The sequence below is a fragment of the Papaver somniferum genome, chromosome 4 (genome assembly GCF_003573695.1).
Source record: "Papaver somniferum cultivar HN1 chromosome 4, ASM357369v1, whole genome shotgun sequence".
Classification (NCBI taxonomy): Eukaryota; Viridiplantae; Streptophyta; class Magnoliopsida; order Ranunculales; family Papaveraceae; genus Papaver; species Papaver somniferum.
The window spans coordinates 104,570,617-104,642,705 of NC_039361.1; the positions used below are offsets into that span (position 1 = coordinate 104,570,617).

General features: G+C 37.2%; 2 protein-coding genes and 1 long non-coding RNA gene across 3 annotated transcripts; all 3 read left to right on the plus strand.

Moving 5' to 3' along the window:
- Nucleotides 1-16,690: 16,690 nt before the first annotated feature.
- Nucleotides 16,691-24,900, plus strand: LOC113276235. The gene is made up of 14 exons (XM_026525812.1): nucleotides 16,691-17,080; nucleotides 17,182-17,287; nucleotides 17,493-17,569; nucleotides 18,478-18,504; nucleotides 19,529-19,686; nucleotides 19,852-19,965; nucleotides 20,383-20,463; nucleotides 20,568-20,632; nucleotides 21,262-21,318; nucleotides 21,581-21,652; nucleotides 21,776-22,024; nucleotides 22,240-22,355; nucleotides 23,832-23,927; nucleotides 24,054-24,900. Exons 1-14 carry the CDS (start codon nucleotides 16,758-16,760, stop codon nucleotides 24,205-24,207), a joined length of 1,695 nt encoding a protein of 564 aa, XP_026381597.1. The 5' UTR covers nucleotides 16,691-16,757; the 3' UTR covers nucleotides 24,208-24,900.
- Nucleotides 24,901-26,109: 1,209 nt separating this feature from the next.
- Nucleotides 26,110-26,787, plus strand: LOC113276236. Its single transcript, XR_003324198.1, has 2 exons — nucleotides 26,110-26,249; nucleotides 26,488-26,787. It is a non-coding gene; the product is annotated as an uncharacterized LOC113276236 (long non-coding RNA).
- A 588-nt stretch (nucleotides 26,788-27,375) lies between these two features.
- LOC113272919 (F-box/kelch-repeat protein At3g06240-like) lies at nucleotides 27,376-28,029 on the plus strand. The gene has a single exon (XM_026522705.1). The coding sequence runs from the start codon at nucleotides 27,376-27,378 to the stop codon at nucleotides 28,027-28,029; it is 654 nt and encodes a 217-aa protein (XP_026378490.1).
- Nucleotides 28,030-72,089: the final 44,060 nt, after the last annotated feature.

Genomic DNA, 72,089 nt, shown 5'->3' on the forward strand with positions numbered 1-72,089 from the left:
ATATCCTGGTAAGTCGTACATTTAGAATTACTTCAAATCCAAAACTTTAAATGCGGTGATGTTGCTTTGATATATTCAATTGTAGTGGTGATGCCCATCTGTTCTTCTTGCTTTAGAGTTGTTTTGAGTAGTTTTACTTTGTTATTTATTTGGGATCTTCCTGGTGAGGTGATAACCCACAAATCATCATATATTAACTGAAATCCCCATATACATTTTCAAGTTATGAAGGTCTTATATTTAGAATTTAGTTAATGAAATCTTTGTTGGTGTATTTGCTATTACAGGCTAGGAAAAGTTGATAAATACAAAGCGGTACCTTAATAGCTTATGAAGCAGAAAGTACTATCCAAACAGGTCTGAAGAAAGTCTCCAACAGGTCTGGCAACAGACAGGGCGAAAAGCTTTGGGCACCAGAAAACAATGTGAAAAGTTACCATAGAGATTTCTAGTTCAAATATATCTTAACCAAGTTGTCATCCACTTTTCACGCATATGCTACATGAAGATTTTGGGATACCTAAATCAATCCTCCATTAAAGTTTGAATCCAAATGCGAAGATATCTTATCAGAATCTGTTAGAGTTCCAGAGAAACCAGTTCATGTCACTCATGTTTTTTTTTGTTTCAATATCGCGAACTTACTATTATACTATCTGATTCTAATTGTGTTGGAATCATCTTGATGTATTTAACTTTCATTAATGAATGAATGAAAGATTTTCATATTTTTCTTGCCTGTATTTTTGGTGAATGATTTCAGTAGCTAAAATCGAGCCATGAAAACTACAACGAACTGAGCATATATATATCAAAGAAAAAAAGCTGACAAGTGATCTTTTGCCACGACCATAAAATGTGGCAAGAACGGTAAATCATGGCACACATGTGTGCTAAATAGTGACGGCTAAGAACCGTAGAAAATGATTATGTGGAATTTTCCACGACCATAAACCCTGGCTAGTGTCGTGGTAAATAATATTAGCCACTGGACTATTTGTTACGGGCAGACAGCCGTGGAAAGTTATCATTTGCCACGGGATTCTTGATCAATTGCCACTACTCTTAAGCGTGGCTAAAACTCAGTATTTTTGTAGTGTCTCAAGCCCATGCTTGAATGAAATTGGCAGGGAGGAAAGTCTCAAGTTCATGGGATCCGTCCACACGACGAATATCACGCACCAGCAAATCCAAATGGTGATAGACCGCCCAAGAACATAGGAGAGAGCGGAAATACCACGCCGCGGGACATTAATACATCCATAGGGATAAGCTCATTCTTAATCGTGTCGCGAGGACTGTACTCAAATACGTCATGACATAGCCAAAAAAAAGGAAAGCTACCAGCTCCGCTATGTCTGTTTCCCCTTATCGAGGAGGAACACCCTTGCGAGGGCCAGAAAGCAAGGGATCCCAATACTTAATCCAGCAAGAGAAAGAAGCTCGGCGTTGCCCGAACTTGGGTTTCTGATCGCTTTTCACCTCTTTCACATCGTCAGACTCTTCAACAGTAGATGGTTTTGGCCGAGCAGCTTTTATGGCTGATGCCATAAACTTTGAAAAATATGAAACATTAGAGGGAGAATCACGGGAAGCAGACGCGGTAGCTTTACCCTTCCCCTTATCCACCGGGCCTTTTTCCTCACTCGGAGCCTCAGCCTTGAGCTCTTCTGGTAGTTGGTACGTCATGGAATTCGCTTTAGCCTTAAGAAAGCGATCAAGAAGTCCCTTATCACTCTCATTCAGAGACTTATTAAGGCAGCAGCTATCGAAAACCGTATCTCCATGAACGGGTAAGCCAGTAAGTGCCACCACATCCTCTAAGATGGGGGTCGCCTCACCCCAAAAAAACAGAAACGTGTGTGGATCGATCCCCCAACACGCACATAAACGAGTTATACTGTCATGATCCCGCCGTTCTCCGGGTTGGAATAAATGTAATCTATCCATGACTCCCAAGCAACATGATACTCAGAGGATGAACGCAGATTGATCGAAGGTAAAACATAATCACCCCGATGAACCGCCAGACGAGGCGCATCTTCAAAGGAAGGAATAATAGGGGACTCTGCTTGGGGACAATAAGCCAGCCTTTGGATCCGGATGGAGGAAAAGGATGAGGATTTAACATGCGCGCCACCCAGATATCGTCAGCCGGGAAAAGAACGGTGTCATCGTTTGCAGCGGGTGGTCGTATCTTATCTTTAAGTCGGGGGTTATTCCTAAATTCTTCAAGTGTGTACGATTCTGGCCTGGGAAGCGAGTCGCAGATGGGCGATTCGTTAGACATGATGAGAAAAAGAGAGAATGAGGAGAGAGAAAAAGGGGGAAGTGAAAAATGAGGATCCAAGAGCGAGGTCTCCTCTATTTATAAGGAGGTAAAAGAAGGAGCAGTTACTAGGCAAACCAGTCACCGTAGCATCCCAAGGGTCGTGAACTTAAAACTTCCCATAACTTCCAATTGTAACCGGCGCATCAACATGTGACTGCTGATATGGTCTTCGACCAGTCAAACAGTTAAGGGACTAATGTTGATACATGAAAATAACCAATCATATACAGATGGCCCCTTAGCCCATAAAGGGTTCCGTTTATGGGAGGATGAACTAAGAGACTAGGCCTAACCCACTAAGGTGAGATAGTTCTATTCCACCCAAGGTTGCATAAAGGTTGGTTGGGCTTTGGTCCAAGAAGAAAGCCCTTTAGGGTTTAGTGTTAACTTAAGGAAAGGGAAATGGTAGTTTAGTAATATGTTAATTTTATGGGCACTTACCATAAGAGGGTTATTATAAAAGGGAAAGAGAGGACACTTCTTGATGTATAATTAATTCTCTATTACTTTCCGTAAACCTTTCTTCTTTTTGGGAGTACTTTCTGTGATTAGGGCTAGTTCCTCCTTCCCACGTTTTACCTATCAACACTCGGCCAACCCCTGTTCCCGCTTTTGCTCACCTCGGTTTCTACATGATGTACTTGAAATTACGGCCATTAGTATCTTGAAGATGAAGAGATAAGCTTTTGTTTCATGAGAATTGAGTTTAATCCTGCAGCGTTATGCTCGTTTTGTGAAGGTTGATTTACCTGGGAAGTGGCTTGAATGTATGAATAGATTGTTTTTTCCTTCTCACCATCTAAAATAATAAAATATCGTTACTTCCATGGTCATTGGATTAAAATGATTCATGTATGTACCCCTTTTGTATGTCTTTCCAAGTTTTTGTTAACGGGTCTCCTACTCAGCAATTTTTGCATTTTAGAGGCCTTAGAAAAGGGGACCTTGTGTCCTTTTATATTGTTATTTTGACTCATTAGGTGGTTTCTAAATTAACTGATAATCATATTTGGTTTAAACTTTTAACTGCTTTTAGTGTTGCTAGAGGAACCCCAAAGGCTTTAAAATGCTTGTGTGCTGATGATAGTATGATCTTTTCTAAAGCTGCACACTTTAATATTATTTATTTTGTAAGTGGTTGTTAGAGAAGTTTTGAAGGTGGTTTGGGAAGAGTTATAATTTAGGGAAATATTCTCTAATTACTTCTGTTAATATTAGTAAGAGAGACGTTAAAGGCATGGCTTGCACTTTGGGAGTTATATGTACAGTTCAATGCCCGATAATTATCTTAGGGTCCCGATAAAATTTGGAAGATTGTGCTCTCACTCCTTTTTTAGCACTGCATGTAGGATTCACAATAGATTACAAAGTTGAAACGGTAATGTGCATAACTTTACTGGCAGAGCTACTTTGATAAAGTCTATTATTAGTCTGCGTGTAATCATATTATGAACTCCATAAAACTTCCAAATAAACTTATAAACCAGATTGATCGGTATATAGGGGACTTTTTGTGAAATATAACGAAATCAAAAGAACAATTCAGTTGGTTGGAGGAATTTTGTTTTCTTTCTAAAATCCATCGTTGGTATTGTATCTAATTATATTATGAACTCCTTAAAGCTTCCAAATAGACTGATAAACCAAATTAATATGTATAAAGGGACTTTCTGTGGGAATATATGATCAAAAGAACCATTCAGTTGGCTGGAGCAAAAAAAATTCCGTTGTTGATAGTGGTGGTCTAAGTCTTAGATATCTCACTGAAAATAATCTTGATCTTTTTAGTAAGATGGCTTGTGTAATTGCTGATGTTGAAGAATCTATGATGTCTAAAACCCTCAAGATTGAGCATTATAAGATTGTGAGCTTGTGGGAAGATGAAGCTACGTTTAAGTCCTCTGCCAGTTGAAAAATTATGCTACATACTTGGAATTACATCATTAGAGATGATATAAGGTGGTGTGCTAGTAAAGGTGCTAGCATTAGTCTTTAGAGGGATAAGTGGCTCAGAAATGATCTTAACTTGATGGTTGGTGATGTTATTCATCACAATAGAAAAAATAGAATATTGAAGCTATATCGAAGTTCTCTTTAATGATGTTTTGCATGAAATTCAGTATATTCCCATTCTCTTGTTAGACTCATTGAGGGGGAAAAATAAAGATTGGCCATTTACTTAGTCTGGAGATGTATCTGTCAATAATGCTTACCTCAACTATGCAATCAAAACTCTTCATTTGTGTTTAACAAGGCTTAGAGATTTATCTGGAGTTTTTGTCCCAAAAACTTTATGTCATTTATTTGATTTTTGGGTTTGAATTGATTGAATGTTAGTGAAAGATTGCATATGAAAAGGTTTATGGATTCTCCTTCTTACTACTTGATGTGATTTTAATTGTTATATAAAACTACTAATAAAGTTCGTTCAACTCAGACTTGTGAAGATTAATTTTAGACTTAAATTCTAATTACTAAAACTAGAAACTCAAAAGAAAGTTGATATCAAGATTATAAAAAGAACTGAGATTAAGGATTCCACCATTCTTCCATTTTTATGTGATTCAATCAACAATAATCATGCAGCTCATACATTCAAAGTGTACCTAATTATATTGCAACACGTAGGTTTTCAGAATAACAATTGTAAATCGACAGTATGGGGAATCAAAAACCCTAGGCTAAGCATGCACCATCAAAACAAACCACAATTGCTTAACAAAAATCATATTCAAAGCAAATAATTATAAAAAGAATCACATAAATTGATTAAGTAGAAATTACCACACAGATATTGGAAATATGGCTTCCTCCGTCACCTCAACAATGAGGTTTATCTCCTCATATTAATCACTTGCTCAAAATATGTGTTTAGAGCTCAAAAGTGTATAAAAAGAGAAGAAATGATAACACAAAGAGTTTGCAACGGGTATAGGTGTTGCAGACTCAGTGTTACTGGGAAAACAATACAACTACATTGTCGCAGAAGAAACAAATTTCTTAAGGAAAAGATAATGGTTTTTCAACGACGGTTCCGAGGCGTCAAATGTTCCTCTTCAGTTATGCAGCAACAAAAACTTTTCTTCAACCTCTGATTTCTTATTTCTCTAGACTTTTTTCTCTTCTAAACTTTCAAAACTTTTGTAAACTATTCTGGGACTCGAACCACCCTTTTATACACCACAACAACCCTAGACAAGCCAACTAAATCTCTGTTTCTCTTTTCGTTCAATTCACGACAATAATCTATCTGCTAATTTGATTTACACGTTTCTGAGATGTACAAATCCTTCCAAACTCTCTATTAAATGGATATGAATCTTAGGAGAGTTTATCTACTCTTTAATCTCACAGAATTTCCAAAAATCAGTCCAATAAAACTCGGTATCTTCTCATCCATTTTTTTAGAAAACCGGGTTATCTATCCCAATTCAGTTGAATCAAATACCCATACCGGAATTGTTTAGCCCTAACAAGTCCAGCCAACCAAATTTCGCGATTGAATCTCTCCAAAACATCCCCAAAAATCGAACCCAAATTCTGCCCGTGACTACAAATATTTTCCGCCAAATAAGGATGGCAATGGCGCGGGGACCTTGAATCCCATCCCCTACACCGTTCAAAAAACCAAAACACATCCCCTACCCGTTCCCCGTAAGAATGGGGCGGGGACGGGTATGGGGAATCTTCGTAGGGGATGAATTTTCCATAGGTTACCATAAAATTACAATAAATATTTAGAATTTTGTAAATAATAATAGTTTAAAAATAATTATAATGTTTCAAACAATAATAATAACCTAAGCTGTGCATTTCAAATTTTTAAGTTTATAATAACTAACTCAAACTGAAAAATAAAGGAAACAATTGATCCACAATTAAGTATTTGGTTCTTTTTAATTCTTAGTTCCTCACTGTTAACCATCTTCCTCCATGTTAATCATCTCATCATATTCTTCTTCATTATCTTCCCCAAAAAGTTCCTCGTTCAGATTTTAATCCACCTACTGAAATATAAAGAAAATGTATCATATATAACCGCAAAGAAGTATTTAAATGTAAAAATTTCTTTAATACAACAAATATTCTTTTACCTTTCATCTTATCCCACAACCAATCTTGAGTGCACATCAGAGCTTTCAACGTTTTCGTATGAAGTCGATTACGTTGGATACTCACAAATCTACCTTCAGTGCTAAAAACAGATTCTTAATCAACTGTAGGAACTGTAATCGCTAAGATATCTCTAGCCATACACTGCAAAACCGGATATTTGATTCCATTTGTCTTCCACCATGCTAATAACTCTGACTTAACAGTACTAGTCGGAGTGTTATTAGAGACAAACATTCAAACTTATCCAAAGGATCTACGTCATCATCAAAACCATGCATCTCTTATCAAGAATTGGATGAAAAATCACTTTGGACAATTGAATTATCAGCAAATACTTTCAGTTCATACTCTTTAGCAAAATCAAAACATAAATTGCTTACTCGAGTAATTTCGAAGTCTAAAAAAGTTGGACCATATATTTGCGAGAAGTAAAACTAAATCAATTTCATATTAAACCTTGGATCCAACATAATTTCTACTGCCATTATCCCATTGATCACCATCCAATACTCTTGAAATTTTTCTATCATACCTGATGCCATTTCCCTTATCACATCAAATTTAGATTTACTCCACACGTCTAATGACAATCTAATCTCACAAATACTTGGAAAAAATAGATTGGTTGTAGGATATTTTACTCCAGAAAACTTCTCTGTGAAGTTATAAAATATCTTCAGTTTATCACACATCTCCCTTACCAACAACCAATCTTCTTCACCGGACAAATACTTATATTATGGCTCGTGTTGCTTTAGGCGAGTGGAGACCCTTTAATACTTAATAGAGATATTAAGCATCATACATGTAGAGTTCCATCTAGTCTCACAATCAAGAACTAGCTTATTTGTACATGCAATATTTAACTGACAGGCAACCTCTTCGAATTTTCAACTCGTTTTGGTGTTGCTTTCCAGTAAGAAACACTATTACGAATCAACTCAATTGCTCTTTTAATCCTTGCTTGACTATGGGAGCTAGTATGTGCGCAAAGAACGCATATGAAACAAATCTCCACCCTGTAGTAATGAGTTACTTGACAATTTTTCCAAGGTATTTTTGATCAGAAGATCGTTAGTGGTGCAATTATCAACAGTAATAGTGGTTATCTTACGATAAATACACCAATCCAACAGACATTCCATCAATGCTTCCGAGAGGACCTCAGCTGTATGTGGACATGACACATACATAAACCTAGTACGAATAAAACATGTATTAGCAATAGAAAAAACATCTACATAAAATAACTAGGTATACATATTCGTACCTGATAATTTGGCTTTGTAGGATCCACGAATCATCGATAAAATGAGATGTAATGACCATGTATCCTTTCTTTTTTTTACTGATCCACATATCAGTGGTTGATGCAATTTTTCCTTGATGTTTCTCTAAGAGTTGCAACTTTTTCTTCATCATATATTTTGAAAATGTCACTTTTAATTGTGTTTCGGGATACCACCTTAAACAGTGGTTTGAGTGAATTTGAATATCGTCTGAATCCTTCATGTTCGACGAAGGAAATCAGATATTCATAAATAATTACCATGTAAGTGAGCTCCTTCCTGGAGACAGATTGATCAAAATTGTATGTTCTAAGCTGGTTTCGCCCATCTTTTTTTCTACTCGGAGTAAGTATTGTTTGTTTTATGTCTGGCTGTTTAAATCGAGGACATCTTTTCATATGATCATGTAGATGCTTTGTCCCATTTTTGCTTTTTTCTTCTATTATCTTCTTGCAATGATCGCAAACGGTTTTTTTTTTTTTAAAGTGACTCCAGACTATGGACCTTTTCCTCCCTGTTTTTGCTTTGGTAGCTTCATCCTCGGCATTGGCGCCATCACCTGTATTTGGGTGTGTAGTATCTGTTGGAAAAAATACGGTTTTTATGTGAATAAAAAGTTATTATAAAACGGTTTTTCAAAATAATTAAAAGACCTTCCAAAATTATCTCTTTTTTTATGGGGTAAGTTTAGCTTATATATATTTGGATTGGCACTAGGGTTTTGATATATATAGAAAAACCTCTTTCATATCCCCCGGTGTTGAGTACTTCTTCTTCGTTTTTCTATGTTTGATACGAGGGTTTTAAGTGCTAACGATTCGTGAGTTTTTCGCTGCCAAGTTCTAGATAGAATAAGGTTTGAGTGTGCTCTTCAAACTTTATTGAGATTGATGTATCTTGGAGGCAGATGTCCAGTAGGGTTATAACAACATCCTTTTTGGAGTGTAGCAGGGCATTCTTGTCTTAAGGACATTATGTTGAACATGCGCCTCAATCCACCATTACCAGTTTCTTCTTTCTATGGTGTTTAGCAGGATGTTCAAGACATCAACAATTAACTAAAGGAGAAGACACAAAAAATCAGATAAGTGCCTCTTATATTATTTAGTTGTTTGATCAATTTTAATTGTTATTCCCCAACAGTATCATTTGATTGAAGTTGGACGTCATTAGCTGGTGGAGGCGAAGTTGGAGTTGTTTGGACATGGTCTTTATATTGAGATTCTTCAGTTTCGTCTAGCATCAGTGTGATGATCATCTTGTTACGACTTTGGAATCACCGTAATTGTATACACATAAATCATTAAGATAAAATAAAGAGTAAAAGATTCATAATCACAAAAGGTCATTCTATGTATCAATTTTCTAAAGATTCACATCATGACAGTATACCCAATACGAACTACGGAGTTAATAAGAAGACGAAATAACCAAATATTAAATCAAAAATCATTTATGTTCTTACAGTAATAAAAGAACTCACAAAAAAATATCGTTTGTGTTTCAAGAAATCATTGGATTCATGAAAACATGTGGTCATCATCTGTTCTTACACCATGGGTCCACTATGATCTCATACCCTCGTTTGCTTTCTTATGTTTGTACTGTAAAAATGGGTCTACTCTTATTTGAACATTGAATTGAATGAAAAATCATCAAAGCTTCGGTATAGAATTGGACTAAAACACTATATAATTAATATTCCATGATCAATCATCAGTAACATAAGTTGTAAAGATTAGGGAGTTATGAGGTATCCTTATGAACGTCGTTATCCCTAATAAGCATGAACACCGAAATAATAAACAAAAGCGATATCAATATATTTTTATTATAAAAGTATGAACCCTAAATGTAATAGGTTATGGTATTGAGCGGGGACCTTGAATCATTACTTTCGGAGATTCCCCGCCCCATCCCCGCATCATTACTCTCGAGGATTTCCCGTACCCGGTCCCGTTTATACGGGTAAAACCCTAACCAATAGGGGTAGGTTCCTACGAGGATGGGTTTGGGTGGGGCAAATTGTCATCCCTACCGCCAAAATATGTTTCCGAAAATGAAGAAGAAGGTGGATTGCCCCCATCCTTTGCTGGCCCCTTTAGCAGTTGTCAAAAGTTTCCTTTAGTAATTTTTTGGGTGCCTATATGAATTTTCGAGACAATTTTTAGAAAAATGTGTGTTCCCAAAATACACCTACACATACATAAAACACCATAATAAGTACAAAAATGAGCACTGACAATATATAGAATTGAGACAAATCAAACATCTATCAAATGCCCCCAAACTAATTATTTTCTAGTCCTCGAATAAATCTATTCAACAAAATAAAATCTTAACTCATTGTCACAAGCATCGGAATTGCACTTAGCGTGTGGAACAAGCATTTGAACCCCTAGGTGGCCCTAGTGGCCGAGTTATAGTCTCGAGAAGGTATACAAGAGGTGTACCCACAAAAGCTTCACTCCAAACGATGGCTACCTGTGAAGAATATATGAACGACACTAAACAATCTCCTTAGTTGGCATACTACTCATTTAAATTTGCTATGGAGGAATTACCCTGATTTAGATCCAATTATTGTACATGAGTTTGCTCTCAAGCGTATTAAAATCCATATATAAGTAAACAAAGCTCTACTCAGACAGCCGCACAATGGACATCAATATTCAGAATCAACAAACCACATAGATTGAGAAGATGGACAGTGTTTCCCAGAATGTTGACTACGGTGAACAATGTTTCCCATAATATATCTATATGAATGTCAATGCAAAGATGAACACCAATAAATTGAGATACTGGTCTGAATCCTGATTCTAGTATCAACTCAGCTGGTATTTACAAGTGCCCCAATGGTCGATCTATATACTGAACAATTATAATTTTGTTTTTTTTTTCTCATCACTTTTTTTTTTTTTGAGAATCGACAACATGATCATATCTTTCGGTTCCAAGCGCATGCTCCTTGTCAGCAGATTAACTGGTTTTTCCCATGGATCCTGCATTCCATACTTGTTAAGGCGACAGAGACAGGGAGAACACAAACATATTGCTATCCAAGTGTCAATCAATTTTTATTTTTATTTTGGTATTTTTTTTAATAAATAAATAACAGGTCTAAATAAAAAAACAATAAAAATAATGATCTTGACCTTAATCACTCTACTTCATCCTAGTGGCAATATCAAGGCGATACTAGTATCACAAAAAATAACTTAGAGAAACACATAAAGTTTGCAAAAATAAAGATAGGACGTGATATGGTGACGACAGCGATATATAGTCACAACTATCGTGTTATTTCTAACACCTGAGCTCCGTCCTTTTATGAACGAGCTCTTTAGTTAGATCCCTTGACTTCTTCCATCCACTTAGATTGGTTAGTGTTATCCTGAATTGGCACAAGTTTCTAGGCTTCAAAGTTTATTTATATATTGCAACTAAAAACTAATTAAAAGTTTCTCCCTTACCCAAAATTTAAATCTAACATTGTGCTTAATGTTTCTGATGAAAGAGCAATACCAAAAATATAGTAAAAAGAGAAATCAATAAAGAGAGAAGTCAGAAGATAACACCCGGGGTGAAGCATAACAATCCTTTTACGAAGAATAAGTATAAAAATAAAACACAAATAACAAAAACCTATAAAAACTACTAATATATGACATACAACTGCCTTGATGGTCAATCAACTCCAAAGGAACCTCCTCAACGTCACCTGTAGGAAAAGACTTTGAAATGGGCTTTGATCTCTGACCGTCAATCTTTGAGGAACTACCACCATATGGTGTCCCAATTTCATCAATGCTATGAGGAAAAACAGTGCAGACCATAAAAGAAACGATCCACCGAGAGCGTAATTTTTTGGGGAATAAATGCAAACAAGTATCGCATACAAGAACTTTTTGACTTGGAGAAAATTGATTAATTTTTTTTCCAGGTTAAACCTTAATTTATCATCCTAAACGATTCTAGATAGAAATTCGGGCAATCATACATATATGCATGGATGATGTTTCTCAGGGTTTACTTCATTTGATCGTATTTGTCGCATTTTGTTGCCCTTCAGAGATGTGTTCTAGGCACCATGGAGAGCAGGGACATGAGAATTCCAATAAAAAAGTCCAATAAGTAACCTCTATAGTTAATTTGTGCGTTTAGCCAGATACCAAATGTCCATTAAAAAATAATAATAATGATATTCATTAAAGCCATGTTGGAAATTTCAAGGCTACTGTCGTTCAGGTATTTCTAAGTTACTTAAATTTAGGCGCACTGCACTGGTGGAAGAGCGTAAGAAAATGACGATTGCCATGTGAGAGAGCCATAATGCTTTTGCTCATACTATAGTCAGTTTTTATCAATCATCCAAATCCGATGTACGACCATTTCATAAGATATTATGAGAATTGAACTGGACCAAATTATTCAAGTTTGTGTCCTAATTTAGTGGAAGTAAAATCGAACTTGGTTAGAAAACCCAGATATATTCGTCGTAAAGACTTTTCTTTTCTGGAAAACGGGTTCAACTGATTAAAATCCAAAAATACGTGAGTTTTGTTATAAACATGTAATTATGTTAAGAATATTTAGGGAAAATTCCGTTTATTACCGGGATGTTCTTGTGTCTAACCTTATAAATAGATGCTCTAATGGTAGTCTATTGTGCACATGAATAAGATTTCTCTCTCCTTCTTCCTCTCCACTTTGTGTCTCTTTCTCCTCTTTCTCTATATTACAATACGTCATCATCGCGTAGCTCTAATCACTTGAGCAGATATTTTTCTCTAATTTATTTATTTATAATTTTATATTGGTTATTTTCACAAAAGAATCCTCGTACATTCAAAGACTTTACGGGAGCAATAAACATTAGGGTTTTGTTTTTACGCGATCATCTCTTTCATGATCAATACAGCAGGCTTGATTTCTATTTTCCACTTTGGTTTTATGACCCCTCGTAACTCAAATCTAACATATACCGACTCTTCCACTATTAAATTTATTTTTTCAATCATGAAGTTACAGCTTTTGTACATGGTGTAGCTATTCTTTTACGATCATTGAAAGCGGCTTGGTGTTTAACAGTTTTGATATTTTCCGAAACTATTATAAGCAGTCTGGCTTTCTCACGACTGTGTTTTATCTCTTATGTAAAATAATGTCGTGCGTCCTATAAGAGCTATGTTAATCGTGATTTTGTTAATCGACCACCAACGCCACCATATCATGGCTATACTGTCCAATACTATCTATAATTTTTCTATTACATTATTATATTAGTTGGTGGTTCAATATCAATATTTATATGCTTGACCTGTTTTTCTTCAAGGGACCACTACTACTAACACTTATTTTTCCCTTGTGCAGATTAGTATTTAGTTGGTTAAAACCATTAATCTTAGACAGTATATGCACAAGCACAAGCACAAGCCGAGCCCGAGACATCAAAGGTTTTCTGTCATAATTGCTATACGGTACCAATTTATTTTAAACTTAATTTGGTTTCCTTTATTTTTTTAATTCTTTTCATAAAAAGAAAAAACCATTGAACCGATGGTTTACGGTTTCTATTCCTTGAATGAAACCGTAATCATCAAAAATTGGTGGTGTTGCAAACTTGATTACTTATATGGTAACAAATCATATGCATAGTTTTCATAAACCTCCGGCCAATTAAGTTTGGTATCTTTTGTCTATTGGACGAAGATCATGTGATTTATGGTTTCTATTTATTTTTACTTTTTAAAGAAACCATCTATCAACCACAAGGTGGATTTTTCCTATGCAATGACTAAGGCGACATTTTTTTCTTTTGTCTATGCAATTTTGGTGTATGGTATATATACTAACCGATATTGGTTTTCTCCATTAATTCAGTGGGAGATGTTAAAATTGGCATTCTAAGAAATTTTAGCCATTTTGACGATAATCATCTAAACAAACCTTTATCAATCATGGTTTTATTTTTCTACTAATAAACCATTGTTTTCCATTTCTTACGGGAAACCATGGATTCCTTAATAACGAAAATGATCTCTTTATCTTCTTAAAAAGAATCATATAAGCCAATTGTTTTGTATTTTTTCCTATCGATCCTAAAGGGATATATAAAATATCGTTATTATGATATTAACAATTGCAAACACCAAGAAGAATTGTTGCATTCTTAAGGGATATTGAGCATTTTTTCCCCTCATGGTAAATCTCCAATATTTGAAATAGTTCAACTTGTAATTGGAATTGGACACTAAAGATCAAAGGGTGCGCACCCGGCTTGTTAGCCAATATCGTTAGTCCTTCTAGTGATTATATTGATCTTGATTTAACTTTCTTTTGATAAAGAAAGTGTCCATCACTAAATCTAAATCATTATCTCGTTGGCCCTTGAGGTCAGAAAGTTATTGGAGATTTGTTTGCATATTTCCAATGCTTTTGGTTTTGGCATATAATTTTTATTTTATTTTTTATTCTTCCAAAAGCAATCCATGGTTGGTCATAAATATGTATGTCTATCACGACTATGTATATTTATTTATTTTTAATGTCGAAAGACATATTTTATAATAAAGTATATGTCTCGAATTAATCGGATAATACTTCAAGAAACTTGTTTTCATACATGAGACGAAATATTTCCGCCATAATCAGGGGAGCTATACACTACCATATGGTTGTGCTCATTAACTTAATAGTTATATAAATTTCTCCCATATCATGATCAAATCGAAAAAGGCTATCATCTCATATAAGGCGCAAAAATATTTCATTATGCTTTTAATAAGCTTATACCTCTTGGAAAGGAAAATTCAGTCACATCTATAAAAATTGTAGCATTTATAAGAGGCTACAGATAGTGCTCCAATAGAGTCTACCAAAAAGTTCCACATTTTCATAGTTCATATTTCCTCACTGGAAGATGGAGAGATTATATTGCCTGCGGGCGCTGGTACCAGCAATTCTTTGAATTTTTTTTTCTTTCAAGATATGCATACACTTGAGAATTGTGTAAGATCGTCATTAATATGTTGTCGAATATTCATATAAAGTAGCTACCGAAAATCGACATATGTGATTGGTTGGCATACAATCCAAATTAGAGTGGATTGATTTATTGATTAACGTAATTTTGGATCCAAGACTTAACACCTTAAAAATGCCAAGCCTATTAATTACAGGTTGGTGTAGTCATATTGCGTTGTTATACGGGAAATATATTCGTTGTAAAAAAGATTTGAGGGTTTTATTTGTTTATTTATTCTCAAACCCTAGGATTGGTTCAATAATTGTTCTCTTTATATGATACATGTGGCGTGGTAGTCCCTGAAGGACTCGTATGTGGTTGGAGAACATATATGAATTTAAAATCCTTATAGGATTCAAATTATAGGCAGCCACCTGCCTCGACTATATCAGGTTTAACAATCCTATTTATATATTTTTTTAGAAATTTGGTACTAAATCAAGAATCCAGATTAATTAGTTGATGATATCAGCTTTATAGGTCTCTCGAGGAGTCCTTAAAAACATCAAAATCCACGCTTTAGCAGCATAAATTGTATTTTAAATCTGCAGTTAGAATTATGCTAGTTTAAACTTGTCTTTTGATGTAAACTAGTTATGATTTTGATGCTTGTTTTTGTAATACTCATATAGTTGGGTTAGCATCCATAAATCGTCAAAAATTGTACTATTTTCCCTTCGTTTCAGGTTTTGTCCCATGTGGTTTTCCTGACAAGGTTTTAACGAGGCAACATTTCGCAGACGATGAAGTTTTATTCAAAATGTTGAAATTGTGCTCTTTTTCCTTCGTCCATATTTTTTTTCCCATTGGGTTTTTACTGGAAAGGTTTTAGTGAGGCAATTTAATTCAACATGGTGGTCATCCAAGGGGGAGTTGTATCAATTTTGGTTATTTGGTGGATTCCCACCATTAACTAGGTCATTTAAATTTGTTAGACCACATCAACATAACTATCTCCTATTAATTTGGTTATCATTCTGATCCATACAAGATATGACTACAAATTTTGTACACCTATGGTACTGTACATGCGTATTTGCACTTTTTTGAAGAAATTACATCAGCTACTTCTACAAATCATCTTCGAGAAGCTAGTAATCCAAGAAGCAAGTCCTCAATGTATTTAAAGAAGTGTGAAGACTCGAGAACACTACCATTAAAAGACTAACATAAAAGAAGACTTCATCAACTGGGAAATTTCTCACGGAAGCATTGCTATCTCCAGCATTCAAGAAATTTGTTTATCAAAATTGGCTCGACTCGAAGATTTGCAAGCCAAGATTTAATTGAAGTACTTATCTGGGGGAGAATCAAATTAGAAGGTATTTTACTGGACTATAACGTTGTACTCTTTTTCCTTCATCAAGGTTTTTCCCATTGGGTTTTCCTTGTCAAGGTTTTAATGAAGCAACATTTGCGTGTCCAAATCTTTTCTAAGTTTTCTCAATTGTACTCTTTTCCCTTCGATCAGGTTTTTGTCCTTTTGGAATTTCCTGACAAGGTTTTAACGAGGCAATTAGTTTAGACACAATGTCATTAGGTGGAGTGTTATGAACGTGTAATTATGTTAAGAATATCTAGGGCAATTCCCGTTTATTACTGGGATGCCCTTGTGTCTAGCCTTATAAATAGAGGCTCTAATGTTAGTCTATTGTGCACATGAATAAGATTTCCCTCTCCTTCTTCCTCTCTACTTTGCGTCTTTTCTCCTCTTTCTCTATATTACAATAAGTTCCAACTCCAAATACTAATATTGCTAATCAGTCCCCCGAAAAAGGCTCGAACCAACTGGTCCCGTTTCGGTTCCAAATGCATTGTCGGATTGTGGAATCCGACAGGTTATTTTTGTAATTTTTGGGCCACTCCTTCTTTCCCTTCATTACACACCCCCGGAATCGCCCAAAACCAATTTCAGCAGTTCTCTCACTATTTTGACTGTTCAAACTTCAAACCCCAAAACGTGCTCATAATTTCCCTTCCATCATCAAAAATGGAAACCCTAGAAGAAGAAATCAAAATCCAACATTTCACTGAATGGTTACGAGCAAACAAAGTCGAATTACGTGGTTGCAAAATCAAATACTGTGGACCTAATAAAGGATTCGGTCTTTTTTCTTCATCTCAAAACAGTACTAGTCCAATTTTACTAGTTGTGCCATTAGATTTGTCAATAACACCAATGAGTGTACTGCAAGATCCAAGTTTAGGGCTTAAATGTAGAGCTATGTTTGAACAAGGTGAAGTTGATGATCGTTTCTTAATGATTTTATTCTTAACTGTCGAACGTCTTCGCAAGAATTCATTGTGGAAGCCGTAAGTATTGGAAAACCCTTTTTGTTTTTTTCTTTTGGAATTTTTTAAAAGGTTTTATGTGAAGAAAATGAGGTACTGATCTGCGTTTGTGTTGTGTTTAGGTATATTGATATGTTACCAATTACATTTGGGAATCCACTTTGGTTTACTGAGGATGAGATTTTGGAACTTAGAGGGACTTCTTTGTATAAAGCTACCCAATTGCAGGTAAAATTACGCATGCATCACTGATTTGACCTCGATTCTGTTCTCAACAATGTGTGGAGGGATTTTTTGTTGTTTGAGTGTCTTTTTAAAAAAAAATCTGATCCTGTCAAGTTTGTTGCAGATGGATGTTTATGTTTGAGTCGTTCATTTTGGGTTTGTGGAATTGTTGTGTGTGTGTGTTACTGAAATCTGGTTTGTGTTACAGAAGAAAAAGTTGGAGGGTTTGTATGAAGAGAAAGTGAAGGATTTGGTTATGGAGATACTTGATGGGGAAGCGGAAAGGTATGTGAACTCGGCATCTCTTTTATGATTCATTTCATCAAGCGCATCCAAACTGTTCACCGTAACTTTTTCAACATGAATACTTAATGCAATAAGGAAAATTACATGTGCCGATTTTTTTTTTTTTTTTAACATAGAGCGTTGATACAAGGACTTCCTTTTTGTTGAACCCGGATCACTGTCCTTATAACAACATACATCAAGGGGAGATGTTTAGAAGCTGTGTGTAGTGTAAAATATAAATAGATTGGAGATACATTCCACATTTAACATTCAAATATTGTCACAAGGCTACATAAGTCCCAATCTATCACAGTAAGATATACTGCATTGTGATTTGAGTTGAGCGATCACCTGACATGAGGTAATTTAATCCTTAAGATACTTGGAACATAATAAACAGAAGGCTAATCTATTTTAAGAATAAATAAATACAATAAAGCAAACCCATTAACTATACCCGATTCAGAGGAGCGTACTTATGTTCTGATGAGAGGTTTGTGATCCTCAAATACATGCAAATCATATTTTATTTCTGTTGCTAATTAGTTGAACGTGCTCTTGCACTTTAGATTACTCTATCCAGAGCTTCTAGTCTATTTATTTGACTACCACTATATGCATCACTACTAGGTTGACGCCACTAGCTGTGCCCCAATCCATTGCTATTCTTTGTCATGCATTTTGTGCTGCATATGTTTTCATAAATATGCATATGGACCTAAGTTGCACCATTACAGTCATTCAAATGCTTGGCTGCCAGTTTCAGTTTGATTTTTTTAAAATTAAGACAATTTAGTGAAAGTCGCATACCACCAATCTATACATCTTATGATATTAATTACTTCTGTCTTCTTAGCTGGATTAGTTACTAAGGATTTGTTTTTTTTTTGCTCTTCTTTTACCAGTGAAGTGTGTTACGAGGACTTCCTTTGGTATGTATCTTCTCACCAAATTGTTATTCCGCATTCTATACCACATTTATTTCTATCACGTGCCAACAATCTTTTTAGCATACTCTTGAGTCTTAGCTAGTAATCTGATTAACAAACTTGAAATTGAATGTCTTGGCCAAATTGAGCATGCCAGTTTGATCCTATGGCTTTTGATCATTGATTGAAGTTTTATGGAATTTACAGATTGATATTACTGTAATGTGAAGAAATGCAGCAGTAAACTAGTAGTCGTTATTGGCTTATTGCAAGACGAAATGTAAGCATCCGCAGATTACTAACTAACTAAATAAATAAATAAAAATGAAGTATGGTACCATTTAGACTCTGAAGTACTGGGCAGACAGTATTTAAATCATTTGGTATAACTGTGTCTCTTAAACATCCTGCATCAAAGATTGATACTTGGGCTTATAACCTCACTGCAGTTATGAACTATGGTATTTTATCAGTTAGTACGGGACAATCTATAGTAGCATCCTCCTGCGGCGGTTAGTGTTCAGGCTTATATCTTTATGCATTTATGAAAGATATTTTACTTTAGTGCTTAAGTAGCTATTACTAGACAATCTAAACTACATGTGTAGATGATCAATAGAGAACTGTACGGATTTTTGTCTTGCTATAGATAGTTTCCCGCTTATGACTTCTGACTTTTTGACTCCCAAGCATGTGAATTGTGATGGCTAAGAAAAGTATAAAGGTTCCTTGATGCTTTTTTCGTTATTAATTTTTGATGGTAACAAAAGAGAGCTTGAATATAAGTTAGTTCATCCACTAAATTTATTCAAGGAAAAATTTAATAATTTTTTAAAGCTTCCCCAAATGACATGGCTGCTTAAAATGGACTAATGGAGTAGCACATAAAAACTTCCATGACCAACTTTTGCATTTTAGCTGGCAGGTTTTTGTAAACTAGTTTGGCCTAAGTACTGTTACTTATATTGCATATTTCATTCAAATGCAGCTGTAATTGATATTTTGTTCTCCAATGGCATTATGATAGGGCGAACTCCATATTTTGGACACGTGCTCTAAATATACCTTTCCCACATTCTTACGTATTCCCGAAAACCTCAGAAGAAGAAAATTGTTCCGTGCCCGTGGACACAGATGGTGGCATTATCACTTCAGAAGTTTCGCCTTCTTCCGTGGATGAAAATGGTGCGATTTTCTTTTTCTTCATCTTTTTTTCCTCACCTTCTTCGCTTTCAATTAATTTTACCTTTCATCTTGTAGAAATTTGAAAGGTAGGGAATAATCGCTTGGCTGAGTTGTTTGTCCATTTGTTGCTCAAGCGCAACTAACATCATGTAAGTTTACATTTAGGCAGCCGTGGTTGTGAACTTGCAAGCGGAGTTGCTGTGAATGCAGTAAACTCAGCACAAGGAGAATCCGTTTGGGTCGAGGGACTTATACCTGGCATTGATTTTTGCAATCATGGTATGTAACTAAAGCAGAGAGTTTCTTAATCTGTATAAAATCTGTTGTTACCATGTTTTAGTATTTTTCATGATTTCCATGAGCCTTCCTTGTGTTTCGCGCGAAGCAGCGCATCACTTTTATCTTTATTTATGTAGACTGTAATTCTGATAGGAAGCCAACTAAAATTCTGAGTATTTGGAGGATAAACCTCAAGCCTTTGGATACCATAACGGTAATGAAAATTATGAGAAAAAAAGCCTTTTGAGGTTATATTTTGCTCAATTCATGGATATCTTTTTGCTGGGTCAATAGGTGAAGGCTAATGAATTAGCCTATGCATGTTGTATAGCATTTGAAACTTAATGCTCAATTTTATTATAACCGTTGAAGTAAAACTAGTCAAATAGATGATTTCTCAATTTTATTTTGTTTCAGTAATAAAGTCTGCGACAACATGGGAGGTTGACAGTTTGGGATTGACAACTGGAGTTCCTGCATCTATGTACCTTTTGTCGGGTGAGTTTCCAATCATATAAGTTATATAATTGGTTTTACAATTATTTTTAGTGTATATATTTTGGATAGGTATTATTGCTGACCTATTTGTATCATTTCGAAAGATGAACAGGGTACAGTCCAAAATGAGGAAGAGATATGTATAAGTTATGGTGATAAAGGAAATGAGGTAATATTGTCCTCTAATTTAAAGGTTCCTTTTCATTTTTGTTCTCGATAAATTTCTTGAATACATATAGCAGATAAGAAACTGAATTTAGTAAGATAAGAAAGCAAAAATTGCATACATTTGCTTCCTTGTCAGTCCAGTTGGTACTTGGCATCTTAGAAGAGAAGCTAATATGTAGTTCTTCTGTATCTTTTCTTAGAGGCAGCTTTTTGAGATTTAGCTAAAGCAGTTTCTGTTGATTTAGTTGTAAGAAATAAGGCTTTTAAAGAGATCATAGAGAAGCAGAGGGGGAAGGCTGTTGCTACAGTCTCACTTCAACCACAGTTAAATTTTTCAGAATCTAGCCATTTCAAATCTTAAAACTCGTTGACATGCATTCCTGGGAAAACCTCATTCATACGTTTTCTAAAACAAGTAAGTGAGAACATAAGACGTTAAAATGAAAACGAAATGCTAAAAAATTGTACGTGTGACCATTGTCAAACACTAAAGAAGCTCTAACTCAGAATAAACCTGTCTTTATGAAGTTATTTTCTATTCTCCATTGACTAAAACATACTAATAGAGTTACAATCCTCACCTCCTTAAAGCGATTAGGTTTCTTGACTAAATTTTCTTGTTTGCTGCAGGAGCTACTGTACCTTTATGGATTTGTCATTGATGATAATCCGGATGACTACCTCATGGTAATTCCTTTTGCAATGTCTCAAGCAATTTCTGGTTATAAATTTCTTATTACGCACCGTAATTTATTTGTTATTGGTGTGGGGTGGTCCCTTGATTAAGCTCTACACTTTGCGATGCTAGTCATTTCCTTATTTCGTAGTTTCCCGCAAAAGCGTTTTGTTTAGGGATGATGAAACTTTAAATATCATGTTCATATGTATTCTTGAAGTAAGAAACACACATTAGCATAACATATCTCTGGGCCTGGTTGGTGCAACACAGGTCCATTATCCAGTAGAGGCGATTCAGAGTGTTCCTTTTGCTGATTCAAAGGCACAGCTTCTAGAAGTACAGGTAAGCCTTTTCTTAGTATCTTAGTGGATGAAGTTTGTAGACTTTAACATTATATAGGTTAAATTTGTATGTGCTGTGTTTATTTCTTATAATCTTTTCTCATAGACCCAATTTGTTTTGCAGAAGGGTGAAATGAGATGTCTTTTGCCTAGAAATTTATTGGAACGTGGTTTCTTCTCAGAAAGCTCCCCTAAAAATGAAGATAATATTCAACGTGGAAATGATAGGATGTGCAGCTTTAATTGGTCTGGTCAGCGTAAGATTACTTCATATCTGGATAAACTAGTTTTTCCGGAGGAATTCTTAACTACTTTACGGACCATAGCCATGAACGAGGAAGAGCTGTTTAAAGTGTCATCACTGCTAGAAGAGGTTTGTTCGCCTCAAAGTATTAGTCATTTTTTAGATGCTAAATGCAGAACCTTCTAGTTACAACAGCTAGTTGTAGCTTGTTAGTGAAATAATTTGATTGCTACATATATGATTGAGGTCGGCTAAATAAACAAATTCATTCAAGTATTTTTATGATCTAAGCTGTAACCCAATGACCTCAGACCTCAGTTATCTTAATATCTGCTTTGTTTTAGCTTGTTGGAAACGAAGAGGAGAAGCAACCATCCGATACCGAAGTTAAGGCAGCAGTATGGGAGGTTTGTGGGGATTCAGGTGCTCTGCAGTTGCTTGTCGATCTTCTTCAAACCAAGTAATCACCGAAAACTCTTTGATCAATTATTTGCTTATAATTCTTCAGATCAATTATGCTTAGTCTTTGAATTTCGTTGGGTAAAGTCTTTCTATGTTATAGAAATTTGGGTTGGTATATCTGGGGAACTTGCACATGAAAAGTTGAATTAACTGAACAAATTCATAAATCTATTTTAAAAAGTTCCCGATGTTATATATGTATATTAGGTTCCTCTGTATTATTATTTTTTGGTTGTGAATTGGGAATATGTTACCAAAGGAAACCAAGGAAACAACAAACATACTAAAACAGAAACAAACTAAAACAGAACAGACTGGAGATGTTGGTGTCCCCTAACTAAGCACCAGGTGCCCTAATAAGGATATTATCCAACATCTCAGAAAATTCAACGCTGACGAAATTAAAACAGAGTTTTGACACTTTAGACTATCTAAAACTAACCAGCAGTTATGCAGAGAAGATGCCTTAGCTTCCTTTGCCAATTTGTCTGCAACTTTGTTACCAGACCTTTGATTAAAACAGAAACCCCAAAACTGATCACAATCCTCTAAAACATTCACTGCCTTCTTAACTACCCCTTCATTTTGCCATTTCATCAAAGATTGCTGCCCTTGAGTAAAAGCTTTGATCCTCCCACAAAAGTTTTAAAGCTTTAAATCTCTGGCCCATTTTACTCCTTGCAACCAAGCTAAAGCTTCTGATTTTTCAGGATATGAAGCTTTGAACACTCCAGACTTAGCTCCTTTACTTTCACCTGTAGAGTTTCTAATGATTAGCCCAAATCCTGAATCCAAGTTAGCTGATGACCAAGATGCATCGAATGTAATTTTCAAGTTGTTAATAGCAGGTCCTTTCCAAGGAAAGAAACTTTCAGTTTCATTGAATGTAATTTTCAAGTTGTTAATAGCAGGTCCTTTCCAAGGAAAGAAACTTTCAGTTTCATCGACTACAACTTCATTCATAATAACATTCTGACTAGAAGTAGGAAACCAGAAATATAGATATCTTTGAATTGCTATGGAAGTCTGCAGTGAAGTGCTGGTTTTATTGTTAGATTCTTGTACACCTTTCCTTCCAAATAAACCAACACTTTGTTGCTGCTATATCCAGGCTAGGAAAGTTTCCTGAATTTTTTCCTGCATTCCACATCACAGTGATTGATAATATACACCAGTCATTATATCACAGTGCATGAAACTGTTGATGTAAAACTCATTTTTTTTTATGAGAAAAAGCCAGCACTTTGTAATTTCTGCATTTTGTCGTCAATATCATTACATTGGTAAATGAAAAGCAACCTTGACAACTACTTAACTAACAAGGAGGTGCCTTAGTTTTAAATTTGCTTCCTCTTACGTGACTACTAGAAGTTCTCCATATTACGCCACACTTCCGTATATGATTTTTCACTTTTCACTTGAAAGCATATACATTTAAGCACTTCGGTGGTTTAATGTGCTTTCCATTTGCAAGGATGATGGAGCTTGAAGATGGTTCTGGAACTGAAGCTTCTGATACTGAGTTGCTTGAAAAGGCTTGCGTAATAGAAATCTCCGAAGGGACTATGAGGTATGTCAACCCTCTGACATGCCTATCTTAAAAATGTTTCCGTTCGATAGTTAGTTACATAACAGGTATGACAGGTTATTCCTTGCATTTTCCCCCGACGTACTCACAAATTTTCTGAATTTGCAGACACGATGCAGAAAATGTTACAAGTGCAGAGAAGTTGATCAGCAGAAACAGCTGGTGCAGTATAATTTATCGACGAGGGCAAAAGCAACTTACACGCCTGTTCTTAAAGGAAGCTGAGCATGGCCTGCACTTATGCTTAAGTGAACAAAATTGAGTACAAAAGCGAACAGCTTCCAAGTTTTGTTAGGGGGATGAGAAACGAAACTTGATCAGTCTGTGTATCAGTATCATTTAGGAAATCCAAGAATTACAGTTAAGTTCCCACACTTTTTGGAATTTGAGAATTGATAGAATCCACCATTTCTATTTGAGGATTAGTTCAAGGTTTGATCATATAGTTCTGGAAGTGTCAGGCTCAATTTTAACCAGTCCCGGACTCTAATAAACTTTTTTTTTTTGTTCAACTATAGATAACCTTTGACTGAGATGTGTATTCTCTTGGATCAGCTTTTTTCTGTAGTATGAACTTGTTAGAAGTCGGATCAGCAGCCTCTTAAGAAGTCTTATCCACACTAATAAAGCAAGTAAAGACGCCTATGTACACTACAAAACCTCTTTTTCATTGCATTAGTCATAGTCATGAGTCATGACCCATATAAACCTTTATGACTTGGTGGTTGAGTGCAACTGGTTTGATTATAAGAAAGGATGATTCTGGATTGACCACAATAAATCCCAAAACCGGAGGTGATCCAATGGCTTTTAGCAGCCCTTCTAGCCGGAATTTTGACTGAGGGAAGAAAATGCGATCTCCATTTGTGTATGCATGGATCTCTGAGCCCTCAAATTTCATATCAGTTCATGTGTATCTCTATAATAGCAAATCTGGTGATTTTAAAGATGAATGGATCATCTATAGTTAGGTAATTTAGGTAACCCAAAATCCAATTATCCACTTTTATCCGATTAGACAACCCACTGATGTTGTAGGATGAGAAGAAAATTAAGGATTCTCAGCAAAGTCCACTTTCTGCTTTGCACGCCAAAACCCCAACCAGAATTCCAAATTCTATCTCTAATCTCTCGAATTAGGATTTAGGTGGTGGACCGCCGAGTGTGGGGCCGCTGTAGTAGTGGCTACACAATTCGTGATCACGACTTTCTCCTTCTTAATTCATGGGAGCCACTAATGGATGTGATGCAGCACATTGCACATAGTCAACTTGATATCCAAGACGTTTCTTAGGCCTCGCTTACTGGTTGGCTTTTAAAGGTGTCTTCTGTTTTCTACGCCAAATCAAAGGAAAATTGTTCAGGAATCACTACGTGGCCCGGTAAATTCCTACAGCGTTTTCTTTTTGGGATGGTTGAAAATGATCGCGAGTTCCAAAATGTCATTAGCAAACTTGATACCTTTGTTTGTGCAGAAGTGTTATTATCAGCTTTTCAGAAACTAGCTGGATTTCTTTGATTAAAAAGAAAAGCAAACTTGAATTTTTGGAGAATACGTGTTCCCACCATTTTTTTTCTTCATATGGGTTGGTAACCAAAGATAATTTAGATCAGAAAATATAGTCAAACTCCAATTTGGTTTAGTTGCTGCACCTGATTTCTTTTTGGTAGTTAGGACTTGACAAGCAAATTACCCATTCCCACGTTCCCATTTTCATTATTATCTCTCAATCCGATAATCCTCATCTCTTGGTTATGTGATCACAAAAATATCTAATGAAAACCCTTTTTGGTAAATTGAACGTAAAGAAAGTCTTTAAACACGTAACACATGATCCAAACTCACATATTTCGTGTCATTGAACTCCAACTCCCATTTCCCACGCATATAAGCAAAAACTGCCAAAACACCTTCATCTTACATCACCCCCCACACCTCCACCACCACCACCACCTTTCCATTTTCCTTATTTACACACAAAAACACCCTTTTTCTTATTCTCTTTATTAATTCTCTCTATTCCTCTCATCTCATGGCATACAAGTCAAGGGAGAACAGTGATCATCAAACAATGAGCAAAACGATAGTAAGAATAGCTGATGAGGTTTCATGGTGGTGTGCTCTTTTATTAGTATCTCTAATCTTGTTAACCACTTTCAGACAGATTACTTCATCTACCATGGCAAATCCAACAGATATGATGATGATGGGAAGGAGTTATGAAGATACTCGTACTCATAATAATCAGTTCTTGATGGGTGGTTACCATAAACCATGTGAAGAAATCTATGTAGTTGGTGAAGGTGAAACATTACATACAATTAGTGATAAGTGTGGTGATCCATATATAGTTGAACAAAATCCACATATTCATGATCCTGATGATGTTTTTCCTGGTCTTGTTATTAAGATTACTCCTTATGCTGTTATTCATCATCAAACCATACTCTAGCTTATAAACTAAGCTAGTCTATAGAGGGCTAATTAATTTCACTTTATATTTCCGGTATGTAACTTTTTTTCTTTTTTTTTTCCCCTTAGGTAACTTAGGTGAATTGCAGGATGGATACAGGCAATCAAAATTGTATATTTACACTGTAAATTTCAAGTGAAGTATTTGCATGCTCTTTATTATCTTCTTTACTTGCATAGTCCTAATAATAATAAACATCAGAACTACAACAATCTCAATCCATATAGGGGGACAATATGGCATGTTGGGTTGGGACAATTCCCCACGCTCTTCCCCTAATCCACCCCTAATTATTTACAATACATAAAATTAAATATTGTGCACACACCTATGTTAGTGTTAATTTATATTTTTATTCCATTGGTTAATCGACTGGCTAGTCTCCCTAATTCTTACCATATGTGTTAAGAATTTCGTCTCCTGCTGGTAATCACTAAAATTAAACAAATTAGAAAAGAAAGGTAAAATATCACATGAACATCTGTCAGAGAACGTGCACAAAATCGGAGTATGGGCAAGAAATTGCTCTTAATTGTTGCTTTAGACTCGGAACGAAAATTTGGCCAATTACCCGATTATAGGATTTGCGGGTTGCACAGAAACTGGCATCCGATCAGCTGTCGTTATTTTTCAACATCTTAAAAAAAGAGGCTGAAATAGGAAATGTAACAGGTTTATAGATTTGGGGACTTCCTTAATTTACCCCCCACTACATTATAAATACTTTTCCTCCTCTTGATGAGGAGGCACGAAAATCCTCATCTATAAGGAGAAAAAGGTATGTCAATATGGAGACTTACGGAAGAGATTCAGGTAGATATATCTTTGTAAGATTACCGACGAATTCTATTTTAGCATGTAGGTGTGTATGCAAGCCCTTGTGCAGCCTACTTAGTAAACCTTACTTTATCAAAATTCACCTTGATCGTTCTATCCAAAGGAACAACCTTAGGTTCATGGTAGATCATATTCGACACCATACACCTCCTAAAAACCGAATGATCTACCCTATAGACTATGGATCATTGTCATTAACAGAAACACAACAGAATTATTATTGTCAAGGTGCAATTGCGATGGATTTCCCGTTCGAATATGAGGCAAGTCTTGCATGGATGAAAAAAAGGAGAAAAGTGGAAACCACCGTATTCGAAATTTTGGGTTCCTGTAATGGACTGATTTGTTTAGGCATTTCAACTGGTATGTATAAATTTGAGGAGGATGATAGTATATGTATATGGAACCCTGTAACTAGTGAATACAAAACAATATCACTAGCCTTATGTGATTTTTACAGTGTCAGGTATGAATTTGGTTATGATAGCAACATTGACGACTACAAGTTGGTGAGAGTCTCCGATGATGAAAATACTGATTCTTTTAAAATTGAAGTTTATACATTGGGTTCAGATTCATGGAGTACAATTCAGACCCCGGTCCCTTACTCGTTTCCTGCTGATGTTAGCAATAATACCACCAACCAAAAATCTTCATCTGAAGTTATAGTCTCTTTTCATGTTAGCAGTGAGAGACTTGTGGATTTGAGTCTTCCTGAGGAGGCTATGCCATTGAAACCTCCAAATCATAGTTATGGATCGATCAGTGCATAAAAGTGTGGGAGTGTTAGGAGACCGCCTCTGTTTAGCTTTTATTGACAGCAGATGTTCTCATATAGACTTATGGGGTATGCAGGATTATGGGGTGAGAGAATCTTGGACCAAACAATTCACCTTACCTCCAATGACCCGATATGTGTGTAAGCCGGTATGGTGTTTGGAAAGTGGCGATATTCTAATGGAAACGGACCAGGAGTTAATGTTATACAATCAAAGGAACCTAGTTGGAAATGTTCGCATATGTGGTGTTAATATGGGAAGGAATCGAGCGAGTTATGTGGAGAGCATAGTTTCTCTTAAATCGGGTACTTATGTGGAGAAAAGGAAAAGGTCTATAGATGGAGTCTGGAGGCATGTGAAGAAAAATCATGTGAAGTATAAAAAAGAAAGAAAAATCATGTCATTCTATGTGAAGATGAAACATAACCTGTAATTAGTAGCAAGTGTGGTGATTTTAATGGTGTTTTTCATGGTTTTGTTATTTAGATTACTCTTGTTATTCATCAAACCATATTCTTAGTGTGGACTAAGCTAGTTATAGAGGGGTAATTAATTTGACTTTATTTTTCCAGTACATGTAAGTTTTGTTTTTTAATTCGTTTATTTTTTCTTTCTGTGGTCAATCTTAAGATTGGAGAATGTTATTTGGACTTTCAATCTTTTCCCGATAGATTAATTAACTTATTTTTTAGTGGGAACGTTATTAATACCTTCTGTTTTTGTTAACCTCGCACAAATATTTTCGAGGGATAAAAAACAATGTTAGAAAGTTGCTTCCACTTTTCGGAAGCAACTTGCATAAAGTTGCGTACACTTATAGATGTAACTTGTGCTAGTTATGTCCAGTTCTAAAAACAATTTGTGCTAATTGCTTCCACTTTTCAGAAGACAGAGGTATTTTTAAAAATTGAATAAGGATATAATTTAAGGGGCAAATTTTAAGGGTTTTTATTTTTGGATCGATCAAGGAGAATATATTAAAAGATAATTTTTAAAGGTATTTAGATAATGTTCCCCATGAGGAACCATACTCAAGAAGTTTATTTGCTGAAACCCTATTAAGAACATTAAATCTTGGGACCTTTTTCTTTTTTGAACTTAGAGTACCATTAGGAAACATACACGTTACTTTCTATCACCATTTTTGCTAAGATCTCGTTCCTCATTAAACAATGAAATCAAGATATCGCGTGAACAACTGTTATCATGTAGGGCGCTAATAGTGGCTTCTCAATCGATATCTCGATCATATAGATTAAAATTCTTGAAAAGTTTTGCAGTAAATTTTTTTCATATCATAGTGATATCTAATTCTATCTTCAATTAATATTTTCTAATAACTTTTGTCTCATCCATAATATATCATAGATCCTTCCCCTGGGCCATTGTATATTGCAATGCAAATTTCAAGTGTTATTTGCATAAACAATGCTACGTTGACCGTGAGAGTCAGGGAATTATCCCGTTAGAGGATTTATGGTCCTCTTGCAACCTTTTATCATTGGTGTAATAAAGTGTTATAAAAGGGTATTATTGTTTGTCTCACACAAGAAAACTTCAGTAAAAACTCGCGATACACGTATCATTTTCGTTACATACACTTTTCCATCTCTTTCATTACATAGTCCCAAGTCATAACAACAATACAATCTCAATCTACACTGGGCCAAAATGACATGTTATAAAACAATTGCTCTTATTTGAATCCACCCCTAAATATTTATAACAAAATGCATCTCGAATCCATTTTTGTGCACACACTCTTTTAAATAGTTCTCCCCCCATTTTCTTTTCTTTTTTTTTTCCGACGGATGTCTTAATGGTTAGCGAAGGATGAGGTTCTGTAACAACGTATTCAAGTTCACTAACACTTACGTCCGCTTCTACATTATTAATTTGAGGATTATTATTGTTTTGAAAGACGAACAAAACTATCACCTAAGCAAAGAAAATACATTATCACTCCCAAAAAGTCATTCCATGATTAAAATTCATGGATCAAGAATTGAATTCAAACATTAAGTATAGTAAACGGGTTTCTTGCAATATTAATTCTACTTCAAACAGAAAGAGAAATATGTCCCCAACAAGGAAAGCCAAGCCAATCACTTTCCTACAATCAGTCCAAGTCACGCTCCAAGACTCTCCCTTCACGCGTTACTAGTTACTGATGACGCTCAAAGTTTCCCTTTCCTCTCAAGAGCTAGCTAGATCATTAGGGTTTTTGACGAAAATGTTTTCTGGAAAGAAAAGATTTCTACTAAATGAATGTGATCAAGTATCTCGATGCTCACAAGTACGGTCTCGCATACGCATCTCTCAACTATTCACTTTTTCATATGCGACGAAAACGAGATTATTAAGACTTTTAACAAAAATACCCTTAGTTCAAAATTTGAGGTAATTCTAAAAATGGGTATTTTGGTAGTATAAAGAGATGGATAGGTATTCATCTAATCCTGAATCAACCCCACTCATGGTTATCAAGTCTTCTTAATTTTCTAAACCATGGATTTATCAAATACTGAAGCTCAGAATTTTGGGAAACTTAACTTATCAATTCTCTAAAAAAGGCCAAGACACGACCAACTCTCCTCTCGAACATTGTGGCCAGCCCAGAGATACTCACGCCTCCTGAGACGAGTAAAATAAAATTAGACATAAGGATTTTTGACCAAAATACCCATAGTTAAGCGTTTGAGTAAATTTTTGAGTATTTTTCTTATAAATGAGGTGTTTAATTAGTATAAGGAATCGAACAAGCTCCAATCACACAAGGTACCAAACCCATGAGATAGAGACATGCCTACAGAGCCTCCCTGTCCTCTCAAGCACACCCGATGAAGTCTAGCACAAAAAGAAGAGAAATTAGAGCTCAAATGAAGAATTACAAGACAAAACCAAGGATTCTTGTGGAACAAGACTCTGTTACTCCGAGGAAGGGTCCAATCCTATCTTTATACACGCCCCACCAGCCTCACAACCGTCCAAGAGTAGTCATATCTCTTCCACTTCACGCACGTGCCTGTATAAGGGTCAAAAACTCAAAGTGCCAACAAAAAAGTGAAATTAGGGTTTTGCTTCAACAAACCTTAATTCGATATTTCTCACGCCAAAGAAGGCCCTACTCCTATTAGTTCTTGGTTATTTCTTGTACAAGAGATACAAGATTCACCTTCCAAGAAAGGTGTCGAGCACGTCTCCCCCTTTCCTTCAAATAGGAGGATACCAATTATTGTTTTGGTCTGACAGTATATGAAATGTGTGAGAAATACCCGACTTATTTCTAATCACGAAAGAGAGTAAAGTAGGTTAAAAAAATCAAAGGATAATTTCAGCCTACCTTATCCAAAAAGATGGGAAGAGTGCTCTGCGGGCCAAGAAATCCCTATTTTTACCGACTTGAGATTTGAGAGTTCTGCTATAAATAGGTCATTCTATCGAACAAGCAAAACACAAATCTCAATTTAATTCTTCTGCAAACCTAGAAATCTAGGATATCTCTCTCATTTGCTTCCTTTCCTAATACTAACCTTATCTTATCTTTAGTAACTGAAGCTACCCTTGTATGAAAATTCCTTTCGGTTTATGCGAGGACTGTTCGTGTTCAACCTTCCGAAATTGACTTTCAGAAACCTTAGCATTCCACTTCACCTTTTCGCTAATGTTAGTTAACTACAACATCAAGCTTCTGTAGGTCTATAAACTAAGAAGTATATACCATTTTCAAGATCATTTCAACATTATACCGCTTCTTATTCACCTTCAACTTCATTGACACCACTTACCAACTTTCCAAAACCATCTTTCTCTAACCCTAAACCTTTCATTACACACCTTATTACGCCAACTAGATCCGAGCCACCTACAACACCCATAAAAAGGATCACTCCTGCTCATATTAAGATTAAAAGAGACAAGGGTTTGTGTTATAATTGTGATGAACTTTACAATCCTGGGCATCTATATAAGTCCCAATGATTACTTCTGCTGGTTGCTTCTGAGAAAGATATCTCACCTTTATCTGTAGAGGAGACTGAAGAAAAATATGTCTTACAATTTCCTCCTGTGGAATATTCAGTGAAGGTTTCTCTCTATGCTTTGACCGGACTTGTGGCTCAAAACACTTTCAAGATCCCTTGTTTCCTCAATATGCAGAAAATATTGGTAACAATGGATACTAGTAATACTTATATCTTTGTGAATGTTAATATTATTGAGCAATTGTAACTTCACGTTGAACCCACTGGGCATATGCTGGTGGCAGTGGATAATGGTGATGCCACCATCAATAATGATGTTGTTCTAATCTCTTATGGACTATGCAAGGGTATCAAGTCTATGGTGATTGAAAAGTTCTGCCACTTGGTGGTTGTGACATGGTTCTACGGGTGGACTATCTAAAATAACTTGGGAATGTGCTGTTTGTTGAGGGGTGAATTTTATCTTGGTTCTACAAGTCCCAGCCACAACACACCCAATTCCCAAGAGGAGAGAGAGAGAGGGATCCCCTCCATTGTATTACATGCCACTTTATATAGACTTTTCAAAAGCCCCCTTTTTTATGATATCATGCCACATGTCCTAAAACTCCTTAATTACTACTAATGACATTCCTTCTCTAATACAACCCACTTCTTTCCTATTAATTCCTCCCTTGTCCTTTCCATCTTATGGATACTTTTTAAGTGGACTTGGGCTTTAGTCCCCAAGTCCCCATGTTTCATGTGGGGTTTGCTTCCTTTTTGGGGGCGCACTAGGCCGGCTAAGGGAAAATATTTTTCATGTATCAACATTAGTCCCCTGACTACTGGGTCAATTGTCAAATGACCCGGTAGTCACATCATGCCTTATCTTAAGTTCTACTTGTCAACAGTAGTCATTGTCCTCTGATGAGGTCATCCTAAAGTCCCCACTATAGGCTGCCCCATATCTTGTTGTCATCTTTGTATATCTGATCGAGCGACTCCACAGCTTCTTAGATATACCTTGACCCTGGCAATCTTATTTGCGCTCATATCTCCATCCTACATTCGGGGCGAACTAGTACGCTTATTAGTGTTGAAGGAGGAGGTGGTCATGTTGGGGACCCTTAGGGTGATTCATTAAAGGCGTGTAAAGCTTATGAAGAACATGAAGAGATTGTCTCACTTGTGCGGGGGTCACAGTCGTCTGATAAGATTATGGACAACATCCGCAAGTTGGTAGACGAAGCTGATCGGGATTTGGCTTTGGCGAGTGTTTTGTGAGTAGGCGCGTTTAAAGGTGGACTCTGGATGTAGATACTGCCCGTTGTCGTGCATTGATAGCCGGCTAACTTGTGCGGGTAGTCCCAGTGTTGTTCCTCTCTTTTGAGATAATGGATAGGCGAAGCGTGTCGTTTGGCAATGTTGGAGTGCGCCTACTCCCTTTTTTTATTTTCAATGGAACGCGGCGTTTGGTGCTTCGCCTTGGTGGGGATGGGTGGGGCATGTATAGAACGCAACCATTTCCCTTCTTCTTTTGGTATTAGCAGTCTTTGTAAGTTTATTAGTTGGTTGAGCAACTAATAAATTGTCCCCCCCCCCCCTTGGTGTAAATCCGGGCTCGATCGGATGCACGAGTAACCCATCGTCTTTTTAATATATGTGGCCAATCGGATGAGCATATCAACCCATCGCCTCTTTTATATATCTGTGGCCGATGGATTAGCATATCAACCCGTCGCGTTTTTTGTATATCTGTGGCCGATCGGATGAGCATATCAACCCGTCACCTTTTTGTAAATCTGTGTCCGATCGGATGCGCGGGGCAACCTGTCACCCTTTTTTCTTTTGTAAATCTGTGGCCGATCGGATGCGCGGAACGCCCCGTCGCCTTTTTGTATATATGTGGCCGATCGGATGAGCACATCAACCAGTCGCCTTTTTTGTATATCTGTGGCCGATTGGATGAGCATATCAACCCGTCGCCTTTTTTGTATATCTGTGGCCATCTTGGGGCCTTTTGTAAACTCGTCAGCCGACCGGGTATCTATGCATCCCGTAGCCTTTTATATAATCGTCAGTCAACCGAGTGTCTATGCATCTCAGGGCCTTTTGTAAACTCGTTGGCCGACCAGGTGTCTATGCATCCCGTAGCCTTTTGTAGATTTGTCAGTCAATCAGGCGCCTTTGGCTTTCCTGAGACCTTTTGTAGATTTGTCAGTCAATCAGGCGCCTTTGACTTTCTTGAGACCTTTCGTAGATTTGTCAGCCCAGACGCCTTTGGCACTCCCGTAGCCTTTTCTAAATTTTTGTTCAAGCGGCCTCTATGGACCCTTGCTGGCATGGTGCCCCGAGCACGTTACCAAAATTCTTTTTGTGCAACCATCATGAGATTCAAGACAATATCATATTGATGCTTAGTAAAATTAATAAAGTGATAAAACCTACACATGCGACTAGATGACATGCATGTTTCATGAAGTGCAAATATTCATGCGCGCGAAACAAAACATTTGTGAGGACATCATGAAAGCAAATCTCGTAAGGCGCCTGGTATCGTATTTAAATATTGTATCATGCTTGTCAAATAAACCATCAAATAAAACATGGTAATCCCATAGAATGGACAGGCGGCTGAAAGATGTGCGAGCAAGTACATGCTTTTCATACATATAGGTCGGCAAGTACATGCTTTATACTGGAAGTAAAACAGAAAGCTCAAACATTTTAATATGCATATGAGGTTTCAGCATGCTTTCAAGTATGCATATAATATACGACATTGTGGAGCATGCGATAGGATTATTCAAGTGGTGTTGCATAGAACTTTAGGCATGTGAAATGAGGCTTAAAAGGACAAATCCGGATTACGTGCTGCCTGGACAAAGAGAACTTCTAGTGTTAATACTGAAAACGGGATGATATTGATGCAAATGAAGTTTTAGGCGCATACTTAGTTAATTTGGTCAGATTGCAAACCTATATGAAAGATGTTCATAGTGCAGTAGCAGAGCAGGGGGCTATTTCATGTTAAAATGGCGACACACATTTCGTGTTAAAAGTACAGCGTCATACATTATTCTGATACGAGAAATTTTCATGCCACATAGTTTTTAAGCAACGGAGGTGGTGTTAATCTATGCAGAAAGTACCAATATAATCGAGACAACATAACACGATTACTCAACAGACAAGGTAAGATTCAGGGCATATGAAAACGAAGCAAAAAGGAAAATAATGATGTTGTTCCATGTTGTTAGGTGGATGAGAGCTTATGGTGTATATACAGTGTCCATACATACAATAGTTTCATACAGAAATCATATAGTCAGCTACTAATGCAAGCTTGGGGGTCTATTAACATGATTCTAACGATGCTGCTTTTAAAAAGGTAGAATATGTAGGAGCTCCCGATTGTATAAGTGTAAGATAGATGCAGAGCGAGATTGAGCAAAGGCAGTGGGAATACTCATCTTATCAGAATAGGTGGGAGCGCCTTCTTCTTCTCGGGGAAATGGTACTTTATACTTTGGTTTTGACCTGATTTTCTCAGAGTCGAGCTGGTGGCGTTATTATAAGTTGAGCTAGTAGAGGATGTTCAGCAAGCAATAGCACGAGCGGGGGATCGAATCAGTAGCGCCTCTCAACTGCCGCGTGATTTCATATAGTCTGATAAATGAGGATCGGGAGTGGCCTAGAGCAGCATGCGCTTGATAGGCTTGTTAATGTTGAAAATTTGGCTCGTAAACTCCGCGTGATAGCTTTGTGTTTCTCCTGTAATTCCCTGTACTCTGCAACAACTCACTCTTGAGCAAGACAGGCGTCACCACCATTTTCAGTTCTAGTCCATTACAGTTTACAGTATTCAACATGATTCTGCCATTCTCATCCTGCAGCTTGAGTTACATCTTCCCTATATTTACCGGCCACAACTCCATTTGTACAACTGCGACCAGCTGACTCTATAATAACAGTATTAACTGCATAACTCAACTATTCTTTTAATAGTTGCAAACTTGAGTCACTTCTGTCTGAATCAACACCCATAACATCGTCCCATTATCTGAAGCCAACACCAGCAGTGACACCGCCATCTTTTTTTCAGATTGCAGTTCCAGCATCTTCTCTTTGTCTTGCATTATCCATACACACTTCAACTGCTAGACTGGATTCAAAGCACCACAACCATGTACCACAGCTCACAATCAAATTTACAAAATCACTTCTATTAGCTGCAACCTTGATTGGGTTTAGATTCGATTCAGTGTACCTTCGAAATGATTCTAAAAACAGGGAACAACACTTGGTTATTCAAATTCTAGCATTTGGACGCCTTATTACTTTATTGAGATTAAGCACTTGGGAAATTTTCAACTATATCTATTTTAATCATTAAAACACAAACATGGGTGCAAACTGGATAGAAAAATTAAAAGTGAGTTAAACCCAGGACTAATTTGGTGGGTATTAGGGTTCAAAATATGTTGTTTTTGAAACTGATGCCTAGATTTCAATGAATAAATGCGAGCCTTGACGAAGAGCAGACACGAAGATTTCAGTGAGGTACGACGAAGATTCTACCCAAGATGGTTAAGATAATTACAAATCAGACACTAGGTTTTCAAACCCATCGATTTTTTTTTTTTTAATTTGATAATTGTAATCAAAATTAAAATAACAAAGAGAGTAGAGACTTATCTTTTCAATCGCATTTGTTGATTATATTGTCAGATTTGCCAAGGACCGAAGATAAGAATCAGGGCCATGGTTCTTGGTACTAATTCCTTGGGCTCGATTAAAGCTGCTTGAATCGTGTGAAGGGATGGACTTCCTGTGTTGTTGATTTCTCCTGGGACTTTAGATGGAATGGGGATTAGTGAGTTTACGCTGGTTAAGTGGTAGGGTTGGTGGAATTTGAGCAGTGAAGAGAAGGGGAACTGGTATGGGGAGCGGCTTAGGAGAAGGTGGGTAGCGCTGTCGTCGTGTTTGGGGAGATGGCGTGTTGGCGTAGCCAGATCGCCCGAAGAGAGATAAGGGCGTGTTAAAGGGACGGGTGGTTTCATTGGAGGGGCGGCAAACCTAATAAGACAAAAAGGATCATTAGGTGGTAATTCAAGTACCCCTTATCACAAAAATATGGAAATGACCAATTAACCCTTATTATTAATAAATCTCGATGATAATCAAGATTAGTGTTGATAATCAAGATTAGTGTTGATAATTAATTTTCACTTATAATAACTCTAAAATCATATTTTTAGAGTTATAGAAAAAAAGTTTAGAGGAGAAGAAAAATAAAATTTATGTGATATTTGTGAAACCCTAGATTTTGATTCACTCAACCAAAATGAGTGATTCCAGTGGAAAATTTGAGATGGGTGAATCTCTATACGATAAAGAAAACAAATACTACATACCTCTTGATGGAGATCCTGATATGGAGTATTTGTTAGATGGTAGAGATGTTTTAACCCATAGTGAAGGTCAATCTCAACCAATTGAAGAAATTACCCAACAAAGTGAAGAACCCAGCACTGAAAATCACAAGGTATACTTCTAAACTAGTTCCCAATAGCTTTTTGTTGCTTAAAATTCTCTAAAGAACGTAAAAAAAAAATCAAATTTCTAAAAATTTCAGAAGAACTTACGGTTGGTAATTAGCTAGTCACCAACCGTAACTGCATGTTACGTTTCTTAAAGTATCCAATACCAACCGTAACTGGTTCAATTTGGGGAAAAACCCAATCGTATTACCAGTTACGGTTGGTAGAAAATTTTCGAGACGAACCGTAAGTCCAGTACGGTTGGATATGTCCTTCAATGGTTACCAACCGTAACTCATCATGTGCATGGCAGTATTTACAGCACTCTTTACGGTTGGTAATGTGTAAATCGAGACCAACCGTAACTTGGTTACGGTTTGTTATCTATGTTTTTACGAACCGTATATTTCTCTGTCTGTTTTCATTTTCATTTCACCCTATTTACGATTTGTTACTGGAGGACCATTATCAACCGGAGTTAAGTTACGGTTTCTAAATGATTGTAGTTACCAACCGTATCTCTGTTACAGTTGGTGTTTCCTGTGTCGTGTCCAACTGTATCTTTATATATGTTTTCGTTTTGTTGCCTTGTTTAAACTAATGTGGGTATATTGTTGTCCAGATCGTGGATGTACCTCCCCTAATGGATGAACAACCTTTAGCAAATCAATTTCTCACCGAAGATTCTAGCTCTCACTATTTAACCGAGGAGACATGGGAGGAAAAAGATGATGCAAAGCATTGGGCTAGAGAACGAGGCAAGTTGATTATGTGTATCATAGTTTGTAATGGTACCACTAGTGAAAGTGCCTTTCAAATGGTTTGCGAGTGTAGTGGACAACATAGAAGTCATGCAAAAAAGGGTACCGTGCAAGTATCAAAGGCAAAGAGGAAGCAAACTACGTTCACTAAGAAGAACCGATGCCCCTTCAAGCTTCAATTTAAAAGGAACGCGGGAAAAAGGTGGTTTTTGGAGAAAGTTGTATGCGGTAGTCATAACCACCCTATACCGGAGAGTTTGCTATCACATTCGTATGCTGGACGCCTTACCGAAGAAGAAGAGAAGATCGTAGAGTCACTGACACAAATTCGTATGAAGCCCGTTGATATCCTCGCTCACTTAAAGGAAAGAAACCCACAAAATGCTTCTACTTTGACTAACATCTACAATGAAAGAACAAAATCGAAGGCTAAGAAATAGGAATAAATGAAACGAAATGCAACAATTAAGGCATTTGGGGGAGGTGAATAATTACTCGGTTTTCCACGTTGATGATGAGAAAAGACGAATAAGACATCTTTTGTTGGCTAATCCTGAGTTTGTGAAGTTGGCATGGTGCTCTCATCAAATCCTTCTAATGGATTGCACATACAAAACTAACAAGTTTGAGATGCCGTTGTTGAACTTTGTCGGGCAAACTTCTACCAATGCTCTTTGTTTCTTGAAAGATGAGCTCGAAGAGAGCTATGTGTGGGCATTAAACCAAGTGAAGCTATTCTACGTAGAGGGATATACTCCAAAGGTGATTATTACCGACAAGGAACAGATTTGTTGAATGCAATAAGGAGGGTTTTCCCGGAAGCTCATAACCTTCTTTGCACGTTCCACTTGCGGAAAAGTATTGAGCCATAGCCTCTTGAATATATGGTTGGGCCTCCGAATCATTGTTGAACACATATGGATGGCCAAAATGAGAATACCAACCCATGTAATCAGCAGTGGCTTCTTTCTTGTTGTTACAAGGAATTGCCTCTCCCGCTGCGAGTTGGTATCTTTCTTCATGGCGGTTGTTCCAAGCATCAACCGTTGGAGTTGGCCTGTAGTTGAGCACAATGGTGGGGCCTTTTCTCTCGGATCCTTCCTTGGATAATTTGAAGTTTTCCTTTACAACCCTTTGTTGAATATGAGCAATTTGGCGTAGAGTTCGACGAGGATTCGTCATAACGTAACCTGTGGGATGATGCAATGGTACATTGTAACATGGGTCGCTGTGAACCTACGAACATCAACTCCATTTTCAATCCTCAAATAAGGGTCAAAGATAACATCTTCAACAGTGAAAGCATCTATTTTCTCCCTCATTTGAATGAGCTTCTCCTCTTTGTTCCTTAGTTGTCTGCCAGTGAACTTGAACTTCTTTCCCGTAGGGCCATAATCATGTTCTTCCCACTCAGTAGGAGGTCTCAGGCTCGGAAAGTGGTCATAAACCCATGCCTAAAAAATAAATTAAGTATAAACAATTGACACATGACTAAAAATATAACAAACAAAGAAAAATGTAACCAATCTTATCATTAGAAGCGCAACATTCCCGACAATTTCAGTAGCTCCAACCCTAGAGGCCTTTCTTAGGCTGTCAAGTAAATATGCAAGGGTTGCAGTGGCCCACGAACAGTTTTTGATGTTGTCCAAATTCTTCAACAGTTGTAGGTAATGAATATTGACCCTATTTCCCGAGTTATCGGGAAAGAATACGGTCCCAAGAGAATACAACAAATACGCTGTGGCTGTACGCCTAACTGTTGTTTCATCCATCACCTGACCTTCCCTTTCCTTTGCTACTGTTCCTTCAAACTTGGTCCTCAGATTCTTCAACAATAGCTTTTTGATGATTTTTGGTTTATGTGGTTCAGCAAGGTCATAACCACCAGCCAACTGAAACTCCATCTCAGTTTCATCTTTCTCCCACCCAAGTATTTCTTGAACAAGGATATAAAGGTCAGTCCAAGACATGTTGTTTTCGAAACCTTCAAACACAGATTGTCCTTCAACTTCAAGGTCAGTAATTTGCTTCACATCGTCCGGTGTTATTGCTATCTCTCCAAATGGAAGATGAAACGTATTGGTTTCAAGCCAATATCGTTCCCTGAAGGCAGAGACCACAACACTATCATACTCCGATTGAAGGTCAAGAATTCCAGGCCCTAGTCCTGTACTAGTCATTAGATTGCGAACCGAAGCACATTCTTGACTTAATGGCCAATGTTTACCCCTTTGATGCTTGATGAATTTAATGCATCTTGCGTGGTCCTAAGAAAACAAATATACAAAAATCTAAGCATATCATGGTGAACTGAAATAAACAAACAAAATGTATCAAAATAATGAATGTTTTAAGAAAAGTAACAAAATACATACCCTTGTCTGACAGACTTTTTCAGACCAGGAACCGGTATAACCAAATAAGATTGAAGACTTATATGGGGCCTCTCCCCAAGGTCTTTTATTCTTCTTCGGTGGCAACAACAAATCTTTGCCTTTAGGAATATGCATCCCTTTCGGTGCGGGCTCCTTTCTCGGCTTCTTTTCTTTCTTTTGCCTTGGAGGTGCAGCTACAACTACCTCTTTTCCCTTGGTATTTTCTACCTCTTCATCATTTTCTACCTCTTCATCATTTTCTTCCTCTTCCTTTTCTTCATCATTTTCTTCATCTTCCTTTTCTTCATCATTTTCTTCACCGGCCTCCTCTTCATCATTTTCTTCATCTTCCTCCTCTTCATCATTTGCTTCCTCTTCCTCCCCTCCATCATCATCGGTTCCTTTAAATTCTTCTTCTTCTTCATCTTCATCATTATTAGTTTCTTCCTCCACAATTTCATTTTCGTTGCCTTCACGGTTAGTGTCGACTCCGACCTCTTCTTGATCATTATGTTCCACTCCTTCTAGCTCAACTCCAGATTCAGCCACAGGTTGTTCCCTCAACTTAATTTCAAACTTATTCTTCATCTTCTTCTCATTCTTGTGGATACCTCTATTATTAACCCCTAAACGCTTGTCACCGCGAGGGGTGGGCGTATGATCAATCAGGGTTAAGTCATTTCCTTTATTTTTCTTCCTACACAAGCATTACAATTGATTGATTTACTCAGGGTAAAACAAATAATATAGACAACAAAAAACAAAACAAAATGGTGAGCCTGCATAGTTAAGGTTTGTAACCAATGAACAGAGACCAACCGTACCACTCACACGGTTGGTAAATAGTGAATCGAGACCAACTGTATCAACGATACAGTTGGTAACTGATGTATCGAGATCAACCGTAACTAAACTACGGTTGGTATTTTATATTAATTTTCAACCGTAAGTTTTATTTGGCCAAATACTAACATACATGATGTTCTAAGGTTGGTAATGGATGTTGAGTTACAAGTCGTAACTCAAATACGGTTGATAACATTGATGGAATTACAAACCATAGAAACCAAATGAAAGTTACAGAACAATGTACGGTTCGTAACTCAACACACGAGACCAACCGTAAGCTACTTACGGTTGCAAAAAAAAAAAACACGTAACTGAACAGTTTCTCATAAATTCAAGAACTTACGGTTGGTATTTCAGTTATTACGAACTGTATCATCAACAAAAACCATAGTTACGGTTGAAATTAGAGTAATTATCAACCGTAACTCACATGCAACACACAAATTTCAGTTTCAATTTCGATCCAAAACCCTAATTTTTTATACAAAACTAACTAAATCAACATAATAAACTAAACCCTAACTGGGTTTTTCGAAACATACCTCATAAAGGTCATTGTGCTTGATTTTGACGGTTGAGGAGTTTCAAATTGATGTTCTTGACCTAATGGAGGATTTGGTTCATTAGAATGGCTACAATCTTCGTCAACCTTCTTCTTCGGCATATCTTATATAGTTTCTAATCAACGATCATCAATTTTTCAAATCGCCGATTAATCGAAGAGGACGATGAAAAATCAGTTTTAATGGTGGAGAGGAGGAGAAGAGAAGATGAAGTAAAGTTGAAAAAAAATTGTTTTGATTTTCAGATTCAATTGGGTTAATAATGAGGAAGGATAATTCAGTCTTTTCAACCAAAAAAGCAAGGGTAAATTAGTCCATTTGAGGTGAAAAGGGTAATCTAGTCAATTAACAACCCCTATAGGACACCCCCTAACCAATAATAGGGATATTGCTATCACCCTTGCCTCCCCTCCAATGAAACCACCCGCCCCTTTAACGGGATTGTTTAAAAGTGTTGATGGGGTGAAGTGGTGGTGGTGGACGCGGAGATGAGAAGAGGGTAAAGGCGCTTGTGTTTGTAGGGTGCGGATGAGAAGAATGAGAAGATGCGGGAGAGAAGAGTGGTCAGTAAAAACATGGGCGGCTGCATTAAGTGGGGAAATGAAAAGGGAGCGGGTAGAAAAGAAGTAGCATGGGAATTGGATGGCTGGGCTAGGCACGAGCCTCCGGGAATGGTCGCCAAATGTTGAGGGGTGAATTTTATCTTGGTTCTACAAGTACTACCCACAACACATCTAATTCCCAAGAGAGAGAGAGAGAGAGAGAGAGAAAGAGAGGGATCCCCTCCATTGTATTACATGCCTCTTTATATAGACTTTTCAAAAGCTCCTCTTTTTATGATATCATGCCACATGTCCTAAACCTCCTTAGTTACTACTAATGATATTCATTCTCTAATAAAACTGTTAGAGCATAGCTCGGTCAACCTCGCATGCGTTGCTATCTCAAGCATGTTTGTCAATGTTAGTGATCAAAACTATAAGTCTTGATTTCTAGCCTACATAGCTAAGTCTCGGTCTGGGATAGAAAAGTGTAGTTGATCTTAAGGACTTCATGGCGATTCATCATACAACGACGAAGATCTATACAAGGAACCGTGGAACTTCATCAACAAAAAGGTATGTGGAGACTTGAACTTATCTATCACTCAAAAGTCTATCTCTTCTATCTCCTACTTCTTATGAGAAAAAAGTCGTATGCTATATAGACTAGATCATACACATTTGACATTTCGAGCTGAACATTCATTACTTATCTTTTATCTCGAAATCGTGTGTTGGTAAAGCGTTTCGCTTTGATCAAGTTTATCTTCACCTAGTGACGAAAGTCATAAAAAGTTTCAATCACTTTGAGAATTGCTCTGGCGTGAATCGGTCTGTGAAAAACGGCTACATAGCGTCCTCTGAGAATGTCTCAATGATTGAAATGAAAGTTTAGATTACATAACCATGTATTCCTTGAGCCTAAGTTTTCGAACTTTGTTGATCAAGAGAAATCGGGAGGATTGTGGAATTGGCTTGCGAAGTCCGCGAACCTAGTCCGCAGACTCAGCCCGCGAACTGTCGGAAGTTCTCGACCGAGAATTTCTGCTGGATTTTCCAAAAATCGTTTGTGTGCTAAGTCCGCGAACCCAGTCCGCGAACTGGCGGAAGTTCTCTTTCCGAGAATTTCTGCTGAGTTTGGAAAACTCAACCGATTAACTTAAGTCCGCGAACTTGTTTGTAAAATTAAGAGGTTATGATCTAAAGATGTGCTCTGAACATGAAACATTAAATTACTAAGGAATGCTTTATGCAAACCGTGGCTATAATGTTCATGAGCCGATTCAATCGAATCGAATCATATTTGTTTCAATTGTGTCTTGTGTAGTTACATAAGATCTCATAGCAATTGAACAACTCTTTAACTAGTTCATTTGAGTCAATTGAACTAGTTATGGTGAAGAAGAACAAGGTTAATATGAAATGCTCATATGGTTAACCTTTTGGGTTACTATGTTGAACCAACATACACGTACACGTTTGGGCATGGTTTTCACGAACCCAGTAAACGTCTACCCAAGTGTGTGTGGCAAGCTAAGTTTTCGATCTAACGGTTGGGAAATATTAGCTTGAATCTAAATCATGTTTTCATCTAACGGTAAATAAGGATTGCCTTGTACCTAAGGAAAAACCCTGATTAGAAGGCTATATAAAGGAGACATCTAGCATTGTGAAAAACTAATCCCCACACGCCTGTGTGCTACTAGTGCGCCCGCTACAGTCGATCTCCATTAATCTTTGATTTTCTTCTCTAAAATCAGGTTAAAGACTTAAAGACTTCATTGGGATTGTGAAGCCAGATCGATACTACTTTATCGTAGTTGTGTGATCTGATCTTGCATCTTCTATCGTACGAGTACAATCGATTGATTGGCTTGAGATCGTGAGAGTTCTCCGATAGGCAAGATAAAGCAGTCACAAACATCTTCGTCTCTCTGTTTGTGATTCCTCGACAATCCGCTTGTGTAGTCAGGAAGGATTGTAGAGAGGTGATTGATTAATCTAGGATGTTCTTCTGGAATATAGACCAGATTATCAATTGGTTCATGTTCACCTTGATATTATATCAAAAGACGGAACAAAACCTAGGGTTTGTTAGTGGGAGACAGATTTATCCTTTGATAGACTTTTCTGTGTGAGACAGATCTGTTTATTATCAAGTCTACGATTTTGGGTTGCAACAACTCTTGGTTGTGGGTGAGATCAGCTAAGGGAATCAAGTGCCCAGTATCCTGCTGGGATCAGAGGTGTAGGAGTACAACTGTACCTTGGATTGGTGGGATACTGATTGGGGTTCAACTATAGTCCAGTCCGAAGTTAGTTTGTAGTAGGTTAGTGTCTGTAGCGGCTTAATACAATGTGTATTCAATCTGGACTAGGTCCCGGGGTTTTTCTGCATTTGCGGTTTCCTCGTTAACAAAATTTCTGGTGTCTGTGTTATTTCTTTTCCACATTATATTTTATATAATTGAAATAATACAGGTTGTGCGTTAAGATCATCAACTTCTCTAATCCAACTTTTGGTTGTTGATTGTAGTTGATTGATCCTTGGATATTGGTATTTGGTACCGTCCAAGTTATCTCTTTTTGATAAAGAATCGCAGATTTCTATTTGCTTGAGTAAAGATCAAATCGAGAGATTGAGATATAAACTCTTTGATTTATCTTTTTATTGATTGAGTCTGACTGTCTAGTTGATTCTCATAAAAAGTATATTGGAGTTTGTCCATACAGATTGCTAGGCGAAATATTGGGTGGTGTTGTTAGACCCACGCTTTTTCAATTGTTATCAGAGCAGGCAAACACGTTTAAGACCTAACAAGTCCGTGTTTGTAGCGATCATACTCTATAGACAGTAGTGCTATCTCAATAAATGCACCACCAGATCCAGGGATTTCAGAATTATCTTCCATGAATGATTTAATTAAATATGTAGAAGAAATTCTATCTAAACCTCCACCAGGTTTAAAATCCCTTGAAGTGTTTTCAGGGCTTGAAAAGAAGCTTGAGAGCTTATCTCTTGATGTTGAGTTATACCTCCAGAAAGAGCAAGAATCTCTTGACAGGCTAAATCAAGTTATGATGAATAATATTTATATTGAGGTTGATATTGATTTACTAATCAGTGAGAGCAATGCTCCTCCTCTGCGTAATCCAATTAGTTGTAACAAACTAAACGAATTACAAGAGGAGTTTAAATCTTAGTCATCTGAGTGTATCACCTCAAAGCATGAATTGATTCGTTTCTCAATTCCTGATACTTCATATCAAGATAGTAGTATTGCCTTCTTTTATGAAGAAGATAGGATGTCTTTGTTTATCAAAAGAGTTTCCCCTTGCAGTACTAAAAACTATCTGCAGAAACTGTTTTTTATAAGTTGGAAAACAAGAAATCAGAAACACAAATCCTTTTGGGTTCTCTTGAAGTTCTTTGATAGACTTATAAAAACAGTTCCTTGGGTGTTTCTCAACACTATAAGATGTAAAAGTTGCTGGAAAGAAACTATCTCTTGGTGCCATGGTGAGCAAGACAGTGTTCATCTCAACACAACTTGTTTGTGTTGAAAGTGCATCCTCACCAAGGAATGCCCTGTTACGGTAAAGGAAGCACGAGAACTGGGGCACACAGATTGTGTTCAATAAGGCTGTAGAATTCGATTGAATTCTTATAAAAAGGTATGTCTATAAACTTGAGAAATATTTGTGTTTTTACTTGCTTAAGTACTTATTATGATCCATGTACCTTGCTTATCGTTCATTTCTACCTAACTTGATCCGTGTTTAAGGTTCTTATATGTTTAGGTTTGAAAGTAGATGTTCTGGATGTTTGGACTTCATGGTACACATTCCAGGGATGCATACCATCATTTAAAATCAAAATACAGGGGTTTAAGTTCGCAAACCTAGTCTGCAAACTTTTTTTGTCATGAAAATTCGTTTGCAAACCCGTATGCATACTTGACATCGATATTCGGAAAACTTGTCTTGGCCATAACTTCTTCGTCCGAACTCGGAATGAACTCATTCCTTTTTCATTCTCTTCCTCCTTGAATTCTATTCAAAATGGATACGAGAATTATTGATTTTGGATGAGTTAAGATTGGTATTTGTCATGTTTCTTGTTTTTGAGTGTTTTGCTCCATTTCGTCGCACTTGTTCCACTTCTCTTGGACTTGGGCACTTGGATTCTTAGAGTAATACTCTTCTAGGCTAATTTGTAGCTTTCATTAGAATGTTGTTTGTGAATCACAAAGAAGGAAGTTCAAGAATGGAAATTAGTACGCATTGCTATGGGATTCTTGAATGTTCACAATCATCCTTTGTGAACTATGGTGCATGGTCGTTCGTGACTTTGTATGTTCTTCTTTGTGAAAATCTTTTTATACGCCTTTGGTAGCTATTCTTGGTGTAAATCCGGGCGGAAAAGATTGATTCTACCCTCTAAGGACAAATCATCTTATATGTGCATTACGAGTTTGTCTTGATGCCTAGGAAACTTCTTATGAGAATTTATTCTTGTTTTTGAGAAGGATTACTAGAGTTTGGAATAGCCATTATTGTGATTACACATAGCTATGTCCAAATTTTTCATCTTCATGTTTTTTAGGTTTATTGGTTTTTAAATTCTAAAAATATTTGGAGAATGATATTATTGCAGTATTAATCTGTTTTGAAGTATTGCAATATTTTTATGGGATATGTATTGTTTGCGTCCGTGAACTTGAAAGGTCCCATATTGCTGTCAAAAGTAAAGTCATTCATGAGTTGGTACTCGTATTGATGAAAGGACCATGGACTTTTGACATATACAAAGGTTATGCCTATGCAGTCATGTATTTGATGGAAAATAGGATAAAATCTTTTGTTCGACAAGGATAAAGTCTATTATATCGTTATGATGGAAAATAAAATAGATCCTTGTATGGTATCCACGGTATTGATCTTCATTGATCCATTTTATTATGTTTTACCGTGAAGGCTCCATTGTGTGTCTTATGTTGAGCACCTTACAACTAAGTCGATTTACCTTGGCTTTGTTGGTTGTTCCATAAGATGCTATATGTCGAGCATTAGGAACTAAATTAATCAACTAGTTTGGTTAGTTAGTTAGTACTCCATAAGTCTTCTTTCTTATGTTGAGTACATGTACGGTTAAGGTTGTCATATTCTATGATGAACTTAGTTGGGGTTCCATAAGTTCTCTTATGTTGATCCCAAAATAATTAAATTAATTACTTAGGTGATTAGTTTGGTTGTTTGTATTTCAATTAGATTAATTATAGGTTCTCTTGTAATTAATCTAGTTGAGTTTTCATATATTCCACAAGTTCTTGTGTTGAGTATATGAAAGGCTACACTATCATGTTCTTTGGTTAATGTAGTCATATATTCCGTAAGGTTTTCCTTATGTTGAGTATTTGAACGGTTAAGTTAGTCATCTCCTTGTGATTGACTTAGTCATAGCTCCGTGAGTTTACTTATATTGAGCACTTTCAATTAAATTGATCACTTTTGTGGTTTGATTTAGTTGCGTATTCCAATTGAATTAATCATGGGTTTACTTGTGGTTAATTTGGTTGAGCTTTGGATGTAGAAAATCATTCATATGGTTTTTGGTGTCCAATAAAAAATCCTTCTTTTCTTTCGAAATTAAGGTCGCTCTTGTTGTTCTCTCGGGAATGGCATCAAATGGGGGAGAGTTCTTTTGAGCTTGTGCTTAATGGTAATATCTTGCGGGGAGTGCGGCTGTGGAATTTTATAGGGGTTATCTTGTATCTTAAAACTCCTTGATGAATGTTGTTAGCTTCGGCTATTAGATTGCATCTAAATTAAGTTGGTATGTATTTTTCTTTTGGTTATGAAATGTCTCTTGTGGAAATTTCATTATGATCTCATTCTTGTACCTTTGCCAATTTTATTGACAAAAATGGGGAGAAATATTGTAGTTCACACTACAAATACATATGATTTTCGGATCATTGTGTAAGGGGGAGTGGTTTCCATGATCGAGATGGAGTATTGACTAAGGGTGAGTGATACATATCACCGTAGTATTATTGTTAAAGTCATGATACAATTGGACTTTGATGTTACATAATAGTACCATGACACTGTACAATAATGATGGAGAATCTCGATTTCTCTCATTTTTATAGCTATGGATATTCAACAACGATGGTGCTAAACTTACAACCTTTGGGATCATTGGAGTACTTGGAAGGACGAAGATTTCAAGGAACGTTGAAGATTAGACTATGGAATAGGGCCACTAAAGTTTATCTTTTTTGTATTCCATATGTATTAATAGTTTTGTCACTAAAATTGACAAAGGGGGAGATTGTTAGAGCATAGCTCGGTCAACCTCGCATGCGTTGCTATCTCAAGCATGTTTGTCAATGTTAATGATCAAAACTATAAGTCTTGATTTCTAGCCTACATAGCTAAGTTTCAGACTAGGATAGAAGTGTAATTGAGCTAAAGAACTTCATGGCGATTCATCATACAATGACGAAGATCTATACAAGGAACCGTGGAACTTCATCAACAAAAAGGTATGTGGAGACTTGAACTTATATATTGATAGACACATTTTTGTGTCTAATTTGATCTCAATACTATATATTGTTGGCACTCGATTTTGTACTAATTTTGTTATTTTATGTATTTGTAGGTATCTTTTTGGAAATAAATATTTTTGGAAAATTCGGCTCGAAAAGTTGATTTTGTCACCCGGAGGACAAGTGTTATTCGGACTCTCGCTTTTGGATAAGGGGTAACCTAATCATTAAGGGGCACCCCCCAGGTCACCCCCAAGGCAGCTGCTATTCACACCCCAGTTCTGGTTAGGGGAAGGACATCTTCTTCCCAAATTCAAAAACCAAAAATTGGCGGGAAAAAAATATAACAACTGGCAGATGTTTGTTGGAATTTTTGAACGTGTTCTAGGGCGATTCAATGGCTGATTTTTGGTAGGAAGTTGTGTTATGTCCTATCAAACACGTTTTGGGCTTTTGGTTCGATCAAATTTGGCCATAATTAGCTGGACAATTCACGGAAGAAAAACAGGGAAACACGGGTTGGACACGTGACTGGAGAAGATTTGAGCGTGTTCTGATCACGCATGAGGGCTCTAGCAACGTTGTGGGTCGTGTGTAAACACTTCTAGAGTGACCAGGATGGAAATATATGCGTACCAGAGCAAGAATGGAAAGAAAATATTCCCAAGAATATTTTTCTTTACTGCCGAGTTAAAGAGAATTATATGGAGTGAATGAGCGAGATTCGATGGGTCTGTTGGCTATAAATATGTTTCTATGATTGCCTAGAAGGGTTGTCGAGAGTTTGGGGGCTTGAGGAGAACTGAGGAGCAAGAAATCACCATGAACAACAAGCTTCCTGCTGCTGTTTTATGCTGCTGATGAAGATGAAGAACACGAAGAACAGACTCTCAGAAACCGTCGTTCTACAACAGTGACAACGACAGCGGCTCGTGGGTCGTAGGTGTGAAACTTTGACAAATTGGTAGAGAGTTACTGGGACTAAGGACTTGGCCAATTCTCATGCATATGGTACATTTTATTTTTCCTTAACAATTATCGCTCAAAACATAAAATGTAAGGACTCTTATTTTGCCAATATAGATTCTCAGAATATTAGTTATAAATCGTAAGCATGGGACATCAAACATTTAAGCAAGCATGCCGCATCAAATAAAATGATAACTAATTAATCAAAATCATTTTTCAATTTTAAATCAATGCAAAAGTCATAAAAAGAATAAATTAAATTTACCAGAATGACGAAAATTGCCTCCTCCATTGTCCCAATGTTGGGTTTAGCTCATCATGGTGAAATACCTCTCAAAATATTTTATTAAGCTCAATTGGTGTTTGCAATAAAGAGAAGAAGAGAAAATGGTGTGAAACTGTAATCTGCGACGCACAAAAGGCGTCCAGAATAAACGATAAAACCTAACTGCTGTTGTCGCTACGGTCGTAAGACCCACACCTACGACCCATGAGCCGCTGTCGTTGTCACTGTTGTAAAACGACGGTTTCTGAGAGTCTGTTCTTCGTGTTCTTCATCTTCATCAGCAGCATAAAACAGCAGCAGGAAGCTTGCTGTTCATGGTGATTTCTTGCTCCTCAGTTCTCCTCAAGCCCCCAAACTCTCGACAACCCTTCTAGGCAACCATAGAAACATATTTATAGCCAACAGACCCATCGAATCTCGCTCATTCACTCCATATAATTCTCTTTAACTCGGCAGTAAAGAAAAATATTCTTGGGAATATTTTCTTTCCATTCTTGCTCTGGTACGCATAGATTTCCATCCTGGTCACTCTAGAAGTGTTTACACACGACCCACAACGTTGCTAGAGCCCTCATGCGTGATCAGAACACGCTCAAATCTTCTCCAATCCCGTGTCCAACCCGTGTTTCCCTGTTTTGCTTCCGTGAATTGTCCAGCTAATTATGGAAAAATTTGATCGAACCAAAAGCCCAAAACGTGTTTGATAGGACATAACACAACTTCCTACCAAAAATCATCCATTGAATCGCCCTAGAACACGTTCAAAAATTCCAACAAACATCTGCCAGTTGATATATTTTTTTCCCGCCAATTTTCGGTTTTTGAATTTGGGAAGAAGATGTCCTACCCCTAACCAGAACTGGGGTGTGAATAGCAGTTGCCTTGGGGGTGACCTGGGGGGTGCCCCTTAGTAATTAGGTTACCCCTTATCCAAAAGCGAGAGTCCGAATAACACTTGTCCTCCGGGTGACAAAATCAACTTTTCGAGCCGAATTTTCCAAAAATATTTATTTCCAAAAAAATACCTACAAATACATAAAATAACAAAATTAGTACAAAATCGAGTGCCAACAATATATAGTATTGAGATCAAATTAGACACAAAAATGTGTCTATCAAATACCCCCAAACTTATTATTTGCTAGTCCTCGAGCAAAATTTATTCTTGAAAAGTGACCGAGTTAATCTCGGGTGGGTTTATCAGAGGTGTACCCACAAAAACCAATACTCCAGACCCTAACTATCTACGCAGAACCTTGGAAAGCACTAAAGAACCTCCTTGGTTGGCATACAAATATTGACTCTAAGAGGAAGAACCCTGATGCGAAATTCCAATTGTTGTACACGAGTTTGCACTCAAGCATACTAAAATTCATATAAGTGACAGAGCTCTACTAAGATAGTTTCACAATGGACATCATACTCGGAGTCAGACTAATCACATGAAAATATTAAGAAGATGGAAAAAGAAAAATGTAGATGGTTGAAAAGTGAACGGTGTTTCCCATATCTGTCTGAAGGCCTCTGCCAAGATGAAACTATCCTAATGGACTGAGATACCGGTCTGACTAATATCAACACAACTGGCATATACAAGGGAACAAGTGGTCAATAACTTAAATCTAGGTCAACAAACTGGCAAATACAAGGGAACCAGCAGTTGACTACACATAACAATAACCATTTTTTTTTTAACTTAACAGCATGAATAGATCTTTTTGATCCAAGCGCATGCTTCTTGTCAGCAGATTACACGATAGTTCCCACGGGTCCTGCATTCCACGCTTGCTTAGGCGACGGAAACAGGGAGAACACACACATATTGCTATCCAAGTGTTAGTATTTATTCCGATTGGTCTACTGGTCTGGTCTTTTTTTTTTTGAAAAGGTAACTCAGTCAATCTATTTCACCCTAGCAAAGGTAACAACTTGAATCGTGTGCCCCACCAAATCACTTGAAATAAAATAAAAATAAAAATAGAAAGTGAAAAGGAATCGACGAGATATGGCGAAACTATCATGTTAATTCTAACACCTGAGCTCTGTGCTTTTATGAATAGACTCTATAGATGTTTCCATCTAGTCAGATTGGTTCCTCAACTCCTAAAACAAAAATGTTTCCATCCACTTAGATTGGTTAGTGCTATCCTTAATAGGCGTAAATTTTTAGGCTGTGGAGTTTATTTATTGCAACTTAAAACTAACAAAAAGTTTCTTCCCCACCCCCAAACTTAAATCTAACATTGTCTTCAATGTTCTAAAGATAAAATTAAAAGCATGAACAAGGAGAAACTGTTACCACTTGAAGAAAAAGAGTTAAGGAAAGATATTACCATGTTGCATGAGATTGGGTTACCTCCCAAGAAGTGTTAAGTTTAAAGTCTTCAGCCAGACATCGGAAGGAATTAGTCACCTCATAGAATCATATAGAAGTAGTCGGAATAACTGTGGGTCATCTGGATCAAAAAGTATTACCCACAAGAAGAGGAAACTGCAACGGACCAAAAAGATGCCGAACATACCCTTGTTTAAGACAACTACATCTAGTTGTGGCTCAGGTTCAGGTTCTATAACTGGGTCTAGATAACAGGTTTTCATCGGTTGGATTTCCTCAAAGCTAAGATCCGGTTCAGGTATTAGAGTCTGGAAAAACTCAACTAAGAACTTATAAGCACATAACAACAACCTGAATAACTGGGGATCCTCTAAGTCAATCAGATTTGACTCACACAGCTGACCACAATGAAAGAGGTGGTCTTCCTTAAGAAAATGTGTCGACCCTAATATCCTAAAGTGATTAGGTTTAGTCTCAAAACTTAATAACCGACACATCTTAAAATCAAAAGTTCCCACAATTGGTTGAAAAGTTTTTGGTGGGAAAACAAAGTCAATCTTGGTATCATAGCCTGGGTTAACCACATCAACCAGAGGATGGGTTTCTAACAACTGAGCTTCTTTCTGGACATCATTAGGTTCGGGAAAACGTGTACGAAGATAATCTTGTAAGATGGTTGAGGCACAAATGTCAAGTCCTACAGGAGGGTACTTTCTAAGAGTTAAAGCACACGGAGAATGATAATCACCCCCAAACTTAGAGTTTTCTGTGTCTCTAGGAAGACTAGCCACAATTTCCCTAATTTCTAGGTCATCAGATTCCTGGAAATGGTCAATAGATTCTTCTAAGTTGGGTTCATCCTCACTCATTTCTACGAGTTTTATCATCTTCTAAGACTAGTGTTTCTAAATCGCTAGATTCTAAAACAGTATTCTCAGGGTAAACTCTTTCCTCTAAACCATCATCACAATCATATAAAGGATTATCAGAGAAAGTTTCATATAAAGGCTCATTAACTAAGGTGTTAATCAAAGTTACTTCCTCCGATCCATTAATAAGTTCATCAAATAATGGATTGTCCAATACTCTGTAGGCTAAAGGATCATGAACTACATCGTCTAAAACGGTGGTATCTCTAGTCAGATCCACATCCTTTTGAATAGGTGAATAATCATTAAAATTATTGGGATCTGAACCAGAAATAATATTATCATTATGAAGCTCAAATGGAGTAACTAGTTCCGGATCACTATGCCTACAAATGTATGATTCTTCATCAATATTATCTTCATTGCTTATCTTTTATCTCGAAATCGTGTGTTGGTAAAGCGTATTGCTTTGATCAAGTTTATCTTCACCTAGTGACGAAAGTCATGAAATGTTTCAATCACTTTGAGAATTGCTCTGACGTGAATCGGTCTGTGAATAACGACTACATAGCGTCCTTTGAGAATGTATCAATGATTGAAATGAGAGTTTAGATTACATAACCATGTATTCCTTGAACCGAAGTTTTCGAACTTTGTTGATCAAGAGAAATAGGGAGGATTGTGGAATTGGATTGCCAAGTCCGCGAACCCAATCCGCAGACTCAGTCCGCGAACTGTCGGAAGTTCTCGACCGAGAATTTCTGCTGGATTTTCCAAAACTCGTTTGTGTGCTAAGTCCGCGAACTCAATCCGCGAACCCAGTCCGCGAACTGGCGGAAGTTCTCTTTCCGAGAATTTCTGCTGAGTTTGGAAAACTCAACCGATTAACTTAAGTCCGCGAACTTGTTGGTGAACTTAAGAGGTTATGATCTAAAGATGTGCTCTGAACATGAAATATTAAATTACTAAGGAATGCTTTATGCAAACTGTGGCTATAATGTTCATGAGCCGATTCAATCGAATCGAATCATCTTTTTTTCAATTGTATCTTGTGTAGTTACATATGATCTCATAGCAATTGAACAACTCTTTAACTAGTTCATTTGAGTCAATTGAACTAGTAATGGTGAAGAAGAACAAGGTCAATGTGAAATGCTCAAATGGTTAACCTTTGGGGTTACTATGTCGAACCAACATACACCTACACGTTTGGGCATGGTTTTCACGAACCCAGTAAACGTCTAACCAAGTGTGTGTGACAAGCTAAGTTTTCGATCTAACAGTTGGGAAATATTAGCTTGAATCTAAATCAGGGTTTCATCTAAAGGTGAATAAGGATTGCTTTGTACCTAAGGCAAAAACCTGATTTGAAGGCTATATAAAGGAGACATCTAGCATTGTGCAGAACTAATTCCTACACGTCTGTGTGCTACTAGTGCGCCCTCTAGAGTCGTTCTCCATTAACCTTTGATTTTCTTCTCTAAAATCAGGTTAACGACTTAAAGACTTCATTGGGATTGTGAAGCCAGACCGATACTACTTTATCGTAGTTGTGTGATCTGATCTCGCATCTTCTATCGTACGAGTACAATCGATTGATTGGCTTGAGATCGTGACAGTTTTCCGATAGGCAAGATAAAGAAGTCACAAACATCTTCGTCTCACTGTTTGCGATTCCTCGACAATCCGCTTGTGTAGTCAGGAAGGATTGTAGAGAGGTGATTGATTAATCTAGGTTGTTCTTCGGGAATATAAGAACGGATTATCAATTGGTTCCTGTTCACCTTGATTTTATATCAAAAGACGGAACAAAACCTAGGGTTTATCTGTGGGAGACATATTTATCCTTTGATAGACTTTTCTGTATGAGAGAGATCTGTTTATTATCAAGTCTGCGATTTTGGGTTGCAGCAACTCTTGGTTGTGGGTGAGATCATCTAAGGGAATCAAGTGCGCAGTATCCTGCTGGGATCATAGGCGTAGGAGTAAAACTGTACCTTGGATCGGTGGGAGACAGATTGGGGTTCAATTATAGTCTAGTCCGAAGTTAGTTTGCAGTAGGCTAGAGTCTGTAGCGGCTTAATACAATGTGTATTCAATATGGACTAGGTCCCGGGGTTTTTCTGCATTTGCGGTTTCCTCGTTAACAAAATTTCTGGTGTCTGTGTTATTTCTTTTCCACATTATATTTTGTATAATTGAAATAATTTATATAGGTTGTGCGTTAAGATCATCAACTTCTCTAATCCAACTTTTGGTTGTTGATTGTAGTTGATTGATCCTTGGATATTGGTCTTTGGTACCGTCCAAGTTATCTCTCTTTGATAAAGACTCGCAGAATTCTATTTGCTTGAGTAAAGATCAAATCGAGAGATTGAGATATAAACTCTTTGATATATCTTTTTATTGATTAAGTCTGACTGTCTAGTTGATTCTCATAAAAAGTATATTGGAGTTTGTCCATACAGATTGCTAAGCGAAATATTGAGCGGTGTTGTTAGACCCCCGCTTTTTCAACAACCCCCTTCTTTCCTATTAATTCCTCCCTTATCCTTTCCATCTTATGAATACTTTTTTAGTGGACTTGGGCTTTAGTCCCCAAGTCCCCATGTTTCATGTGGGGTTTGCCTCCCTTTTTGGGGAGCACTAGGCCGGCTAAGGGGGAATATTTTTCATGTATCAACACTGTTCAAATTGGCTGAGATCAAGATTTCATTGTTTCATTAAGGAAATCAGTTAACCTTGTAGGAAAGTTCTTTTATTCTTATTTAGTAGTACTTCATTTTGAAATTTATTAAGAGAAACATACCCACACTTATTGACCAATTTTTTTCTCCTATTTCTGCTACACACGCTGCTCCGATTCCTTACGCTATTTTTTCTCTATTGGACACTTTTCTGGATGTGTTTGTTGAAACTAAATCATTATCATCCAAGATCCTTAGATCATCAAATCCAATTGAAGACAAATTTAAAACCCATCTCTCAAGAACTTTATAGGTGTTCTTACATTCAAAAATCCGTTTTTAAAGGGATTTCCACTGGAAATGCTCAATGCTGCACTTATCTAAGATAACTATAGTCTATTAATTTGCTTCTTCCGTATTATTGATAAAGAAAAAAAAGGTAATGGAGATTTTATATGGTTTGTACAAAGTTGGATGATATGACAGGAAAAGGTAAGTTTCCTGTTCCTCTTATTAATGAGTTACGTACGTGATGATTTACATGCGCCTCTGGCTATCATCAAATAAGAATGCATGCATATGACATTCATAAAACTGCATTTAAAACCCATCATAGACATAATGATATCAGGATTATTCCATTTGACTTAAATAATATGCTTCTGCTACTTTCCAAGCTCTCATGAATACTTGTGTATAATAATTTAAAGCTATTACTTTGAAATTTCATATGGTTTTATTTTATGATATACTTGTGTATAGTAACTCTTTGGAGAACATTTTACATATCTCTGTCAAGTGTTGTCCTTTCTGATACTACGTTCCTTATTTGCCAATAAATTTAAGTTTTGTTTTACTCAACTTCAAAATGGATTATTTAGGTCACTTAATCACTTTCAAAGGAGAAGCTGCTGATCTTGACAAGATGACTACTATATAGAGATGATTACAACCAACAAATATTAAGCAGTTGAGAGAGTTTTTAGGTCTTACAAGATAATATAGATGATTCATAAAAGGCTATGGAATAATCAACGTACCTCTCGCTAACATGTTGAAGAAGAATGCCTTCACTTGGTCACCCATTAAATTACAAGATTTTTCTTCACTTAAACAAGCTATGGTCACTGCTCTAATTAACATTGTATTTACCAAACTTTTCACAACCTTTTTGGGCTTTTGCTAGCGGCTCATCAAGTCATCAGGTTTCGACTTAATACTTCTTATCATCCCCTAGCTGATGGAAAAAAATAAAGAACATATGATTTTCTAGAGCAGTACCTCAGATGTATGGTTAACCTTGCATTTCATATTCAGGAAACTAATTTTGTTTCAGCTGTACAAGACTATCTTTCTGATCTATTTACTCATGGATGATTTGATTATGGCACAAGACATGATCAAGTTTTTTGTAGATCAAAAGAGGACTGAAAGATCCTTTGAGGTTGGTGATCTGGTCTTTCTGAAACTCCAACCCTATAGATAATCTTCTCTATCTTTGAGAATAAATCTCAAAGTCTCTTCCACATATTTTGGGTCATTTGAGGTTCGGCAGAAGATAAGTGAAATGACATATTTTACCATGTCTTCCATGTCTCTCATAAAGAAAATTTGACTGAATAAATATTATCAACCAGAAAAACCAACGTGAACATCAAAAACCCAATTTGATTATCAGTCATCATTATCAGTCACTATCGGGTTATCTCTATACATATCAGCTGATACGAACCGATACGACGCTGTTAAGGTCGAATCGACAAACTGTACCTAGAGGAGATGCATATACAGATCCGCTGATAAGGCACTAAGGCGTGTTTGGTATTGCTGTGAGTTTTAGAAAAGTGATTTTTTGTTGTACTGTGCTTGCGTTGCTTTGCTGTGAAATAAAGCGGCACAACGTTGGTAAACTATAATTTAAAAAGCGCTGTGAAAATTTTGGTAAATAGGTATTTTAAAGTGTTGGTGATGTAGTTAATGACGAAAACGAACATGTTCCAAAATTCAGTTTTAAATATATTATAATTATAATAAATTATATTTTTAATTCTAACATATTTAATAAAATATAAGTAATATTTATTTTATTATTTAAATAATATTTTTATTTTTTATAGTTTTTCTTTTGAAAAAGAAATGGATTATTATTATTAACAACTGGAATCAAGGTACAAGGAGTTAGTCGGTAGCCGAGCAACAAGCTGAGCACAACTCCTTTTTGAATGATAAGCCATATTCTATGAAAAAAAATTGGCCACTTCGAAATTAAAATCATGACACGAAATTCAATTCCTCAATATCTTCTTAAATGCCACCAAGTCATCGCCATGCTCACCAAGAGTGGAGAATGCCGGAGCATTGAAATTATAACTTTGACCGCAGCCTTTATCCAAGTACTTGTTGCGTTTACGAGAAACTGCATTTGAAAAATCATGGCCAGGGTTGAAAGCACGAACGCCACCAACAGTGAAAGGAGACACCCTAGTAACATCGAAACAAGTGTCTTTACCACCTTCCCAGTTGCAAACAAGGATGTCAGCAGGTCTCAACGAAGAACCAACGTCATAAAAGAAGCCCAAAGCTACCTCTTTCCTAGCCGGTACCCCTGCTCTAAAACAAACATCCATCAAGGTGTCACGAACGGCTACAAAATGGGACATCAAGACTAACTGTCCCACCAAGTATTTTGACACCATTCACATGCCTCCCAATGTTGGCTGGAAATAAACCATTTGTGGTACTGCGCGGGTCTTGTGTAGGACAGAATAATTATGTTTTGAAGGTGTTAAGATATAGACCTCTACAGGGGCCTTCTAACTGAATGATTTGGACAGCTTTGGCAACTTTAGTGGTATCACCAATGATTGTACCATCGTCTAAGTACCAGGCCTGCATATCAAGAGTACAAGTGATGTTTATTTTTATCACGAGAGAGTGAAGAGTTAAAGCGAAAATCAAAGGACCTCGAGAGTCCCATGTTTCACCCCTTGAGCTGAGGAAAGGATATTTTCATTGTAATACAAACACACATGTTTGACATAGCAGAATTCAATCCACCTACAAATCGTGGGGAAGTGCTTCCTACCTTCAATAATAATTACAGTTTGATTCACAAGGTTAAAGGCGTTGCTGACATCTACTAAAACCATAGACATGTTGCTGCAAATCCCTTTACACTCAAGCAATCTGTTGACTGAATGTAATATGCGTTCCTCCCACATGGGACGCCAAAACCGTACTGAAAATCACCCAAGTACTGGGCCAATTGCTTGCCGACAGCAGTAGCCGCTACTTTGGATACAAGTAGTCTCCAGATGGTGCCAACGACAATCGTCCTAACACCACGCCTGGTTTTAAAAATGGAGTAAGAGGCGCACTCGCAATAAACTCACCTAAGACTTGAGAGCAAGAACCTGTGAGCAAAAGATTGACGACGCTGGTAATGGAGGATAACAAATTATCTGCGATAGCAGCTGCATGGACACTAAATGCATCTAAAACATGTTGCGCACGCATGCGCTCTCTACCACATGAGCTGCCTTTAGGAAAGCTCTTAATTCCACTTAGAACTGCAACATTATTAACCGTTAGTACTTGTGTTTCAATAGTGTCTGCAGGAATGACGGGTGGTGCAGCTTCACGATGTTTGTTGCGTAATTCCGATAGAGTTTCAGGTGTTTGAGGGGCTACTCCATTAGAACTGAGAAGTTTGATCGCTGCATTATAGTGCCTAAAACCTATTTTCTTGCGACAAAGCTCAAACTAGAATTCTTCTTCTTCCTCTTCTTGTCAGATGGGTTGGTTAATACATGTGTAGAGGTTTCTAGCAGTTTCAGGGCCATTGTACAATATCCATTAGGTTCTTTCCACTGTCTCAAGGATGAATTGATGGTTTCAACATGCAACTTTTTTTTCTTCTCTAGTGCCTGATTTTTCTTCAAGAGAACACTTAGGGGTATATATGTGCAATATGCAAGTTGGAAATAAGAGTAATTGAATCCGAGAAAATATTTCCGATGGATTAAGAATTACTTTGTCAAGAGCCTTTTTTATAGTTCTAGAAAATTCAAGTCTACAAGGCACAGGGATATTGGAAATTGTTGGGATTTGTTTCAGTAAGATTTGGTCAAGTAACTCAAGGGAGAGACAAGCCGGTGTGGCTGCAGAAACAGTTTCCATTGAAGCACCACTGTTAACATGGTTAATATGCTAAGGATAAGTCTTATGGGGTGCTAATCTAGAAGCTAGATTGAAAACCCACGTCATCTAGGACAACCACCTAAGTCTTATGGGAGTGCTAATGTAGCAGCTGGATTAGAAGTTCACGTCAGCTGGGACCACCGCCCAGCGATGAACCGTTCAACGCTAATATCAGTCGTGAGATAAAAATTAAATCTCCCAGCGCTGAATCATTCCGCGAAAAGGTGTTTTCTCAGCGCTGAATCATTCAGCGAAACTATCTAGCTTCTAGTTCATATGCTAGCAACTGGTAGGAGAGAGAACTAGTGTTAACTTTTTAGGCCACACTTTTTTTTTGAATTGCTATACTTAACTTTAAATCTATCCCGTAAGACTTAGCCTTAAATGAGGAAATCAACAATCATACCATTGAGAGGGACCGGAGTAATATCATCGACATGTTCTCTACAAGGTTGTTTCCAAGAATGCAAAATTACAGACACATCCTCCCGAACGTTGTACAATGTAAGTAGCTTTAAAAAGCAGGCCTAAGATGGACGTGCTTAAATCCTCCTCTAATGTCCGCCATAAATTTCTCAAAAAGTGTTGCTGCGAAAATGACCCTTTTTTTATAAGAAAAAGAGTCTAGGTGCCTAGATAGGCAACCCACTCATGGTTACAGCTTGGGTACGACCTGAGCCTTCGCGAGCATCAGTAGCATCCCTCAAAATAAAGTTATCATTATTACAGTAATCCATTTGTAAAGTGTTTGTGGAATTCTGTAAAACAAGCATAATGGTTTGTAAATTAGTTTCTCTCCAGCTAGAGTCAAAGAAAAGGGTAGATTGCCTAGCTAGTGTGGCAAGATTGATAGCTGCATAGTTTTGTTGGGCAGTAACTTTTGTGAGCTTCCCTAAGACGAAATCGATTGGAGAATTGTTGTTGATATTGTTCTGATTTTGATTTCTTCTTCCTTTGAACCGACGTTGAACCTCCAGTTGGTAACCTGTTTTGATAGATTGTAAAGTTTCTTCAGTTTCAGCAGCAAAGTTGATGTTTGTTTGCCGCATAGTCTTCCCCCATGTCAGAGCAAGTTGAGATCCTCTGCTTGATCTTTCTGTTCTTCCGATTCCAGGGGCATAGTCCTTGAAGTTTCTTGTTCCCACACATTGACCTGTTAGGGACAAAGCAACAAAGGAATAATTAGTGTATGATTGAGTATCACTAGTAACATGACATAAGTCAGCAGGATCAATATGCATGTTAATAGTAATTCCAAACTTATCAGTGGTGTGCCTGTGTTGACTGTAATTCTCAGGTGGAGAATTAGAACTATTAGACTGGTAGTAGAGGTTATTAATGATGTGCCCAGGTTTATGGTGCACTCTTGAGTGATTGCAGAGATGCTGAGTTATGTCTCTTGCTGTAGTTGCAGCAACTGGAGAAATATTTCGAAAGACCCAGTCGCATCTGGCTTTCCAGATAAACCAACAAATAGTAGCATAGGTTTCATTCCAGCTTGCATTGAGGTTGTTAGCTTGGAACCAGTTGTCAAGCCAATCATGGAACGAGTTGAAAGAGGAGAAGAGGTTATGATTTTCTCCAAAAGGTTTCTTCCAGACTTCAGAAGCAGCTGGACAGGATAATATGACATGTGTTATGTCTTCAGCTCCATTATTGCAGTATGAGCATATGGGATCAATGTAACTCAAGATGTTAGCTGTTTTAGCATTAGTTGGGAGAATATCATGAGCACATTTCCAGATGAATAAATGAATGACTGGGTTAGTATCTAGAACCCAAATTTGATTCCAAGGAGATATTTGATTGTCATTAGCATACTTGTCTTTAATCTGTTTGTCATATAGGGATTTGACAGAGAACTTATTGTTGGGAGTGAGAGACCACTGGATTTCATCCTGGTCATTTGGGAAGTGAGGGGTTTGAAGGATGAGGTGTTGAATGTCAGGTGTGAACCATTGGTTTAAGATATGAGTATCCCATTCTCCATAATTTTTGAAAAGTTGATTGACTGTTGTGAAGTTATCTGGGCAGAGGGTAGGCTTAGTTATCCTGTCAGAGTTGTTGGTGATCCATCTGTCTTCCCAGATGAGAATTTGCATTCCATTTCCAATCTTCCAAATGTAGTTCTGCTGAATTAAAAGGTTATGCCTTCCTAAATTCCTTCCAGATCCAAGAGTCAGTGTTCTTAGGTTTTGTATCCATTCTTATAACTTCAGTATTGGGGTAGTGAGATGCCTTCATGGTGCTGCTCCATTGAGATTCTGGTTCCATAATTAGTCTCCAGGCGATCTAGGTGAGCATAGCCAGGTTGAAGAGTTCCATGTTTTTGAATCCCAGACCCCCAATCTCTTTGGGTTTGTTGACAACATCCCAGGCAAAATAGTAGAGACCTTTGGATTTGTCTTGCTCTTTGTTCCAGAAGAAATCTCTTTGAATGACACTGATCTCATTGCAAGTAGTTTTCGGGATTTTGAAGCAATTCATTTGGTAGATGCTAGAGGTGGAAGTAACTGATTGGATCATTGTCATTTTCCAGCAGTTGAGAGGTTTGTCTTCCATCCAGCAAATCTGAACTTAAGCTTGTCAACACAAGGTTTGAAGGCTTGTATCTTACTCTTAGTTGTGAACAAAGGGGATCCCAGGTATTTGTCAGAAGTATTGATCCTTTGAACTTTCATAGTATTACTGATGCTGTCAGCTATATCAGGGGCAGTGTTCTTGCTGAAGAAGATGCCATATTTGGAGAAGTTTATTAGTTGGCCTGAGGATTGCCCAAATCATTGAAATTTTTTGATAAGGTTATTGCATTCTTGCATACTGGCTTTGCAGAATATCATGCAATCATCAACAAATAAAAGGTGGTTGATGGCTGGGGCATCCCTGCAAATCTTGATTCCATGGATTTGGTGTTGAGTTTCAGCATGAGACAAATATCTGGATAGAGCCTCCATACAGAAAAGGAAAAGGTAAGGGGATAGGGGATCCCCTTGTCTTAATCCCCTGGAGGTTTTGAAAAACTTTCCTGGAGATCCATTAACTAGGACAACCATGCTAGTAGTTGATATGCATTGGTGGATTAGATTTCACCACTGAGGACTGAATCCCATTTGAGCTAAAACTTGAAGAAGGAAGTCCCAGTTGACTATGTAAAAAGCTTTGGCCATATATATTTTTATACCCGTTGTTCCATTGCTCCCTTTTTTCCCTCTTCTGGTATTCATATGGTGGATTATTTCATGAGCTATGGCTATGTTGTCAGAGATTTGTCTTCCATTAATAAAGACAGATTGAAATGGAGATATAATTTTGGGTAGAAGGGGTTTGAGTCTTTGGGCAAGAAGTTTGGATATGATTTTGTAGGTGGTATTACACAGGGAGATAGGTCTGGAGTGAGCTGGTGTGATGGGTTTATCGATTTTGGGAATGAGGGATATGAAGGTAGAGTTCATTTCTTTTAGGATGTGCCCAGAATTGAAAAAGTATTGAACCATGAGTATGATGTCCTCTCCAACAATATCCCAGTTGGCTTGAAAGAAGTTAGGGGGGAAGCCATTAGGACTTGGAGCTTTGTCTCCAGCCATGCTAAAGAGAATATTTTTAATTTCCAGAGCCTCAGGGGTTCTAATAAGGTTCTGATTCTCTTGGTCAGTAATGGTGGTGGGAATGAGGTTTATAATGAAGGGGTTGATGTTTATGGTTTCAGCAGTTTCCATGGTGGCAAAGTGATTTGTGAAAGTCTTAGTGATCTCAGAATTATCTTGTATCCAAGTACCATCTTCTTTTTGTATAGAATCAATTTTATTCCTTATATATCTTTTTTTGGCTGTTAGGTGGAAATAAACGGTATTCCTGTCTCCAAGTTTGATGTGTTGATCTCTGCTCTTAGTTTTCCAGAATGACTCTTGCACTTGTTGCCAATGTTCCACTTGAAGTCTTGCTTCTCTAAGATATGTTCCTCTATTGGAGTTGAATTGATGCTTGGTTATCCAGTCCATGTGATGTATGCTTTCTTCCAGATTTGTCTTAATGTTTCCATACACTTCTTTATTTCATTTCTTCAGTCTATCTTTTACATCCCTGAGTTTCCTGGCTATTTTTATGGCTAGAGAGCCTTTATGATTGGTCTTCCAGCATTCAACAATAATGCTTTTACAGTCTTCATGGTTGAGCCAAGGGCCAAAGAATTTGAAAGGGATTTGACCATGTTTCCAATTTGGGATGATATTGAGAATGATAGGGTTATGATCAGAGCCAATGGCAGTGATGTTGGAGATGGTAGTGTTGGGTTGGTTGTCTAGCCAAGCTTCATTGGCAAGACCTTTGTATAATCTCTGCTCAGTGAGTTGGGCACCAATTCTTTTGTTGGTCCAGGTGAATGGACATTCAGTGTATCCCAAGTCAGTGAGGTTAGCTTCTTCAATCTTGTTTAAGAATATATCAGCTTCCACTTGATCAATAGGATGTTGACTAAACTTCTCATGATCATGAAGGACAAAGTTGCAGTCTCCCAATATTAACCAAGGCAAAGTGTTAGCAACACAAGTATTTTCAATCATTTTCCAGGAATTGATCTTTTCACAAGTAGTATAAGGGCTACCATAGTATCCAGTAAATAACCAAGGTTCTCAATGTCATCATCATCATTAGCATCATCAGATTTATGGATTGAATGTGAAGGAGCTGTTGTGATGGATTTCCCACTCGAATACGAGGCAGGTCTTGCATGGATCAAAAGGAAAAGGAAAAAAGAGGATACTGTGGTGTTTAGAATTTTGGGGTCTTGTGATGGTCTGGTTTGCTTGGGTATTCCTACTGGTACAGGTGAATTTGAGGAGGATAGTTGTGTATGTATATGGAACCCAGCAACCAGGGAATATAAGAAAATATCAGTTCCTCTATGTGATTATGTGGATTATAAAGATTGTTGTGATCTTTTTATTTCGAAAGTTTGTTACAATGTCAGGTATGGATTTGGATATGATAGCAGAATTGACGATTACAAGTTGGTGAGATTATCATATTCTGAAGATATTGTTTTTTTTTAAGATTCATGGAGCACAATTCAAATCCCCGTCCCTTACTCATTTCCTGCTGATTATATAACTCACGGTTTGCTTTTTAAGGGAGCTCTTCATTGGTTAGGCATTACTTCCAACCAAGAATCTTCGTCTGAAGTTATAGTTTCTTTTGATGTTAGCAGCGAGAAACTCATAGGTTTGAGTTATCCTGAAGAGGCTATGCCACCTCCAAGTCATACAACAGTGTGTAAAAATGTGGGAGTGTTGGGAGACTGCCTCTGTTTAGCTATTATTGTTGCATATTCCCATGTGGATCTATGGGTGATGCAGGATTATGGGGTGAGAGAATCTTGGATCAAACAATTCACGTGCACCCAACTGCCTCCGACAATGGGGGTATGTTTATTCTTTAAGCCGATATGGTGTTTTGGAAGTGACAAGAATTTAATACAAACAAACCCGGATTTAATGTTGTATGATCAAAAGAATGAAACAGCTAGAGGTATAGACATCTGTGGTGTTTGTATGGGCAGCATTCTAGAGTCTTATGTGGAAAGCGTAGTTTCTCTTAAATCGGGTACTTATGTGGAGAAAAGGGAAAGGTCTATTGATGGTGACATGAAGAAGCCCCCACAAAAACTGAGAGCGGCAAAAGTAAATGTAAGTGCACTCTGGACTGATGATATGGAAAAGGAATTCTGTGAGCTATTGATTGAACAAAGGGTTGGTGGCAAAGTACCAAATTTATTTGGCAATGCTGCCTGGACTCTCGTTGAGGATGAATTCAACAGAAAAATTGGAAGACATTTGTCTGTGCATCAGATAAAGGATCGGTATTATATGTTAAGGTCTAGATACAAAGAAATTATGAGATTCATGTCCTTAGGAGGTTTAAGTTGGGATCCAGATGAGAAAAACATCGTAGTTGATGACGAAAGGGTCTGGGATTCATATGTCAAGGAGAACCCTGATGAGGCATGCTACAAGACATTAAGCTGCCCCATTTATGAAGAACTGTGTGTCCTATTTGGTGATTCACCTGTAACCAAATTTCATGCCCCGGCGAAGAACAATGATGTCGAAGCACCAAATCTGCCATTCAAGCAAGGGTCATCAGCTTCTAATCGACAGGAGGAAGTGGGTGAAAACTCCAATGCTGAATGTAATTATCGGGGAAAGCGAATAGCTCCATCAACAAGTAAATGTGGTCCAAGTAAGAAAGCGGCAATCAATAGTTCAGGATCTAATGATGCGACTACAAGGATTTATGTTCCAGCTGTTGACTTACAAAACGACCCTTATTCCATACCAAACTGCACCAAGCATTTGCAGTCTCTTAAAGGTGTGAGTATTCAAAGTATAATGGCTGCATTAGAGAAATTTCAAGATGTTGGATGGAGACAAGTTTTTATGTCATTAGAGCCTAGTTTGCAAAAGGAATGGCTAAAATGTATTGGGTCATAGATTTCCAGAGAGGTATGATTTTAGTCAGGTATTGCTTTTGAACCGGTTGTTTCTTTTGTTATTAAAAGTTGAGGATGTTACGGACATAGGATTCTTCTTTTGTTTATAGTTCTAATGCTTCATATTTGAATCTTTCTCATACACCGACATAGTATTATAATAATCATATATGTAATTGATGCTGTTGTTCTTACCACTGTATTAGGGGTGAAAATGACACATCAGGTACTGTGGAACAAAGGCTAGGGAACAGTTGCCCCATAGTCTTAACTGAACACCCTGGCCTATATTTATCATAGTTCCATAGTGGCTACAAGATGGGCATTTACTATTTCTTCAACAGTACCACTATCTAATAATTCTGGAAGATGTTTGTTCTTTTACCACTATTTAGTGGTTTTACATTTGAGCACTGATATTCTTGCAATTAATGTAATTAAGTGAATGTTTTTGAGTTTGTAGTAGTATGTGTCCTTCGTTTGGTTGTTAAGTCTGAATTCCCTCTATTTTTCTTATTCCGGATTAAGCTTCCTTCTGAAGCAAAAAAGATTGTGCCAAGTGGGTGTCGTGCTATGATTGGCCAAGTTGCTGGTGGAGGCAGGACCGAAAAGCCCATATTGAAAGCAGGAAATGCTTACCACAAGTACAGAGAAACTCCTGGCCCAAGGTTCGTAGTGTTGCTATGAATCCAGTTGAGCATCCTCACGGAGGAGGTAACCACCAGCATATCGGACATGCCAGTTCTGTTTGTCGTGATGCAGACCTCCTGGACAAAAGGTTGGTTTCATTGCTGCTAGGAGAACTGGGCGTTTTCACTGGCAGGCTGCTGCTAAGACAGATAAAGCTTAAGATGTTGGCTGTTTTACTGTTTTAGTTTGTTTGAATCAGCCTATCCTAGTTTGACCGATGAGAGGTACTGTCAGAAGGGTACTATTAGTTTTTATTATCTACAGATATTTGTGTGTAGAATAATCTCTCTGTGAGATTTTTGCTGGAGTTCCAATCAAGCACATCATTAACCGTAAGCACTCAATCACGCAATTACCTGAAGCAACTCTTGGTGGATATACTGCCGGAGCGTGTCATAATTTTTGATATGTAGCAGAAGGATTCCAATCCCACGAAATTCTTCTTTGTTCTGTTTCCACTTAAGTTTGTTTATGCTCTTCTGAAAAAACGATTTTTTGGGATCATGGTTTTTTTGGGGAGCATGGTTTTATTTTGGATAAAGACATTAAAAGTAATTCTAGGTCACCCCATATCTAGTTATTTATTTAATACCTAGTCTATCCTCTTAATTAATTTTAGGTTATGATTAGTGAATGATTAGTTAAAAACAATTAGTGAGATTAAATTAAAAGATGGGTTTATTATTAGTTGCGTAGAATTATTGAGAGAGTAGAGTTAGAGAAGATGAAGGAGAAAAACATGGAAAATATTTTTTTTTCCCAATTCACTAAGTTTGAGTATTCAAATGATGAAAACTCATCTGATTCTTCATCTCCATCCTCTCCTAGAATATTTGTTAATTTTCAAAATGATCCGGATTTGAACTGGATTTTGAACAGTTCGTTTACTTTATATGAAGAACAAGTAACCGAACTCATCTGAAGCTGTAGTTCGGTTGCCCCGTGAGATGAACAAGTAACCAAACTCATCTAAAAGTGTAGTTCGGTTACTTGTTCCAAACACGCAGGTTACCGAACTCTCTAATAATTTCTAGGAGTTACAACGTTATGTTCGGTTGGTTCTCAACTAACCGAACTTTGGTGTACAAAATTCGGTTGGTTCGCAAACTACATGCACTTTTGATCTAACCGAACTTTACGTAATATAAGAGTATATAAGTTTACAAAGTTCGGTTCTTTCGCAAACTTGAACCTAACAGCTAACCAACCGAACTCTGAGTTCGGTTTTTGCGATAAAATTGTGAAGTTACCGAACTTAACAAACAAACAAAAATGTGAAGTTCCAGCATCTATTGGCTAAGTTCGGTTACTTTGTAGTTTTAAAATTTTTTGCGAACAAACCGAACTCTATTGGCTAAGTTCGGTTATTTTGGAACTCAACATAGTGGCCACAACAACACAGTTAGACTGGATTTGTTTTTTTTTTTTCGGTTCTAAGGGTGGAGTACGGTTACTTTGTAATTTTAATTCTTTTTGCGAAACAACCGATCAGAGAGTTCGGTGACTTAGTTTTAAATCCAATAGAACCGAACTGTTCTTCGTGTTCTTCATTTTCAAGAAGTTCGGTTAGTAAACTAGGGTTTTTTGGAAAATCGACCTAACCGAACATGGATCTGTAACTCCTATTAAAACCCTATTTTGATGATTTTTATTTGATTGAAGCAATCAAAATCAAATTAAAGCGAAGGGTTTGTTGGAAAATACCTCCGGAGTGGTCCTATGGCAGAATCAGGTTGCGGCTGGCGTCTTTTATACTCGATAAAATTATTATGTAACCGAACTTAATTGTGATTGCATTGATGTTGTTACATTTCTTAAATAGGCGGTGGTGGTGGTGGTGGGAGGAGGTGGTGGTAATCGGTGGTTGGTGGTGGTGATAATCGGAGGTGGTGGTGGTGGTAATCGGCGGTGGTGGGCGGTGGTGGTGGTTGGTGGTGGTGATAATCGGAGGTGGTGGTGGTGGTAATCGGCGGTGGTGGATGGTGGTGGTGGGAGGGGTGGTGGTTATATATAGATAGGTGGTTATTAGGTTGGTTTTAAATTAAATTAGGTTAAGGGTAGGTTAGTCATTTCAACGTTTTAGGACACCCCTTATCACTATAGGGAAGGTGGCCTAATAAGACCATGGTCCCCTCAAAAAAATCATGGTCCCTAAAAAATCATTCTTCTGAAAGGGAATGCTATGCATCCACTGTTGGGCATAAACCAGGCCCAAGCCCAAAGTATCAACTAGACTTTCCCTTTTCAATTGGGTTCGCCCTCGAGGCTTAAGACTTAGTCTTATGGGCTAGATTGGAGGTGTTAGATTAGCACCTAAGTGTTGCGATTCAAAAAAAAAACAATTTTCTGGGGACCATGGTTCTATTTTTAGTAAGACATTTAGAAGTAAATCTAGGTCACCCCTTATCTAGATATTTATATTAATACCTAAACTACCCTCCTGATTAATTTTGGGTAATGATTAGTTAGTGTTAATATTAGTTAGTGTAATGATTAGTGAAATGATTAAGTTAAAGATAATTAGTGAGATTAAAAAATCAGATGGATTTTCTTAAAAAGAAGTAGAATTATTGAGTAAAGTTAGAGAAGATGAAGAAGAAAAACATGGAAAATAAAAAAGAAAAGAAAATTGAGTTCACTAAGCTTGAGTATTCAAGTGATGATTCAATTGATGGCTCATCTGAATCATGTAACCGAACAAAACCGGAGGAAGAGTATTTGGGTACCCAGGTATGCTTCAAACTTAGATAATGTTGGTTGAATTGCTCCAAATTTTCAAAAAAATGTAAATTTTTGAAGTAGATTTGGCCTTGTTCGGTTACCTTATGTGAAGAACATGTAACCGAACACATCTAAAAGTGTAGTTCGGTTACTTTTTCCAAACACGCAGGTTACCGAACTCGCTCGTTAATGAAGGTTTTTAGTCGTTCGGTTAACAGACATGTTACCGAACTTTGTTTATAGGATTTACAGAGTAATGTTCGGTTTCCCCGCAATGTTACCGAACTTTAGGGTCTAGAAGTTCGGTTGGTTCGCAAACAATATCTAACCGAACTTTACGTGAACATAAGATTTTATCAAGTGTACATAGTTCGGTTGGTTCGCAAACTTCATACCAACCAACTATCTAACCGAACTTTACGTAAAAAAAAATTTATACCAAGTGTAAGAAGTTCGGTTGGTTTGAAAACTTTTACCCAACAACATATCTAACCGAGCTCAATATCAGAGTAAAGTTCGGTTAAAGTAAAAACTTAACAATTTTTGCGATCCAACCGAACTAAACTTGCAAATGCCTATATAGAATTATCCCATAGTTCGGTTACAAAGAAAACTTAACATTTTTGCGAACGAGCCGAACTTTTGGACTTTTTATTATTTTCGTAAACTAAAGTTCGGTGATATCCTTATTTTGCGAAGGAACCGAACTTATGGACTTGTGTTGTTCTAATACAAGGAGTTCGGTTAAGAAAAAATTAATTCGTGATAACCGAACTTTTTGCGACGTAACCGAACTAAAAGTTCGGCTGAGACTTGTTTTTTGCGACGTAACCGAACCTTTCTCTGGAAAAAAACCTCCATTAAACCTCTCTGCAACTTCCATTTTCAACTCATTTTGATGATTACTTCTCATTATTTCAACCAAAAACAAATTACAAGTAATGGATTTTTGAGAATATCTTTGTTAATGATTTAAATTAAGCTATATATAGAGAGGTGGTGGTGGTTGGTGGTGGTGGTAATCGGAGGTGGTGAGCGGTGGTGGTGGGAGGAGGTGGTTGGTGGTGTTGATAATCGGAGGTGGTGGTGGTGGTAATCAGCGATGGTGGGTGGTGGTGGTGGGAGGAGGCGGTGGTTATATATATATATATATATAGTGGTTATTAGGTTGATTTTAAATTAAATTAGGTTAAGGGTAGGTTAGTCATTTCAACGCTTTAGGACACCCCTTATAACTATAGGGAAGGTGGCCTAATAAAACCATGGTCCCCTCAAAAAAATCATGGTCCCTAAAAAATCGTTCAAAAAAAAGTGTGGCAAAAAAGTTAACACTAGTTCTCTCTCCTACCAATTGCTAGCATGTGAACTAGCATGCTAGATACTTACGCTGAATGATTCAGCGCCTGAAAAATCACCTTTTCGCAGAATGGTTCAGCGCTGAGAGATTTATTTTTGATATGACGACTGAGATTTAAAGCGCTGAATCATTCGTAGCTGGACGCTAAATGGTTTATCGCTGGGCTGACGTGGAATGCTAATCTAGCTGCTAGATTAGCACTCCCATAAGACTTAGGATGTAGTCCTGACTGCTAATCTAGCTGCTAGACTAGCACCCCATAAGGCTAAGTCTAAGGAGTTACGGTAAGTTGGGGTCT

Bases quoted from the DNA above. Each gene is read 5' to 3' on its own strand.
- LOC113272919 (XM_026522705.1), top strand. From the start codon at position 27,376: ATGGTAGATCATATTCGACACCATACACCTCCTAAAAACCGAATGATC.
- LOC113276235 (XM_026525812.1), top strand. From the start codon at position 16,758: ATGGAAACCCTAGAAGAAGAAATCAAAATCCAACATTTCACTGAATGG. The intron at 19,687-19,851 runs GTGCGATTTTCT...GTTTACATTTAG, and splicing joins TTCTTCCGTGGATGAAAATG to GCAGCCGTGGTTGTGAACTT. The intron at 20,633-21,261 runs GTAATATTGTCC...TGTTTGCTGCAG, and splicing joins ATGGTGATAAAGGAAATGAG to GAGCTACTGTACCTTTATGG.